At 35.0% G+C, this 72,089-nt stretch overlaps 2 protein-coding genes and 1 non-coding gene across 4 annotated transcripts; all 3 read left to right on the top strand.

Annotated features, from left to right (window-relative positions):
* The first annotated feature begins 27,271 nt into the window (after window positions 1-27,271).
* On the top strand, window positions 27,272-30,618 carry LOC107610038 (LisH and RanBPM domains containing protein). 2 transcript variants are annotated; one of them, XR_015892224.1, is made up of 8 exons: window positions 27,272-28,072; window positions 28,627-28,768; window positions 29,079-29,226; window positions 29,307-29,382; window positions 29,463-29,574; window positions 29,735-29,826; window positions 30,000-30,151; window positions 30,196-30,618. XR_015892224.1 is itself a non-coding variant. In XM_088493640.1 (7 exons), exons 1-7 carry the CDS (start codon window positions 28,040-28,042, stop codon window positions 30,042-30,044), a joined length of 648 nt encoding a protein of 215 aa, XP_088349766.1. In that variant the 5' UTR covers window positions 27,406-28,039; the 3' UTR covers window positions 30,045-30,618. The 2 variants fall into 2 exon arrangements, 1 of the variants encoding a protein (XP_088349766.1); XM_088493640.1 differs by having other exon boundaries at window positions 27,406-28,072; window positions 30,000-30,618.
* A 14,225-nt stretch (window positions 30,619-44,843) lies between these two features.
* Window positions 44,844-46,170, top strand: LOC107608113 (uncharacterized). Its single transcript, XM_016310001.3, has one exon. It carries the CDS (start codon window positions 44,914-44,916, stop codon window positions 45,658-45,660), a length of 747 nt encoding a protein of 248 aa, XP_016165487.1. The 5' UTR covers window positions 44,844-44,913; the 3' UTR covers window positions 45,661-46,170.
* A 12,130-nt stretch (window positions 46,171-58,300) lies between these two features.
* On the top strand, window positions 58,301-58,408 carry LOC148553929 (small nucleolar RNA R71). The gene has a single exon (XR_015893237.1). It is a non-coding gene; the product is annotated as a small nucleolar RNA R71 (small nucleolar RNA).
* Window positions 58,409-72,089: the final 13,681 nt, after the last annotated feature.

Raw genomic sequence — 72,089 nt, 5'->3', positions numbered from 1 at the left:
ACTAAAACCGCCTCATTTGGACCTCTGTAGCTCAAGTTATGGTCAATTGAGTGCAAAGAGGTCAGGCTTGACAGCTTTACGGTTCCTTCATTTCTTCATGAGTTCTCCCACTTTGCATGCTTTTCTCCTCACTTCTTCCATCCAATACTTGCCTTATGAACCTGAAATCACTCAACAAATACATCAAGGTATCGAATGGAATTAAAGTGAATTGAATTTAGCTATTTTAAGGCCTAAAAAGCATGTTTTCACATTTAAGCACAAATCAAGGGAGAATTGCAAAACCATGCTATTTCATTGAATAAATGTGGGAAAAGGTGATAAAATCCCTCAAATTAAGCACAAGATAAACCACAAAAGTGGGGTTTATCAGCAACCTTTCAGAGGTACATGCTATCTATTTTCTCTGACATGGTAGAGAAATTTCTGGAAGTCTTCATGGATGACTTCTCAGTATTTGGAGACTCATTCGGCTCCTGTCTTGACCATCTAGCACTTGTTCTGAAAAGGTGCCAAGAGACTAACCTAGTTTTAAACTGGGAGAAATGTCACTTTATGGTGACTGAAGGAATTGTCCTTGGGCACAAAATTTTGAACAATGGAATAGAGGTGGATCAAGCTAAGGTAGAGGTAATTGAAAAATTACCACTACCTGCCAATGTTAAGGCAATCAGAAGCTTTCTGGGGCATGCAGGATTCTATAGGAGGTTTATAAAGAATTTTTCAAAAATTACAAAACCTCTGAGCAATTTGCTAGCTGCTGACACGCCATTTGTCTTTGACACAAAGTGTCTGCAGGCGTTTGAGACTCTGAAAGCTAAGTTGGTCACAGCACCTGTCATTTCTACACCAGACTGGAAATTACCATTCGAATTAATGTGTGATGCCAGTGACCATGCTATTGGTGCAGTATTGGGATAGAGGCATGACAAGCTTCTGCACGTCATTTACTATGCTAGCCGTGTTTTAAATGATGCGCAGAAAAATTACACAACCACAGAAAAGGAATTGCTTGTAGTGGTTTATGTCATTGACAAGTTTAGATCTTACTTAGTAGGATCAAAAGTGATTGTGTACACTGACCATGCTGCTCTAAAATATCTCCTCACAAAGCATGATTCAAAACCCAGACTCATAAGATGGGTGTTGCTTCTGCAAGAGTTTGATATAGAAATAAGAGACAGAAAAAGGACAGAGAATCAAGTAGCTGATCATCTGTCTCGGATAGAACCAGTAGCAAGAGCGTCCCTCCCTCCTAATGAGATCTCTGAAACCTTTCCGGATGAGCAATTGTTTGCTATTCAGGAAGCTCCGTGGTTTGCAGACATTGCAAACTATAAGGCTCAGTAATGTCAATCTATTGACAGTAAAGAAGCACTTATTGGGAGGCAACCCAATCTTATTTATCTATGTTAATTACTTTTTCATTTCATTTTCCATTATTATTTTATGTTTTCTTTAGGTTGATGATCATATGGAGTGGTGCACGAATTGTGAATCACACTTTTCACAACTCGTACCACTAACCAGCAAGTGCACTGGGTCGTCCAAGTAATACCTCACGTGAGTAAGGGTCGAATCCCACGAAGATTGTTGGTTTGAAGCAATCTATGGTTATCTTGTAAATCTTAGTCAAGAAGTCAATTCTGTTTATCATTTGAATTGCAAATAAACAATAGAGCATGGATCAAAGGTTACTTGTTATGCAGTAATGGAGAATATGTTGGAGTTTTGGAGATACTTTGTCTTCTGAATCTCTGCTTTCCTCTGTCTTCTTGTTCACGCATGCACGTCCTCCTATGGCAAGCTGTGTGTTGGTGGATCACCGTTGTCAATGGCTACCTTCCTTCCTTCCAGTGAAAACTACGCTCACGCGCTCTGTCACAGCACGGCTAATCACCGGTTGGTTCTCGATCCGGTTGGAATAGGATTTACTATCCTTTTGCGTCTGTCACTAACGCCCAGCCTTCAGGAGTTTGAAGCTCGTCACAGTCATTCAATCCTTGAATCCTACTCGGAATACCACAGACAAGGTTTAGACTTTCCGGATTCTCATGAATGCCGCCATCAGTTCTAGCTTATACCACGGAGATTCTGATTAAAGAATCTAAGAGATACTCATTCAATCGGATATAGAATGGAGGTGGTTGTCAGGCACACGTTCATGGTTTGAGGAAGGTGATGAATGTCACGGATCTTCACCTTCATCACAGTTAAGCGCGAATGAACATCTTAGATAGGAACAAGCGTGTTTGAATGGAAAACAGAAATACTTGCATTAATTCATCGAGACACAGCAGAGCTCCTCACCCCCAACAATGGGGTTTAGAGACTCATGCCGTCAGAGAATATAAAGTTTAGATCTAAAATGTCATGAGATACAAAATAAGTCTCTAAAAGTTGTTTAAATACTAAACTAGTAGCCTAGGTTTACAACAAATGAGTAAACTATGATGGATGATGCAGAGGCCCACTTCTGGGGCCCATTTGGTGTGTGCTGGGGATGAAAATTAAGCAATCCACGTGCAGAGGCCATTTGTGGAGTTGAACGCCAGCTTTTGTGCCAGTTTGGGCGTTCAACTCCAGCTTTTGATCCTTTTCTGGCGCTGGACGCCAGAATTGGGCAGAGAACTGGCGTTGAACACCAGTTTACGTCGTCTATCCTTGTGAAAGGTATGGACTATTATATATTGCTGGAAAGCCCTGGATGTCTACTTTTCAACGCAATTGGAAGCATGCCATTTCGAGTTCTGTAACTCCAGAAAATCCACTTTGAGTGCAGGGAGGTCAGAATCCAACAGCATCAGCAGTCCTTTTTCAGCCTGAATCAGATTTTTGCTCAGCTCCTTCAATTTCAGCCAGAAAAATACCTGAAATTACAGAAAAACACACAACTCATAGTAAAGTCCAGAAATATGAATTTTTCCTAAAAACTAATGGAAATAAACTAAAAACTAACTAAAATATACTAAAAACTATATGAAATTAACCCCAAAAAGCGTATAAAATATCCGCTCATCACAACACCAAACTTAAACTGTTGCTTGTCCTCAAGCAACTAGACAAATAAAATAGAAGACTAATAGGTTGAGAAGCAATAATATCTCAGAGTTTTTTGCATGAAGCTCAGATTCTAATTAGATGAGCGGGGTTAGTAGCTTTTTGCTTCCGAACAGTTTTGGCATCTCACTTTATCCATTGAAGCTCAGAGTGATTGGCATCTATAGGAACTCAGAATTCAGATAGTGCTATTGATTCTCCTAGTTCAGTATGTTGATTCTTGAACACAGCTACTTTATGAGTCTTGGCCGTGGCACTAAGCACTTTGTTTTCCAGTATTACCACTGGATACATAAATGCCACAGACACATAATTGGGTGAACCTTTTTAGATTGTGACTCAGCTTTGCTAAAGTCTCCAATTAGAGGTGTCCAGAGTTCTTAAGCACACTCTTCTTTTTGCTTTGGACCTTGACTTTAACCGCTCAGTCTCAAGTTTTCACTTGACACCTTCACGCCACAAGCACATGGTTAGGGACAGCTTGGTTTAGCCGCTTAGGCCAGGATTTTATTCCTTTAGGCCCTCCTATCCACTGATGCTCAAAGCCTTGGGATCCTTTTTATTTGCCCTTGCCTTTTGGTTTTAAGGGTTATTGGCTGTTTGCTCGTGCCTCTTGGTTTTAAGAGCTTTTGGCTTTTTCTGCTTGCTTTTTCTTTTTCTTTCTTTTTTTTTTTCTGCAAGCTTTGTTCTTTGCTGCTTTTTCTTGCTTCAAGAATCATTTTTATGATTTTTCAGATTATCAATAACATGTCTCATGTTCATCATTCTTTCAAGAGCCAACATATTTAACAGTCTTAAACAACAAATTCAAAAGACATATGCACTGTTCAAGCATTCATTCAGAAGACAAAAAGCATTGCCACCACATGTTACTAATTAGAATTTTTCTTATTAAAGACTCGAAATTTTATTGCCTCTTATTCAAAAGATCTACTATTTTATTCATGTTTGCTGATGATGAGAAAAATAGACTATAACTTAATTGGGGATAAAATCAAACTAGACACTAATTACTATTAATGATCATGTAATGAAGACACAAACATAGATAAGCACTTAACATAGAGAAAACGAAAAACAGAGAAAGTAAGAACAAGGAACGAGTCCACCTTAGTGATGATGGCATTTCCTTCTTGAGGCACCAATGATGTTCTTGAGCTCTTTTATGTCTCTTCCTTGCCTTTGTGGCTTGATTCCTAGTGATTTTCGGTATTTCTATCCTCAGTTGCTTCCAATAATTATGTGGAGGGAAGTGCATCCCCTGAGGTATCTCAGGGATCTCTTGATTTGCAGCCACATGTTCTACCACTAAGCTATAGATCCTTCTCATAATTGTTTTACCACACCAAACTTAGAATGTTGCTCGCCCTCGAGCAAAAGAAGAATGAATAGATAAAGAAGAAGATGTGGAAAAAAAACTAGGATTATGAGGAGGGAAGGTGGGGATCCTGTGGTGTCCACAGATCTTGAAATGATCCTGTGAGGTCCACAGATCTTGAGGTGTCAAGGCATTTACATCCCTGCACCAATTTAGGCATGCAAAATGCCCTTGCACACAACTCTGGGCGTTCAGCGCCAGGTTGGTGCCCATTTTGGGCGTTCAACGCCCATTTACTAGCCATTTCTGGCGTTGAACTCCAGAACCATGCTTGTTCTGGGCATTCAGCACCAGGATGTTGCCCATTTTGGGCATTCAGCGCCAGAACCATGCTCTGTTCTGGCGTTGAACGCCAGACAGGTGCTTCCTCCAGGGTGTGATTTTTCTTCTGCTGTTTTTGATTCCGTTTTCAATTTTTGATATTTTATTTTGTGACTCCACATGATCATGAACTTAATAAAACATGAAAAACCATGAAAATAAATAAAAATTGGGTTACCTCCCAACAAGCGCTTCTTTATTGTCTTTAGCTGGACCTTGCTGAGCTTTTAATCTAGCTTCAGCCTTGAGCATTCTTGCTCAATGTTGCCTTCAAGATAATGCTTGATTCTCTGTCCATTGACAATGAACTTCTTATCAGAATCAATATCTTGAAGCTCCACATAGCCATATGGTGATACACTTGTAATCACGTATGGTCCCCTCCATCGGGATTTCAGTTTCCCGGGAAATAGCCTGAGTCTAGAGTTAAACAACAGAACCTTCTGTCCTGGTTCAAAGATTCTAGATGACAGCTTTCTGTCATGCCACTTTTTTTATTTTTCTTTATAAAGCTTGGCATTTTCGAAAGCTGTGAATCTGAATTCCTCTAGCTTATTTAGCTGGAGCAATCGTTTTTCTCCTGCTAGTTTGGCATCAAAATTTAGGAATCTGGTTGCCCAGTAGGCCTTATGTTCCAGTTCCACGGGCAGGTGACATGTCTTACCATACACGAGTTGGTATGGAGAGGTCCCTATAGGGGTCTTGAATGCTGTCCTGTAAGCCCACAGAGCATCATCCAAGCTCCGTGCCCAATCCTTTCTACGGGTATTTACTGTCCGTTCCAGGATTCTCTTTAATTCTCTGTTAGAGACTTCAGCTTTCCCATTGGTTTGTGGATGATATGGAGTGGCCACCTTGTGGCGAATTCCATACCGAACCATGGCAGAGTAAAGCTGTTTATTGCAGAAGTGAGTGCCCCATCACTGATTAGTACTCTATGAACACCAAACCTGCTAAAGATATGTTTCTGGAGGAACTTCAGCACTGTTTTAGTATCATTGGTGGGTGTGGCAATGGCCTCAACCCATTTTGACACATAGTCAACTACCACCAGAATATAAGTGTTTGAGTACGATGGTGGGAAAGGTCCCATGAAGTCAATTCCCCATACGTCAAACAACTCAATTTCCTAGATTCCTTGTTGAGGCATGGCATAACCATGAGGCAGATTGCCAGCTCTTTGGCAACTGTCACAGTTACGTACAAACTCTCGGGAATCTTTATAGAGTGTGGGCCAATAGAAGCCACATTGGAGGACCTTGGTGGCTGTTCGCTCACCTCCGAAATGGCCTCCATATTGAGATCCGTGGCAATGCCACAGGATCCTCTGTGCTTCTTCTCTAGGCACACACCTACGGATAATTCCGTCTGCACATCTCTTAAAGAGATAAGGTTCATCCCACAAGTAGTACTTTGCATCAGTAATTAATTTCTTCTTTTGTATCATGTTATACTCCTTGGGTATGAACCTTGCAGCATTATAGTTTGCAATATCGGCAAACCATGGTGCTTCCTGAATGGCGAATAAATGCTCATCAGGAAACGTCTCAGAGATCTCAAGAGAAGGGAGGGACGTCCCTTCCACTGGCTCTATCCGGGACAGATGATCAGCTACTTGGTTCTCTGTCCCTTTTCTGTCTCTTATTTCTATATCAAACTCTTGCAGAAGCAATACCCATCTGATGATCCTGGGTTTTGAATCCTGCTTTGTGAGTAGATATTTAAGAGCAGCATGGTCAGTATACACAATCACTTTTGATCCTACTAAGTATGATCTGAACTTGTCAATGGCGTAAACCACTGCAAGTAGTTCTTTTTCTGTGGTTGTGTAATTTTTCTGGGCATCATTTAGAACGCGACTGGCATAATAAATGACATGCAGAAGCTTGTCATGCCTCTGTCCCAATACTGTACCAATGGCATGATCACTGGCATCACACATTAGCTCAAATGGTGATGTCCAGTCTGGTGCAGAAATGACTGGTGCTGTGACCAGCTTAGCTTTCAGTATTTCAAACGCCTGCAGGCACTTTGTGTCAAACACAAATGGCGTGTCAGCAGCTAGCAGATTGCTTAGAGGTTTTGCGATTTTTGAAAAATCCTTTATAAACCTCCTATAGAATCCTGCATGCCCCAGAAAGCTTCTGATTGCCTTAACATTGGCAGGTGGTGGTAATTTTTCAATTACCTCTATTTTTGCTTGATCCACCTCTATTCCCTTGTTTGAGATTTTATGCCCAAGAACAATTCCTTCAGTCACCATGAAGTGACACTTTTCCCAGTTTAAAACTAGGTTGGTCTCTTAGTATCTTTTCAAAACAAGTTTCAGGTGATCAAGACAGGAGCTGAATGAGTCTTCATATACTGAGAAGTCATCCATAAAGACTTCCAGAAATTTTTCCACCATGTCAGAGAAAATAGAGAGCATGCATCTCTGGAAGGTTGCAGGCGCATTACATAGCCCAAATGGCATCCTTCTATAAGCAAACACTCCGGATGGACATGTGAATGCTGTTTTCTCTTGATCCTGGGGATCTACTGTAATCTGGTTATAGCCTGAGTAGCCATCCAAAAAGCAGTAATAATCATGACCTGCTAGTCTTTCTAGCATCTGGTCTATGAATGGTAAAGCAAAATGATCCTTTCTGGTGGCTGTATTGAGCCTTCTGTAGTCAATACACATGCGCCACCCCATAACTGTTCTTGTAGGAACCAGTTCATTCTTTTCATTATGAATCACTGTCATGCCTCCCTTTTTTGGGATGACTTGAACAGGGCTCACCCAGGGGCTATCAGAAATAGGATAAATAATCCCAGCCTCTAATAACTTGGTGACCTCTTTCTGCACCACTTCCTTCATGGCTGGATTTAGCCGCCTCTGTGGTTGAACCACTGGTTTGGCATTATCCTCCAATAGGATTTTGTGCATGCATCTAGCTGGGCTTATGCCCTTAAGGTCACCTATGGACCACCCAAGAGTTGTCTTGTGTGTCCTTAGCACTTGAATAAGTGCTTCCTCTTCCTGTGAATTTAAAGCAGAGCTTATGATCACTGGAAAAGTGTCACCTTCTCCCAGAAATGCATATTTCAAGGATGGTGGTAGTGGCTTGAGCTCGGGTTTAGGAGGTTTTTCCTCTTTCAGAAGAAAGTTCAGAGGCTTTTTCATGTCCCCTGAATGCTCCAAATTAGGCTGAACATCTTTAAAGATGTCTTCCAACTCTGATTCGAGACTCTCAGCCATGTTGATCTCTTCTACCAAAGAGTCAATAAGATCAACTTTCATGCAGTCTGTTGATGTGTCTGGATGCTGCATGGCTTTGACAGCGTTCAACTTGAACTCATCATCGTTGACTCTCAGGGTTATTTCCCCCTGTTGGACGTCAATGAGGGATCGTCCAGTTGCTAGGAAGGGTCTTCCTAGAATGAGAGTAGCACTCTTGTGCTCCTCTATTTCCAGCACAACAAAGTCAGTGGGAAAGGTGAATGGCCCAACTCTAACAATCATGTCCTCAATCACGCCTGATGGGTATTTAGTGGAACCATCAGCAAGTTGGAGACATATCCGGGTTGGTTTAACTTCTTCAGTTAAGCCAAGCTTCCTGATAGTGGATGCAGGTATTAGGTTGATGCTTGCCCCAAGATCGCATAAAGCTGTCTTGGTGTAATTATCTTCTAATATGCATGGTATCAGAAAGCTCCCAGGGTCTTTAAGCTTTTTAGGAAAGCTCTCCAGAATGACTGCACTGCATTCTTCAGTGAGGAGAACTCTTTCTGTTTCTCTCCAATCCTTCTTATGACTCAAGATCTCTTTCATGAACTTGGCATAAGAAGGTATTTGCTCAAGTGCTTCTGCAAATGGAATCTTTATTTCAAGAGTCCTGAGGTAATTTGCAAAGCGAGCAAATTGCTTATCCTGCTCCTCTTTCCGGAGTTTTTGAGGATAAGGTATCTTGGCTTTATATTCTTCAACCTTAGTTGCTGCAGGTTTATTGCCTACAGAAGTGGTTGAAGAAGCCTTTTTAGAGGGGTTGTTATCAGCATTTGTGTGTGTCTGATCCCTCACTGGCACTTGAGTGCCAGAGTTAGAAGCTGGAGTGAAACTGGACGCCAGCTCCTTGTCTGCTCCTGGCGTCTGAACGCCAGAATTGTGCCCTTTTTGGGCATTCAGCGCCAGATCCTGCCCATTTTGGGCGTTCAACGCCAGATCCTTGCCCATTTCTGGCGTTGAACGCCAGTTTTGGCCATGGTCTGGGCGTTCAGCGCTAGCCTTCCACCAATTTTCTGGCGTTTTAGTGCCAGAATTATTTTTCCCTGGGCTCTTACTGTCCTCAGGTGAATTTTGGGTGGTTTGCTCATTTCTTAGCTTTTTGCTGCCTTGAGGTGGGGTATTTAATGTTTTCCCACTTCTTAGTTGAACTGCTTGGCATTCCTCTGCTATTTGCTTTGACAGCTGCTGCTTTGTTTGCTTAAACTGTTCGTCCATATGGATATTAGCCATCCTTGTCTCTTGTAACCTTTCTTTGAATTCGGCTAACTGCTTTGTTAGAAAGTCCAATTGCTGATTGAACTCAGCAACTTGTTTTACAGGACTGAGTTCAGCAGTTGCTGTCTTAACCTCTTCTTTCATGGAAGGGTCGCTGCTTAGGTACAGATGCTGATTCCTGGCAACTGTATCAATGAGCTCTTGAGCCTCTTCAATTGTCTTTCTCATGTGGATAGATCCACCAGCTGAGTAATCAAGAGACATCTGAGCTCCTTCTGCAAGCCCATAATAGAAGATGTCTAACTGAACCCACTCTGAAAACATTTTAGAGGTGCATTTTCGTAGCATCTCTCTGTATCTTTCCCATGCATCATAAAGAGATTCATTATCTCCTTGTTTAAAGCCTTGGATGTCCAGCCTTAGCTGTGTCATCCGTTTTGGGGGAAAGTATTGATTCAGGAATTTTTCTGTCAGCTGTTTCCATGTCTTTATGCTGGCCTTAGGTTGGTTATTCAACCACCTCTTAGCTTGATCTTTTACAGCAAATGGAAACAGTAATAGTCTGTAGACATCCTGATCTATTTCTTTATCATGTACTGTGTCAGCAATCTGTAGAAACTGTGCCAGAAACTCTGTAGGTTCTTCCTGTGGAAGACCGGAATACTGGCAACTTTGCTGCACCATGATAATGAGCTGAGGATTCAACTCAAAGCTACTGACTCCAATGGAGGGTATGCAGATGCTACTCCCATATGAAGCAGTAGAGGGGTTAGAATATGACCCCAAAGTCCTCCTAGACTGTTCATTTTCGCTTAGATCCATGATGGAGAAAGGGAGATGATGTAAAATAGAGAAAATATTTTTATTTATTTAATTTATTTATTTATTTCGAAAACAAAATAAATTAAAATAAAATAAATAAAAATGGGTGAAGATTTTCGAAAAAATGAGGAGAGAGAAAGTGGTTAGGAAGTTTTGAAAAGGATATGATGATTTTTGAAAAAGGTTTTAAATTTTGAAATAAAAATCTGAATTTTTAGAAATATATTTCGAAAAATTGTTTTTAAAATAGAGAGAAAAGATATTTTTGATTTTTAAGAGGAAAGAGAAAAACAATAAGATGGCACAAGATTTAAAAATTTTAGATCTAATGCTCCTTATTTTCAAAAATTTTGGAGGGAAAACACCAAGGAACACCAAACTTAAAAATTTTAAGATCAAGTCACAAGGAAAACTCAAGAACACCAAACTTAAAAATTTTTAGAAAACCAAAATAAATTTTCGAAAAACACAGAAAAATCAACAAGAAACCACCAAACTTAAAGTTTGGCACAAAATTTTATAGAGAAAATATTATTTATGAAAAAGGTTTTAAAAAGAGTGTACCAAACTGTCACGGGCTTAGACTAACGCTCCAGCCAATTGGACAATAAATGTATCACTTGTTTTAAAGAAGGATATTTTTAACCAAGAACAATAATAAGAGACTCTAGACCAAAAAGAAAAATTTTCCTAATCTAAGCAACAAAATAATCTGTCAGTTGTTCAAACACGAACAATCCCCGGCAACGGCGCCAAAAACTTGGTGCACGAATTGTGAATCACACTTTTCACAACTCGTACCACTGACCAGCAAGTGCACTGGGTCGTCCAAGTAATACCTCACGTGAGTAAGGGTCGAATCCCACGGAGATTGTTGGTTTGAAGCAATCTATGGTTATCTTGTAAATCTTAGTCAGGAAGTCAATTCTGTTTATCAGTTGAATTGCAAATAAACAATAGAGCATGGATCAAAGGTTACTTGTTATGCAGTAATGGAGAATATGTTGGAGTTTTGGAGATGCTTTGTCTTCTGAATCTCTGCTTTCCTCTGTCTTCTTGTTCACGCACGCACGTCCTCCTATGGCAAGCTGTGTGTTGGTGGATCACCGTTGTCAATGGCTACCTTCCTTCCTTCCAGTGAAAACTACGCTCACGCGCTCTGTCACAGCACGGCTAATCACCGGTTGGTTCTCGATCCGGTTGGAATAGGATTTACTATCCTTTTGCGTCTGTCACTAACGCCCAGCCTTCAGGAGTTTTAAGCTCATCACAGTCATTCAATCCTTGAATCCTACTCGGAATACCACAGACAAGGTTTAGACTTTCCGGATTCTCATGAATGCCGCCATCAGTTCTAGCTTATACCACGGAGATTCTGATTAAAGAATCTAAGAGATACTCATTCAATCGGATATAGAACGGAGGTGGTTGTCAGGCACTTGTTCATGGTTTGAGGAAGGTGATGAATATCACGGATCATCACCTTCATCACAGTTAAGCGCGAATGAACATCTTAGATAGGAACAAGCGTGTTTGAATGGAAAACAAAAATACTTGCATTAATTCATCGAGACACAGCAGAGCTCCTCACCCCCAACAATGGGGTTTAGAGACTCATGCCGTTAGAGAATATAAAGTTTAGATCTAAAAAATCATGAGATACAAAATAAGTCTCTAAAAGTTGTTTAAATACTAAACTAGTAGCCTAGGTTTACAACAAATGAGTAAACTATGATGGATGATGCAGAGGCCCACTTCTGGGGCCCACTTGGTGTGTGCTGGGGCTGAGAATTAAGCAATCCATGTGCAGAGGCCATTTGTGGAGTTGAACGCCAGTTTTTGTGCCAGTTTGGGCGTTCAACTCTAGCTTTTGATCCTTTTCTGGCGCTGGACGCCAGAATTGGGCAGAGAACTGGCGTTGAACGCCAGTTTACGTCGTCTATCCTTGTGCAAAGTATGGACTATTATATATTGCTGGAAAGCCCTGGATGTCTACTTTCCAACGCAATTGGAAGCATGCCATGTCGAGTTCTGTAACTCCAGAAAATCCACTTTGAGTGCAGGGAGGTCAGAATCCAACAGCATCAGCAGTCCTTTTTCAGCCTGAATCAGATTTTTGCTCAGCTCCTTCAATTTCAGCCAGAAAAATACCTGAAATTACAGAAAAACACACAACTCATAGTAAAGTCCAGAAATATGAATTTTTCCTAAAAACTAATGAAAATAAACTAAAAACTAACTAAAATATACTAAAAACTATATGAAATTAACCCCAAAAAGCGTATAAAATATCCGCTCATCATGGAGTCATAAAAATAGCTGCAGAATTAAAGCAGAATAAAAAACAACATCAAAAATAGCACACCCTGGAGGATAGACTTACTGGCGTTTTAACGCCAGAAGGAAGCAACAAGCTGGTGTTTAACGCCAGAAACAGGCTGCAACCTGGCGTTTAACGCCAGAATTGCATTCTAAGGGCATTTTGCACGCCTAAATGGAGTAGGGATGAGAAGTCCTTGACCCCACAGGATCCCTACCAACCTCAACTTATTCTCTCTCCCCCAGGATCCCCACCTACCTCACCATTCAAATTCAAACCATTCCCCTCCAAACCCACCCATTCACAAACCTCCATCTCCACCACTTCTCCTTCTACTCCCTTCTATCTTCTTTTGTTCGAGGACGAGCAAACCTTTTAAGTTTGGTGTGGAAAAAAAGCGTGGCTTTTTGTTTTTTCCATAACCATTTATGGCACCAAGGCCAGAGAAATCTCTAGAAAGAGGAAAAGGAAGGCAGTTGCTTCCACCCCCGAGTCATGAGAGATGGAGAGGTTCATCTCAAGGGTCCATAGTTCAGTGGTAGAGCATTTGACTGCAGATCAAAGAGCCATGAGGGAGGAGTAACAAAGACAAGGAAGAGACATAGAGGAGCTCAAGAGCACCATTGGTTCTTCAAGAGGAAGAAGACGCCACCCTCACTAAGGTGGACCCGTTCTTTAATCTCCTTGTCTATTTATTTTTCTATTTTTCGATTTATATGCTTTATGTTTTATCTATGTTTGTGTCTTTATTACATGATCATTAGTGTCTAGTGTCAATGTCTTAAAGATATGAATGTCCTATGAATCCATCACCTTTCTTAAATGAAAAATGTTTTCTGAAAAAGAAAAAGAAGTACATGAATTTCGAATTTTAAAATAGTTTAATTATTTTGATGTGGTGGCAATACTTTTTGTTTTCTGAATGAATGCTTGAACAGTGCATATTTTTGAATTTGTTGTTTATGAATGTTAAAATTGTTGGCTCTTGAAAGAATAATGGAAAAGGAGAAATATTATTGATAATCTGAAAAATCATAAAAATGATTCTTGAAGCAAGAAAAAGCAATGAATAAAAAGCTTGCAAAAAAGGGCAAAAAAAATTAAGAAAAAGAAAGAAAAAGAAAAAAAGCAAGCAGAAAAAGCCAATAGCCCTTTAAACCAAAAGGCAAGGGTAAAATAAAAAGGATCTAAGGCTTTGAGCATCAGTGGATAGGAGGGCCCACAGGAATAAAATCCTGGCCTAAGCGGCTAAACCAAGCTGTCCCTAACCATGTGCTTGTGGCGTGAAGGTGTCAAGCAAGAAGCTTGAGACTGAGCGGTTAAAGTCGTGGTCCAAAGCAAAAAGAGTGTGCTTAAGAGCTCTGGACACCTCTAACTGGGAACTTTAGCAAAGCTGAGTCACAATCTGAAAAGGTTCACCCAGTTATGTGTCTGTGGCATTTATGTATCCGGTGGTAATACTGGAAAATAAAATGCTTAGGGTCACGGCCAAGACTCATAAAGTAATTGTGTTCAAGAATCAACATACTAAACTAGGAGAATCAATAACACTATCTAAATTCTGAGTTCCTATAGATGCCAATCATTCTGAACTTCAAAGGATAAAGTGGATGCCAAAACTGTTCAGAAGCAAAAAGCTAATAGCCCCGCTCATCTAATTAAGACTGATCTTCATAGATGTTTTTGGAATTCATTGTATATTCTCCTCTTTTTATCCTACTTTGTTTTTAGTTGCTTGGGGACAAGCAACAATTTAAGTTTGGTGTTGTGATGAGCGGATAATTTATACGCTTTTTGGCATTGTTTTTACATAGTTTTTAGTATGTTTTAGTTAATTTTTAGTATAATTTTATTAGTTTTTATGAAAAAATTACATTTCTGGACTTTACTATGAGTTTTTGTGTTTTTCTATGATTTCAGGTATAAAATTGAGGGACCTGAGCAAAAATCCGATTCAAAGGCTGAAAAAGGATAGCAGATGCTGTTGGATTCTGACCTCCCTGCATTCGAAATGGATTTTCTGGAGCTACAAAAACTCAATTGATGCGCTCTAAATTGCGTTGGAAAGTAGACATCCAGGGATTTCCAGAAATATATAATAGTCTATACTTTTCCCGAGTTTTGATGACGCAAACTGGCGTTTAAACGCCAAATTCCTGCCCTATTCTGAAGTTAAATGCCAGAAACAGGTTACAAACCAGAGTTAAACGTCAGAAATAGGCTGCAACCTGGCGTTTAACTCCAAGAGAAGCCTCTACACGTGTAAAGCTCAATGCTCAGCCCAAGCACACACCAAGTGGGCCCCGGAAGTAGATTTTTGCACTATCTACCTCAGTTTACTCATTTTCTGTAACCCTAGGTCACTAGTTCAGTATAAAAACTACTTTTAGAGATTTATTTTGCACCTCGTGACATTTTTTACACTTCATATTGTATTTCTGATGGCATGAGTCTCTAAACCCCATGATTGGGGGTGAGGAGCTCTGCTGTGTTTCGATGAATTAATGCAATCACTACTGTTTTTCATTCAATCACGCTTGTTTCTATTCTAAGATATTCACTCACACTTCACCCTGATGAATGTGATGATCCGTGACACTCATCATCATTCTCACCTATGAACGCGTGCCTGACAACCACCTCCGTTCTATCTGCACTAGCTTGAGTGTGTATCTCTTAGCCTCCTGGTTCATGATCAGAGTCTTCGTGGTATAGGCTAGAATTATTGGCGGCCATTCCTGAGATCCGGAAAGTCTAAACCTTATCTGTGGTATTCCGAGTAGGATCTGGGAAGGGATGACTGTGACGAGCTTCAAACTCGTGAGTGTTGGGCGTAGTGACAGACGCAAAAGAATCAACGGATTCTATTCCAACATGAGTGAGAATCGACAGATGATTAGTCGTGCGGTGACAGCGCATTTGGACCATTTTCACTGAGAGGACGGATGGTAGCCATTGACAACGGTGATCCACCAACATACAGCTTGCCATGGAAGGAGATCTGCGTGCGTGAAGAAGAAGACAGTAGGAAAGCAGAGATTCAGAAGACAGAACATCTCCAAAACCTCAATCTGTTCTCCATTACTGCATAACAAGTATTATTTATTTTATGTTAATTACTTTTCATAAACCCAACCATTTTTATTATTAATTTCCTGACTAAGAATTACAAAATAACCATAGCTTGCTTCAAGCCAACAATCTCCGTGGGATCGACCCTTACTCACGTAAGGTATTACTTGGACGACCTAGTGCACTTGCTGGTAAGTGGTACGAGTTGTGAAAAGTGTGATTTACAATTCGTGCACCAGTCCGTTTGGCCCACTTTGGGCCAAAACCTTTAAGATTAGTGCCTGGTTTTCACCTTTAAATTATTTTTGTCCTTTCAAAACAATAAATCAATTTTCAAAATCTTATTTTTCTCAAAACACAGTACCGGACAGACTTGAACCGATTCGGTTGCCGGTTCGAGGTTTTTCTCAGTTTTTCGCAGAAAATACATTTTCTAACTCAGAAAAATTCATTGAAACCAAATTTTACCTTTATATTTTCAAATTAAAACTTCTAAATTTTGAATCTATTTCGGGCACTAAAATTATTTTATTAAAACGGTTTTATGTGAAAAACTCTGGTTTTTACATAATCCATCCTTGAACATCCACCAATGCTTGGTCTTCCATTGTGCTTCAAGATTTTCAATTAATTGCACCAAGTCTCGATGGAGTTCTTCACAAGCTCGGAGCTCCCAAATTTGATCCTCATATTGTAATCCGAGATCCCAAACCTTGTTTTCACACCCGTCTTCAAGTTGATCATGGTGGTTTCCTCCGGGTGGTAAGCAAGCCGAATTCTCACTAAGGTACCAAACGATCCTCCTAGACCCATATAATTGAGCACTAGTCCAACCTTTGCATCTACTCCTTGAAGCTTCAACCATATTGAGCCTAGATTTACATCGCCAACCACTAAATATCCTTCTCTTACGCTTCATTCTACAAAGCGTCCTAAGTTGGCCATCCGTTTCAAGCAAACCAAATTCAAGTGGGCTAATAAAGCTAAGAGTTATGAGTTTTACCCACTTAAATGAAGGATTAGATGGTAACTTAGGTGAAGGGGTCTCCAATGATCTTGATGACAAAGTGAATTCCACTCCCGTCCATCCTCTTCTAAGCACTTCCACCACTTGACAAGATTCTTCAAGCTCTACCTCTTGCCAAGCTTCCTCAATTTCACATTCTTCCTCACCAATTTATTCTAACTCTTCCCCATCACTCAAATTATAAATATGAGGTTGAGTAAAATCTACCTCAACATCAATTCCAAGTCCAATGGGGAAGGATTCATCAATCTCAAATGGATCACATGTTGATGCGGAATCATCGTAAGTAGGGGGACTTGGTGCTTGCTCCATTTCTTCCAATTCTTCACTCTCAATATGCCTTGAAGGTTGTGCACTATCCTCCTTGACATCACTTTCAAACTCCACGGAAGAAGGCTCTTCAACTTGAGATTCCTCTTTGCATTCAACATCTCCTAAATCTTCAACCACATCTTTTGGTCCAATTATCCCTACTTCCTCCTCTTTTTGCACTTCTTGCTTCAACTCCTCTTCTTCACCTTGAAACTCCAAATTCTCCTTCTCATTGTGTTCCTCAAATAATCCTCTACATTCAATAATTAGGATGTCTTGGATAGTTGAGCACAATGACGTCAATTGGCTTATCATTTCGGTTAAGTTAGCCAAGACTTCCCCTTGCTTTTGGCAACGAGCTAGAAGTTCTTGTTGTTCTTGCCTTAAGGGTTGGAGAGATTGGTCCATTGAAGGTAGTGGTAGAAGAGAGGGTTCATTGTTTGAGGGAAAGGTATTGTAATTGGAAGGTGGTTCATATTGGTGAAAGTCTTAAGGTGGTGTATATGGAATTTGTGGTTCATGGAAGTATTGGTGTTGGAATAGTGGTGGCTCTAGATATGGTTCATATGGTGGATATGAGGCTTGTGGGTAGGGTTGTTGAGGGGTATGTTAAGGGAAGGGGTCATATGTATGTGGTGGTTGTGGTTGACAATGACAATAACGGTCATAACATACATTAGATTGGTATGCATTAGGAGTTGGATTGTACCCATAAGAAACCGGAGGAGGTTGTTGTGAAGAAGATTGTCCATAAGCTTGGGCTCCTCCCATCTTTGATCTCCAATTCCTTGATGCATGTTGTCAGTGTAGCTTTTATTCCCTACAACATAGTTGTGACCACACTCATAGCCAAAGGGGTGAGAATTCATAGTAGCAAGAGAAAATAAAAACAAAAACTAATTAGAGACAAAGAAACCAAATCCTAAAACTAACAAAAACTAACAAAGAAACAAAAAGCAAATATATTCACAAAATTCACATATGAACAATATCCAATAACATAACACCATTGCAATTCCCCAGCAACAGCGCCAAAAATTTGACATAAGAATTTATACCGGTTCGGAATTTAGCAAAATAATTTCGTTGTGAGCATGGCCCAAATCGATAATCGATCCTCAAATCAAATTTTAATGTTTGGTTGTCACAAGTACAAATCCCAATGAAAATTAACCGAAGTATTCAAACCTCAGGTCATCTCACAAAGAATTGCAATGAAGTGATCAATTATTGGCTATGAAGGAACAAGGGGGTTTGATTTGGTAAAAAGGGCAAGAAAGTAAATGGCAAGAAAAGTAAAACAAACAATTAAAGAAAGCAAATAATAAAGAGAGACATTCATGGCAAGGATTGAGAATTAAGGCTTTCTATCCTAGTCATACAATGATTAACAAGAGCTAATCCTATTTCGTCATCTCCAACATCGGAAGAAGGTACAATGTTATCTTCAACATAGGGAGAAAGTCAAATAGGACTAGTTAATCTCAATCCAAAAGTCCTAATCAACTTACTAATTGAATTAGCAAGAGATTAGAGTCAATGGAAATAATATTAACTAATCACTCTAGATCACCAACATGAGTTGGATATTCATAACCCAAGATCACCCAATTTCTCTATCCAAGCCAAGAATGCTAAAAAATCTACTCTAACATCCAACCAAGCATTTTGTCAAATACTTGGAAGGCACAAAAAGAAAGCATGATAAATTGCAAGGAATAATAAAATCTACAACTACCCAATTGCAAGGAAACAATAACAACAACTCAAATTAACAATAGAAACATAAAATATCAAAATGCATTAAAAGGAATCCAAATCCAACAATGGTGTTCATAAAACTAAAGAGCAACAAAATAAAGGAAATGACAAGTAAAACTAGAGGAGCTAAGAAGAAAGAACAATAAATTGCAAGAAAAAGTAGATGAAAGCAAGAATTAAACCCTAGATCTAAGATGAGAATTAACCTAAGAATCCTAATTCTAGAGAGAAGAGGGAGCTTCTCTCTCTAGAAAACTAAACTACATGATGCTAACCTAAAACTAATTGCTCTCTCTTTGTTCAATCTTCAATTCTGCATGAAATAGCCTTAGGAATGAGTTCGAATTGGGCCTGGAAAGCTCAGAAATCGCCCCAGCGTTTTCACTTTAATGAGGTCATATGCCTGCTGTGATGCGTACGCCTGGGTCACACGTACGCGTCGTCTGGCTTTTTTCTTGTCACACGTACGCGTCATGTCACGCGTACGCATCACCTAGACGATGCACCTCTTCACGCGTGCGCATCTGTCACGCATGCACATCGCTCTAAGTACTCCAAATCCTTGTTTTCCCATGAATTCTCCACTTTGCTTGCTTTTCTCTTCACTTCTTCCATCCAATACTTGCCTTGTGAATTTGAAATCACTCAACAAAGATATCAAGGCATCGAATAGAATTAAGGTGAATTAAATTTAGCTATTTTACGGCCTAAAAAGCATGTTTTCACTCTTAAGCACAAATTTAGGGAGAGTTACAAAACCATGCTATTTCATTGAATAAATGTGAGATAAGTTGATAAAATTCCCCAAATTAAGCACAAGATAAACCACAAAATTGGGTTTTATCAATTATCATGGTAACAAATACAATTATTTAAACCCAAAAACATCTTTTTATAATCAGTTCGAATATATATATAACTTTAAATCCGTTTTTGAGTTTTACGGTTACCGATTCTTCACAGCTTTTAATTTAATCTCTCGCCCCTTTAATTACAGAAAATTTTACTTGATTTCAAAAATAATCCTAATCCCGAATTTATCAAAATTATGCAGTTCTTGGCTGAACTTAAACCGACCTAACCTCAAACTTATCACAAATATCAATATATCACAAGAATTTAACATAAATTAAATCGAATCCAATCAATAATCAATCACAACATCAATTCACTTATCTAATACAAATGTAACTGGTGAGAAATTACTAAAATCCTACTTTCGCATGAAATCAAAACAATAGAAACTTTGGAGAAGCTTTTTGACCGAGCTGCTGAAGAAGAAAACGTCAGAAATCGTCTGTGCCTCCTAGAACTTAATTTGGCCGAACTCAAGGGGAAGGGGAGATACATCATCGTCAACTTCTACCGAAAAAGTGATGCCAACATGTAGATAGGGATGGCAATACCACCCGAACCCGCGGGTACCCACCCCACCCCTACCCGCTCGGGGCGGGTTCTTAGGAGGGGCAGGGCGGGATCAGGTTTAGGTAATACCCGCCCCTACCCACCCCGCTATATATATAATATATAATTTTAATATATAATATGTATAATATATGTAAAATAATTAGTAAATAATTAATAATATTGTATCATATTTAAATTTTTACTTTAATTTATGTTATGTATGTGATGATAGTTATATAAATTTTGAAATTTAATTTTATTTATTAGATTTTAATAATTATAGGGCGGGTAGGGGCGGGGCGGGTTAGGGTTCAACGTTTTACTACCCGCGGGTAGAAGCGGGGCAGATTTTATGCGGGTTGTTGTACGGCGGGCGGGGTCGGGTAGAGCAAAAACCCGCCCCTACCCGCCCCGTTGCCACCCCTACATGTAGAGGAGGAAGATACAAATACTTTAATCAGACTAAATTTTTTATTGGAATTACGGATCACAAGAAATCGAAGCCAGAATTTGATGGAAGATCACGATTCTCTCAAGAACATTCTCGGTCTCTCTCTTTTTTTTCTTCAAGTTCATTCGGTGATGAATGAAGATGATTAAGGGCTGATGGTGATGGATTTGTGGTGGTTAAGACATCATTAGGTGTCAAGTTATATATATGCACATAAGCCATGTTTATTTCTTTCTTTTGTTCCCTTTGAGTCTCGGCCAAATGAATGGAAGAATTCAAAAGATGATGACATTAGATGATGATTAAGGATGATTATTTGTTAGGTGTCAAGTTCTGGAGCTGCTGAGTCAGCGGGTCAAGTTATAAATATCTTAAACGAATAATTATGAAAACTGAATATATTAAAACACAAGTAATAATATATGTAGGGTTAAATATATATGAGTTACTAATATAAATGACATTAGTAACTTAAGGATAAAAGATATTTGATGAAACATTAGCAACTCTAAACTTATCAAGAAATACCGATAATTACTTATATTAGTAAATATCAGACTTGATAATAATAATATTATTACCTAGTCTCTATTATAATTATAGCATATAAAATAAATTAATAACATAATAATAAATTATATTATCATTTATTTTATTTTGAAACTCGGAATTGACTCATCGAAATAAAACTAATTGCTGAGAATAACATTTTTCGAAAAACATCATGTTGGCATAAAAATTCGGGTTGTTATATCCTACCCTCCTAAAAGAAAATTTTACCCTCAAAATTTTCTTTTCCTATAAACAGGTGTGGCTAATCGGTCCTTATTTTATCTTCTAGTTCTTAGGTGTGTTCTGTTTCCTCATCTCATCCTTAAGCTACTTTGACTAAAGAAACTGTTTTACCTTGTAGATGCTTGCCGCTCGTGACTATTTTTCAAATCAGTTTGGCAAGATGTGTCAAGTTACTTCGAAATTATACCGTTTCTAATTGCAAAACATAGCTTTCGTCAAGTCCATTAAGTTTGTGTCAATTAAAACATGACCAACACTAGAAGACTTGCATAATTTTGTCACATTATCACATTTAAACACCTCTCCTCATTGGCTCCCAGTATTTTTGAAAGTCTCCCCCGACTATACATGCAAAGGGATGCCAAAGCACTCCAGCCACATTCTTCTAGTTTTACTCCTCTCCTGTTCTTTTCATCTTTATACATTGTAAAATATTTTCAACAGATTATTCATTTTAAATGTGTATGCATTCTTTGCACTTCTAACACTATCAAAGGTCAACATAAACTTGTATGCTCTCAATTCTTAGGCTTGTTCAACTTGAAGCCAATCCCTCTAAACTTTGGCTTCAATAAGCCAAAGCTAATTGTCATTATCGTACCTTGATAAACTCCAATTTTGTGGTTTATCTTATGTTGAATTTAGGGGATTTTATCAACTTTTCTCACATTTATTCAATGAAATAGCATGATTTTGTGAATTTTTTCTAATTTGTGCTTAAGAGTAAAAACATGCTTTTTAGGCCTTTAAATCGCTAATTTTAATTCACTTTAATTCCTTTCGATGCCTTGATATGTTTGTTAAGTGATTTCAGGATTAGAAGGCAAAGATTGGGTTGAAGGAATGAAGAAAAAGCATGCAAAAATGGAGAATTCATGAAGATGAGGATTTGCTGAACTCAAGGCCACGTGCACGCGTCACCCACGCATACGCATGAAAAGGAGATTCACCAGCGAGGCACACGCGTCACCCACACGTATGCGTGAAGAGGAATTTTTCCAGTGACGCGTACGCGTGACCGATGCATACGCGTGACAAGCGGCACATGACCTCACTAAAGACAATACGCTGGGGGCGATTTTTGAGCTCAATGAGGCCCAAATCCAACTTATTTCTTATGCTTTTGAACCCAAGGATTGCAAGGGAATGGGGGGAGGGGAGAAGGAATCATAGTTTAGTTTTCATCATGTTTTAGGTTAGAATTATGGAGACGGAAGTTCTCCCTTCTCTCTAGAATTTAGGATAGTTTAGGTTAAATTTTCTTAGATCCAATTTATATTTTATTGTTCAATTGTCTTAATCTTCTTAGTTTTCTTGTTAATTTCTTATTTGCTCTCTTTTATGTTTATGAACCCTTGTTGGATTTTATTTATTTTAATGCAATTTTATGTTTTTATGTCTTTTTATGTGTATCTTAATTGCCATTGTTGATTTCTTGCTCATGTTAGTTATAGCTTTTATTAATTCTTGCATTTTGTGATGTTTACTTTTATTGCACTCTAGGTGTTTGATGAAATGTTTTCCCTAGTATTAGAGTAGTTTTCTATACTCTTGGCCTAGGCTAAGGGAATTGGGTGACCTTGAGTCATTGGGTCTCATTGAATTGGTGATTTGAGAATCCTTAGTGGTCAATTTGATACCCATTAACGCTAGCCTACTACTAAGTCAATTAGTAGCTAGGTTAGAACTTATGGGTTGATGTTGGTCAAGCCTATTTGACGTACTTCAAGTATAGAAGTAGACTTGATGGGTTGGTCCCTCATAATTGTCAATATATGGTTTGTAGACAAGGATGGTGATCTCAATTTCCATGCCTTAGCCAAGAGTTCTTTTTCCTCCCTTTATTAGTTAATTGTCATTTACTTTCTTATTATTTACTTTTCTTACCAATCAACAAATCAAACCCCCTTGTTTCTTCATAGCCAATAATTAATCACTTCATTGCAATTCCTTATGAGACGACCCGAGATTTAAATACTTCGGTTTATTTTTATTGGGGTTTGTACTTGTGACAAACAAAATTAAACTTTGATTGAGAGTTATTAGTTGGTTTGGAACTATGCTTACAACGAAGTTCCTTTTTTATTAAGAAATTTATAGACCGATAATAATTCTCACATCATACCTCCAACTAGACTCCTCTATAACCAATTCATATTCTCTTTTGCTATTGCGACTTCTACCTTCTTTATCAATCCATTCCCATGCGGGTCCTCAACTTTTTTATTCTTTTAAAAAGTGTCCTTCGATTTTATCTTCGATTTTAAGCTGATAATTTGATGGGGATTGGCAGCATTACAATTTATTTTGTTCATGGCCTCACCTTTCGCTTCTCTACGCTGCACATCAGAATTCTTTTTGTATTTAGCCTCCCTTATAAATACTTTTTTTCCTTCTCAAATACAAATGGTTTATCTCTTTGATTGCCTTCAAAGTCCCTCCATTCATATGAAAGCAAACAAGTAGATCTGGCCATTTATTTGCTTGCACGATGGATAAATCTCATTTATCCGTTCTATCTAATTGAACAAGTTGAATAATTCTCTGTTAAAAATATCTTTCTGAGGGTTGTCTACGAAAATGAGAAATGACTCACTCTCTAATAATTAATATTCTTCTTGGTTTTAAATCCTACAATCATTATCATGGTATGCAGTTTGATCTCCTTTCATTATTAGCATGATTCTACGAGAATGTACAACTAAATATAACATCCTCACATTGCACAGGAGATCCTACACAATCGGCATCCCTCATAACTACTTTAATTGCATTATGATCATATCCCTATTTTGAATGATATTTATTTCATTCATTCAAATCTTCACCTGAAATTATCACTCTACCCTTTTAAGTCCATCTAAACTTTGCACCTCCACTACCAACTCTGTCGTTGCATTACAGCCCTTCAATGGTGGTTCTTAGCAAATTTCACCATTCTTTCCATCTTCGATGTCTAGATCATTTTCTCTTCTCTCTGATACTCGACTGCATCCTTCTTCAAGTGTCATCTTCGAGAAACACTCTTTTCCATACCTCACACTACTAGTTTCTTTAACAAAGACATCGAAACCACTGGTTTCTATTGTTATGTGAATCTATTCATTGATGAAGTCCATTATGCATGTGTCAATTAAAACACAACCAGCACTAAAAGCCTTGCATGATTCTATCACATTATCACATTTAAACACCTCCCCTCATTGCTCCCAATATTTTTGAAAGTCTTCATGGATCATACATGCAAAGGGATGCCAAAGCACTTCAGCCACTTTCTTCTAGTTTTACTCCCTTCCTATTCTTCTTATGTTTATACATTGTGAAATATTTTTAACAAATTATTCATTTTAAATGTGTATGCATCCTTTGCACTTCTAACACTATCAAAGGTCAACATAACCTTATATGCTCTCAGTTATCAGACTTGTTCAACTTGAAGCCAATCCCTCTAAACTTTGGCTTCAGTAAGCCAAAGTCAATCGTCATTGTCGTACCTCTAACTAGACTCCTCTGTATCCAATTCATATTCTTCTTTGCTATTGCGACTTCTACCTTCTTTATCAATCCATTTCCATGATGGTCCTCAACTTTTCTATTTTTCTGAAAATTATCTTTCGATTTTATCTCCGATTTTGAGCTGATCTTTCGATGGGATCCGTAGCATTATAATTTCTTTTGTTCATGGCCTCACCTTTCGCTTCTCTACGCTGCACATCAGAATTTTTTTTGTATTTAGCCTCCCTTACAAACACTTCTTTTCCTCTCAAATGCGAACGATTTATCTCTTTAATAGCCTTTAAAGTCCCTCCATTCGTATGAAAACAAACAAGTAGATTTGACCATTTCTCTACTTTCGCGACGAATACATCTCATGTATCCGTTCTGTCCTATTGAACAAGTTGAATAATTCTCTCTTAGAAATATCTTTCAGAAGGTTGTCTACAAAAATAAGAAACGACCCACTCTTTGATCATTCATACTCTTCTTAGTTTTAAATCTTAAAATCATTATCATGGTATTGTGTTTGCCTATTCTTATTCCACCGTGTGCCCCCTCTTCTCTCTTTTCCCCTTTTAAATTTTTTGAGATCGATCTTGATTCAAAGTTATTAGTATTGTTACTTTTTTTTACTAAAAAGGTATATAATTTCATTCACTTTGGCATAAAATATCTAACATAGCAAGACATTAAACATGGTCAGGGACTTTTTCTATCCACATTAAATTTGAAATAGTAAGAGCCATATTAGCTAACTCATGTGCCACTTTATTTTCTTTCCTTTTAACATGACTAAATAAAACAGAGCTAAACTCTTCCATTAGTGCTAGGCTATTAATGATAAAAATACTGAAACAAGTTTTTCTTGGGTTTCTTTGTTTAAGTGCTTTGACCACATTAATACTATCACTATCTAATATAATGCTATTAAAACAACAATCTTTGGCAAAGCTCATCCCTATGTATGCTGCATATGCTTTCGTCTCATGGGCTTCCAAAGAAAAAGGGATAGCCCAAGTTTTAGCACCCAAAATACAATCCATATAATCTGTTGTCATTATTCAACTCTCTCATTATTGTTATTCAGTATTGCAGCGTCTATATTGATTTTCACATGGGTGGTTAGTGGAGCTTTCCATCTTTCTTTCAATTGGAAAACAGGAACTACACTTAATCTGATCTCTTCACCTTGAATTTGTGTTGACCAAAATTCTCACAACTATTCTCATTTCAATTTCCTCCATAATTGGCTTTACGACACCTTCAAAGATAAGAAAATTTCGGGCTCTCCACAATTGGTTCATCAGCATACTGAAGAGTGTTTTGTCTTTTTCTTCAAGTTTTCTAACATCTCCATTATCCACTCCTTTTAGATCTTGCTCTTTTGTTATTTTTATTCTCAGAGAAAAAGGCAAGACAAACCAGAACATTCTAGCGAATTGACAGTTCTTAACGATGTGGCTTTCAGTTCCTTTCTCTGTCCAACACCTTGCACAAATTAGGGTGTGTCTGATTTCTCTACGACACAAATTCTGCTTCGTTAATAGCGATTTGTGCATGAGCCTCCAAATGAGGTTTGCTACTCTGGGTGATTTTTCACAATTTCTTTCAAGCATCTCCTTCCCCACTGTTTGTTACTAGATTGCTAGATTAATTCTGGTATTAGCTTCTAATTCCATGATAAGCTAATTTAACTCTAAATGTGTCATTTCTTGCCTTTTTCCAAATGTATTTATCTGTTTGCTCTCTTTTAGGAATTGAGATCTCCAGTATTTATTGTGCCTCAGAAGGTAGGAATATCTATTGAATTAGTTCTCTATTCCATTCCTTAACCCCTGCCTGCATGAGCTCTGAAACTGTTGAGTGAGGTTCCAAAACCTTTAGGGGATTCCATGTTTTGAAATCATTATGTTTTGGTAACCAAGGATCACCCCAAAGTTTAACTCTCCTTCCATCTCCGATCCTCCAGTAGCCTCCTCTTTCTAAAATAAGTTTCGCTTGCCAAATACTCCTTCACGTGTAACTTAGAGTGAAACCCAGATCAGAGTTTAGGTAACTCTTTCTATTGTAATATTTACTCCCAATCGTTCTTGATGCTAGTGATTTTGGGTTCTTAATAAGCCTCCAACATTGTTTTGCTAGAAGGGCCAAATTGAACACTTCAATGTCTCTGAACTCCAGCCCCTCTTCTTACTTTGACATACACATCTTATCCCATTTAATCCAATTTGTTTTCCTTTTTTCATTCTTCGTCCCCTAATAGAATTTGCTTATCATTGCTCCAATGTGTTGACATCCAATGTGCTGACATAGGCTAGTAGGTAGCTGAAAACATCGCATTATGTAAAAAACCTATTTCTTAGACCTTCCTATAAAAAATAGGAAGTCTAAGGTACTTCGAATGTCTCTTCACGATCTTAATTTCTAGTTTATCTTGAATGATCATTTTATCTGTTAGTGTGTACGTTTCGACTAAAAGATAATTCGAATTTCTCTAGGTTTGTGCATTGTTTCAAAGTCTTTTGGTAGGAAATAAAAACATCCTCCATTTGCTTGAATAGCTTGATCTGACATTTTTGTAAATAAGATAAATCGGCAAAAAAAAAAATTTTGTCTCAGGACAATTCTTTGCAATCTTGATTCTTAGAATTATCTAACTATGCTGTATTTTTATAAGAATACCCAATAAAACCTCAACACAAAAAATAAAGAGATATAGAGATAGTGGATCTCTTTGCCTTGAACCTCTTGTTGGTTGAAAATGCTTGGTCGGGTTCCATTTAGGAGAATTGAAAAATGAAAAGGATGTTGTTACTTGTTAAATAGAATCATATGTAGTGTGTAGTATATAGTATAGTATATATTATATAAATACAAAATCTTTTATTGTCACATGTTGAAAACATCATATAAAAGTTTAATCAACTCGCTTGATGGTTGATTTCAAATTAACAAAACCCTTTTTGTTCTTGCTTTTGCTTGTTTGAATAGTGACTGATTTTGTCTGGCGACTGGTGCGTAAGAGAGTCGCGCAGGAGGGGGTATTATTCTAGAGGCGGGGTCACGTGGAGGAGGAGCAGGGGAAGAGGGAAGAGCGAAGAGAGGAGACGCACGTGCACATGGTTGAGAACTGAGAAACAGAGAAAGAAGCCCCCGGGCGGTTGCGTCTTGCGTGGCGGTTGGAATTGAAATCGGGTGGTGTTTCCCACTCGACGGATCCGGTCTGTACTCACTTCCGTGGCCACTCCCCCCACCTTTCTTCTTCACTCGTAACTGGCGGCGCCTCTCTCTACCCCCTTTCTTCTGCCTGCTGCTTCCTAACCCCCGGCCCCATGGACCTCGATCCTCGTCAATACGAAAACATTGTACGTTTCCACTTCTTTCAACCACAATTTTATTTTTAAGTTATCTTCTCTTGTTATTTATTATCGTTAGTTTTTGGTTTCTTAAGTATTGCTATTTCGTAACCTAAAACCACCCTAGGTCACTCTTTAAACCAACCATTAATCTATGCTCATTCTACTTTCTTTTGGTTTTAATTATTGCTTCTGGACTCGTCTGGAGTGGACTCTACATTACTCTCTGGATTCAATTGATTTTTTCATGGTAAAAATGACACACATGTTACCCAAAGAAAGTTCTTTGTTCCACTTAGATAATTGCATTTTTGTTTAAAGGATTCTCAGGGCTATTATTTGAATCCCTGCACAGTGCATACCCTTAAGGCCTTGTGTTTCCCAATATTTAATTTGGGGATTGAAAATTTTAAAATATAAGGATGAGGATGTTATTCTAATGATGGCATATACTTTATAAGATACTGGGATGGATCAACAATTATGATATCTTATTACATGAATTCTCTTCTCTAAATAAGTTTTGTACAATTTTTTTACCCTCTTGTTATATTATTTTACAGGCTATAAATGATGATGACATCCATAGTATTATTCTGTCATATCTTATACACAATTGCTACAAAGAATCAGTGGAGTCATTCATTGCTTGCACTGGGATGAAGCAGCCAGCAAATTATATGGAGAACATGGAGAAAAGAAAAAGTAGGTTTCTCGGATTATTTGCAATTGTATTACCCTACTGAAAGGATATTGAATTATCCAGTAGTTCTTGACACAGCTACTGTTCTTTAAAATGGCAGCCGTCATTTACCTTAAACACATTTGGACTGTGACCTGTATGATAAGATACGTAGGCTTTTCTTGATATTTTTAATCCTCCTCTCAACCCCCGTCTGGAGTTAGAGGGTGCTAAGGAATGTTCATAACATGTATGAAGTTTATTTCATGTTATTGGAGCCTGTTATAGTCAGTAGATGACTCATCCTTGATGGTTACTGTTCCTTGATTTCAGGAATCTTTCACTTTGCACTAGAAGGAAATGCACTTAAGGCTATTGAGCTTACTGACCAGATGGCGCAGGAAATTTTACAAAATAATAAGGATTTACACTTTGATCTTCTAAGCCTTCATTTTGTGGAGCTCATATGCTCTAGAAAATGGTGAGCAAAGGTTAATTTTGATTCCAAGACAACGTTTTTATAAACTTTCTCTTCTCATAGAATCCTCTTTTTATTGACAGCTCAGAAGCCTTGGAGTTTGCACAGACCAAGTTGAGCCCTTTCGGAAAGGAGAAAAAATACATGGAAAAGCTTGAAGTATGTGTTTTGTATAAATTTCTTTTGATGTATTTGTGCATGGTTAACATTGAATGAACATTAACCACCTGATGTCATAGGACCTCATGGCTCTTCTTGCTTACAAGGACCCAGAGAAGTCCCCAATGTTTCATCTTCTTAGCTTAGAGTATCGACAGCAGGTTGCAGATAACTTGAATCGTGCGATTCTTGGTTGGTCCACTTGACCCCCCCCCCCCCCCCCTTTCCCTTTTTTTTCTTTTTCCTTTTTTCGTTTCTTTTTTTCTTATTCTATTTTATGTAAGTTATACTTCTTTCTTTCTACCCATGTTAATATATATGACTTTTTCGGGTGTATGGTGGTGATTGTCAGAACACTTGAACCTTCCCAGCTACACAGCAATGGAAAGACTAATACAACAAACTACGGTGGTCAGGCAATGCTTAAATCAAGAGGCTGGCAAGGTATTGGGCATAGCTTGTGTACTATAAGATTTGACATGAATTTACTTCTAAGAAACCATTCGATTGCTCACCTCTTTTTGGCTGAGAACATTGAACATTTTTAACTTGATGTAACCACTTACTCGTGCAAATTTACTAGTAATCAACGATATTCTTTCAATTACTCTTTGCAGGATGGCCCCACACCATTTTCTTTGAAGGATTTCCTCAAAAGTTGATGGAAAATAGTCAAATATCTAAAGGCAAATGAGAGATGAAGCACCTTTACCCTAAGCATTTCTTGCCACATTATTGGATTGGTGTATGGTTTGATCATAGGTTTCAAGTTGTTTTCAATGCTTGCCCATCTATAACATTGGCTGTTGGTAGGCTATCTTGATCTTTGTGATGGGCCCACACTTTTGTCGTGGACGAATGATTTGGGTTGGTAGCAAATTGAGAAAATTCTTGTTTGGAGCAATTGATCTAATATGTGGCCCAATATCACCTGTCATAATTTTCCTTAATTTAGATTATTTTCAATGCATGCTCTGATATTTGATGTAAAATGCATCTGCATTTTTCTTTGAGTTTGCGACAGGATAGGAAAGATAGATTTAAGACAATGTTAGTGCTTGGCTTCAATGCCTCTGTGTTAGAACTTAGAAGTATCAGTGTTGTGGTATGTTTCTTATATATGTGCATGGAGGGAATGGATGCTATCATGTGAAAGTTTCATATGACTTTCTCACTTGTTAATTTTTTATTATTTTAGTTAAATATATACAATGAATTCCTTTATTTGGATATAAATTTGCTTTATCTTTACTATAGTTGAAATTTGAAAATAACCTTCTTTTTACCACATGATAATTAAACGAATTGAATTGAGGGTTTGAAGCATTTTATGTTATGATGCTATGTCTTATGAGATAAAGCATTGCCCTTTTTATAGTTGTTACAGGCTCCTAGTTCTTCACCAACCCAGGGTCGGTTGGAACATAGTTTGGATTAGCCTATAAGTTTCCGCTGATTTTGGTCCATACCTGCAATATGCAATATAGTAGTATATATATATCTTCTGTTAAATATTATATATACGTAATTTGTTCAGTGTTGGGACTTGCATGCAATTAAAGCGACGCCATTTTAATAGTCCCATAATCCAATAATCCGTATGTGATGTGTCTTCATGTGTTCAATTTTATGCGAGTTGTAGCTTGGTGACGTTGGTCCAGAATACCAGCCATATTTAACTTTTACAAGTTGAATATAAATATGATATGTTTGTTAACGCCATATATAGATTATAGACTTGGGACTTCCATACATATGCATATGCGTTGTGTTTCATGTGAATCCATAACATAACATGAACATTTACCATGCATGGTTCCTGCTTGCATGCATTGGGAAGTTGGGGAATTGGATATGGCGCTTATACAAATAATTAAATTAGGTGATGAACATAACTCCAAAGAGGTTATGGAGTTTGTTGGAACTGCACCCTTATTATCTTGCTGACACACTATCCCCCCACCCGTCCTTTCGCCCTTTTTTTCTTGATTCTATTCTATCCTTCTATTGTAGATATTCACTTCTCTTGCTATTTATTAATAATAATTGCTTCCACTCTACCGAAATTCAAAACATTATCCATCCATTCATAGTACTCCTGTTATTTAAGACACTCAAATTTTAAAAATTTGTTACATTTACAATTTAATATACTTAAAAAAAATTGTGTTTAAATGTAATAATGTATTAATATTTGAGTTTAATTTTAATGTAATGATAATGTAAAATATTTTATACAATTATGTATAAAATAATTTTATACTGATTCTGCATTAAAATTAAATTTTTAATATCTTTAAGATATAAAAGTCTTAAGTGTGATATTTTAAAAAAAGGTATGTAAAATTGTTATATAAGAAAGTCTGGTTATCTGTATCTCTCTCTCCATCCACCGCTAGTTTTTAGATATATAAATATACTAAGCGGCTATGTTTTACCATAATATTTGCATTTCCCTTGTGATAGAACAGGAACCACCTGTTCGTTTTTAATTAAGATGATGATCATGTATATGCTGCACGTATGTCTGGCATGAATTGGGGTATATTCTAATGGTGTATATTCTAACTTCGCCTTGGACAACCTCAACATCTTTGCTTTCTTTAATCACTGCTACATGACAAATTTAAAGAGACTAGACCCTGCTCTAGTATGAATGCAATGAACATGTACACACTACTACTAATAAATGATTATGATAAGATCTTGTTGAATATATCTATTGAGAAATGATACTTTTACAATTTTTTCCCTTACACCCATTAAATTAGATGTAAAATGTAATAATAATGAAAATGCATAAGAATTTAAGTATTGTACTCTCTTACTAAAACATTGAAGTACTTAAACAAAAATAAATATATTATATATTTATATTTATATTTTTATACACTATAATTAAATAATCGAGAAAAGTTGTATACAATTTTTTTTAAATATCATTCTTTATATATAATTTATAAAAAAATATTTTTTTTATTTCTAAAACTTAAACTCAGGAATTCAGCTAAATTATATAACTTATCATATAACTAATTTTATTTTTAATACTTAAAAACGCATTTAAAAAATAGAGTAAACCAATAGGTAAATACATTAGTGTCTTTTTATACACTAATAATATATAATGGGATATAAAAAAAGATTAGTTTACACTTTTTTTTTTCTAAAATATTTTTTATCATATATAAGAATTTAATTTTGATATACCATGTTCATCAAAAAAAAAGAATTTTTGATATACCATTAATAAAAAATAAATTTATACATTTATCTAATTAACTAAAGTCACAATAAAAAATAATTATCTTTTTATTAATTACATAAATGATCATTTAAAAAAAATACATATGATTAGAAATAAAAATGAAATAGACTATTTAGACGGGACTCATGACTTAGCTCGTTTTAGGTTTGGGCTCGTTTTATTAAATCGCTTCTTCAAAAGTCTATTAGCTAAAAAGCCTGTAAAATTTATGAAAAAAAATTTTAATAGTTATAAGATACAAAATGAAATTGAAAATTTGATAAATGATAAACTTTCAACTTAGCTACAGTAGCAGTAGCAGCTGATATTGCGACACAGGGAGGGCGGGTTCTTCAGCACGTGTTTCGTGCCTCTGCTCCCGTTTTTCTTCGCCCCAAGAAGATAGGATAATTTGCTGAATCTTAAAGATATATATGTCCAATTTCCAAGTGAAAAGCCGTTTTGCGGCTTCTGCCAGACCGCAGCTCATCTCCACCGCGATTCTGTCCATCTGCGTAGCCACAGACGGCTACTTTTACGCCGTTATTTTTCACTTTTGTTGTAGTATTGCAAGATGAGTCAAATTCATTTAAACCAAAACTTTACTGGATTCATTTTCATCCTTACATATAATTGGATCGTTATGTAAAATTTTTATACGCATTGAAATTAAACTTTATATCTAATTCATTGAAATAAATTTATTAATTGCAAGTTGCAAGTTGAGTAAAACACTAAAAATAGATACTTTTTAGCAGCACACTCATATCAAGTATTTATTGTTTCGGATAAAATTTAATTTTTGTTGTTTATTATGTCTGAGAAATCTATTTAATAAGATTGAGTACTTTTTTAAATTAATTTAAAATTATAATATTTTGAGTATTTTTTTTAGTTTAAAACTATTTAAATACTCTTCACACATGTTCTATAAATTTTTTTATTTTTTTTTTCTGGTATTAGAAGTAGTAACAATGAAATTACTCCAAAAAAATAATTGATTTCTTGATCTTGAGAAGTTGTAGTTGTGGTTGAGCTTCTTTCTCAAAATCCTTCATGAATATTGACGATAACTTTCAGTTTTGATTTCCAGTTCATCTTATTTACACTCAAGATATTCGTTGTCAGTCTTAGAGTTAGGGTGTTTTTTATTCGGAATTAGAAGTTATTCATTCTAACTTAAATATTCCATATCCCATGGTTTAAGTAATAAGTGCATGTATTGTTGATAGGGCTAGAAGTGAGCTGAGTTGAGCCGAACTAGATCAAGCTTAAACTCGACTCATTAACAATCGAGCCTATTTCTTAAACTCAAGTTCGACTCACCAAAAACTCACGAGTTGGCTTAAATAATAAAAACATAAATACATAATTTATAATTCTATATCAATAAATTATAACTTATATATTTTAAAAAATATTTTAAAAGATCAATTTTATATATTATTATCTATCAATAAATTATAAATTTTTTATTTATGTCCTACATCAAAATTATATGTAAAAAATAAATATTTTAAATAATTAAGATCATTAATATATATAAAATTATATATTACTATTTCATATGTATATATATAATATTAAAAGTATAGATTAAATGCATATAGAATATGTGTATTAATAATTATATATATATATATATATATATATATATATATATATATAATCGAGTAAGCTCACGAGCTAATGAGTTGAGTTTATTTAAGCTCAAGCTCGGCTCATTTAATTTATGAGTTCAATTCCAAACTCAACTTTGACTCACTAACTCACGAGTTTAGCTTATGAACTGACTTGATTCACTTCCAGTCTTAATTATTAGTGAGAATAGGTGGCATAAGTGGAAAAGGATTAAGAATTAGAAGTAAGATATATCGAGTTAAGTTAAATTAAAGCATATAAAAAATTAATTTAAAATATTTAGATAGTAATTCTTATAATAACGTAATAAGATACATTAATTAAGTAATCATAATACATTAATTAATTATTGATTAAATTTAATCACCAAAAATTATTGATTAAATTTTTTATTAACAAGAGACCTAAACAATAACTATTTTAAAGTGAGATGTTCTCACATCATCAATTAAAAAATATAAAATGATAAAAACAAATATACATAACAACTATCACTTAAATTAGGATCAAAACAAACTAATCTATTGTTAATGAATCATAAAATATATTTCTTTAATTAAAAAATAATAATTTAAAAACTTTTTTGTTTAAACTTTCGTATTCCAAACACTGTATGCAATTATAGTTATACTAAATATAGTTAGTGTACCCTTATTTATGTAATAATTTAGTTAAATTTTTTTAACTAAATTATAAATATTTTATTATTTTAATTAATTTAATTTTTATTTTTTATAAATATTTAATAAATTAAAAAACAAAATACTAAATAATAATTAAAATAATAATCCACAAGATGGATAGCGTATAAAATGAGGTTTCTATTAATTCCTAAGCTAATTTTTTTCTTTTTATTATTCTAAACTTCTTACTTGAGCATATGTTTAAATATGGATCTAAGTATATGGGATTTAGGTTTTTTTTTTTTTTTCTCTACTTATTCTAAAGTCTTCCATGAAAAATAATTGTGACTAGTTTATTCCCACTAATACAAAAGACTAAAATTGTGACTTATTCTGAAGTCTTCCTCTTTCTTACGTGCAGTTTTTATGAATTCTTAAGCATTGATCATAATTTTTAGTTTATTTTCATTATGAGCAGATAATTGATATTTTGTCTGTCAATTTTAGATTCAGAAGAAGTATCAATGGCGCACTAAATTCTTATTGATCATAATCTCTGATTTATCTTTTTTATGAGTAGATAATTAATATTTCTTGTCATTTTTAGATTTAAAAGAAGTATTAACGGTGACACACTAAATTCTCAAATGTTAATCATAATCTCTTATTTATCTTTTTTATGAATAGGTAATTGATATTTTTTTTGTCAATCTTAAATTCTAAGAGAAGTATTAGGAGTGATCATATTCTCTGATTTATCTTTTTAACTAATAAGTAATTGATATTTTTTGTCGGTCTTAATCTTGATTCAGAAGAAGTATCAGGATGACATATTGAGTTTTTAAGTGTTGATCATAATCTCTATTTTATCTTTTTATGAACAGGTAGTTGATATTTATTTTTTTGTTGTCAGTTTTGGATTTAGGAGAAATACCAAGAGTAATCATATTCTCTAATTTTATCTTTTTAAAGAGTAGATAATTAATATTTTTTATCAGTCTTGGATTCGGAGAAGTATCAAGGTGATACATTGAGTTTTTAAGTATTGATCATCATCTCTAGTTTATCTTTTTTATGAGCATGTAATTGATATTTCTTGTCAATCTTGGATTCAAGAGAAATATCAACGGTAACACATTATTCTTTTATTGGGATTCGAAAGTTGTTGGTACTTGACCAATTTCAGTGTTTGATAGTAAAAGTAAATGACACCATAAGTTTAAATAATTCTTACAATCATTGTTGGTGAGAACTATGGGACAAGTGTAAAGACCAATCGTAAAAAAATTGAAGAATAGTGGAGTATGATTTGATAATTTTAAATAATTTTTTAATATTTAGATAATTTATTAATTGAAATTAATTTTTCATAGGTATAATATAAATTTTATTTTTTCATAAAAAATAATATTTAACATTCAATAAAAAATAATAAAAAGTTATAAGCTAAGAACACAAGTGCATATATTAAATTAGGAGTAGAATTCTAAAAAAAATTATCAAAAGTAGCACAAATAATTCTCATTTTATATGATAAGTAGTAAATATCTCAAATTAATTCTTAAAAAAAATTATGTTTGGTACTTTAATTTTTAATAATTTTTATTATTTTAAAATTTTTTAAAATATTCTGTCAATAACATACTAATATTTCTTATAATAGTGTTTATTAAAAATTTAATTATCATATAATTAAATTTATTAAGAATTTTTTATATGCATATTAAATATTTTATTGTAGTGATGAAATTAAATTATTTGACAAAAGTAATAATCAGAAATTTTTAATATAACAAAAAATATTAAAAATTAAAATATCTGATGTAAAATTTAATGAGAATAAATTAAATAAATGATAAAATATCCTCGTTAATAAACTATAATACACTAATTAGCCGGTGATTAATAAATTATAAAAAAATATTTTTTTAGTTAAAAATCTTTATTATTTAGAAAAAATAATATATAATTTTTTTTATTTTTGTACTCTATACCATTATACTTGATTATAATTGTATCGAGTTTATACTTATGTAATTTAGCTAAAATATTAAAGTCACGCTATAAATAATTTATTATTTTGGTTAATTTTATTTTTTATAAATATTAAATTAATTAAAAGTAAGTTAGTAAAAAATAATTGAAGTAGTAATAAATAGGATGAAAAATGTGTAAAAATAAAATATAAATAAGCTGTCTGAGTGTATTGGATTTAGTTTTTCATTTAGTTACTTATTTCAAAGTTCTCCATATGAAATATTGAGACTATTTTTCTACGCCTAAAAAGATTGTATTGTCTTGTGTTTCCAGTCTTATCGTTTGATGAAATATTATTTTTATTTTTTATATGTTTTTATCTTTAAACTCCTCTAGAAACTTTCAAGTGTTGATCGTAATTTTGTAGGAATAGGTAATAGATAATTTTAAATTTTAAAAAAAATAACACTGTAAAAACATGTCTTTTATTGAGAGTTGAAAATTGTTTTTCAATTGTCTAATTTTAATATTTCTCGTAGAATTGAAAGACACCGCATGTTTCAAATATTTCCTGCCAACATTGTAGATGACAACAAAGTGACACTAAAATTCAAAGAGCAAGTGAATTAGGATTAGGGATTGCAAATAAAATATTATAGTTTGATATTTTATACTTTTTCAATATTATAATTGAGTTAAGTTAGAATAAGAGGGATAGTTTGATAGTTTGAAATAATTTTTTAAAATTTATATAATTTTATCAAAATTTTTTATAAATACAATGTCAGTTTTATTTTTTTTTATAAAAAGTAATCTTCATCCTTTAACAAGCAAAAATAATAAAAAAATCATAACCTAAAAATAAATGCATATATCAAATTATAAGTAAAACCTCAAAATAAAAAAAATATAATAAGAACTCAAATATTTTATCTAAAATTTGTTAAGGATCAATTTTAATTTATACTCACATGATAAGATATAATTATTAATAAATTATAATACACTAATTAATTAATACTTAATGATCTATAAAATATACTTCTTTAATTAAAATTTTTATTTATTTAAAAAAATTATATATAAACTCTCTCTTTTTTAATTTTTGTACTTAATATATTTATATTTGGTCATGAAATTTATTGAATATTATATCTATATTTATGTAATTTATCTAAAATATTTTAGTTAAATTATAAATTATTTATTATTTTAACTCTACAATCAAGTAAAGTTTTTAACAAAGTCTAATAAAATATTATGCACACTTTTTTTTTTCTTAAGGTATTTTTTTCTTCCTCTTTCTTACACTCTTGTTACTTTTTCTTTTTCTTCTTCTCTTTTTTCTTCTTCGTCTTTTTTTTTTTTTTTTTGTTATCGTGGTCGTTATCAATTACCACCTCCTTCTTTCCCATCATTTGATTTTTTTTTCTCTTCTTACATTATTATCACCACCACCACCATTATCATCATTATCTTCTTCTTAGTTAAATATCACAAATTAGTTGAACGATTCATTTAATTATAAACACAACATTAAAAAATTTCAGTGGCAAAATTAGAAATTATAAAATACATTTAATGTTAATTTAGATTATTTTAAGTTTTTTTTGTTAAGTTGTAATTCACCAAATAAATATTTTAAATAGACTCATAAATTTATTAAACCTAGATTTTAGCTATATATTTACAACATGAGTTAAATTCTTCTAAATCAAAATTTTACTCGTTCATTTTCACCCTTACATATAATTGGATCATTATGTAAAAGTTTTATAGCATAAAAATTAAACTTTATATCTAATTCATAAAAATAAATTTATTACCTGTAAATTATAAGACTTGAGTAAAACACTAAAAATAGATGCGATTTAGCAACACACTCATATCAAATATGTATTATCTCAAATAAAATTTAATTTTTTTGTTTATTATGTCTGAGGTATCTATTTAATATGATTGAGTACTTTTTTAAATTAATTTAAAATTATAATATTTTGAGTAAATTTTATTTTTATTTAAAATTATTTAAATACTCTTCACACGTGCTCTATAAATTTTTTAATTTTTTGGTGGTATTAAAAGTAGTAACAATGAAGTTACCAAAAAAAATTATTGATTTCTTGATTTTAAAATGTTGCAGTTGTGGTTGAGTTTCTTTTTCAAAATTTATGGGTGTTGATGATAACTTCCAGTTTTAATTTTCAGTTCATCTTATTTACATGCACAGTTTTTTTATTGGGATTTAAAAGTTGTTCGTATTTGACCAACTTCAATATTGGATAGTAAAAATAAATAACACCGTAGGTTTAAGTAATCTTTATAATCATTGTTGGTGAGAATCATGTGACAAGTGTAAAGATTAAGTGTAAAATAACTAAAGACTGAGAGGGTATGATTTGATAATTTTAAATAATTTGTTAACATTTAGATAACTTATTAACTGAAATTAATTTTTTATAGGTATAATATAAATTTTATTTTTTCTTAAAAAAAATCTTTAACATTCAATAAAAAAATAATAATAAGTCATAAGCTAAGAACACAAGTGCATATATTAAATTAGGAACAGAATTTAAAAAAAATTATCAAAAATAGTACAAGCAATTCTCATATTAAATTAGGAACAGAATTTAAAAAAAAATTATCAAAAATAGCACAAGCAATTCTCATATTGATAGGCAGTAAATATCCAAAATTAATTTTTTTTAAAAAGATTATATTTTGGTACTTTGATTTTCAATAAATTTTTATTATTTTAAAAATTTTTGAAATATTCTGTGAATAACAGACTAATATTTTTTATAATAATATTTATTAAAAATTTAATTATCATATAATTAAATTTATTAAGAATTTTTTTGTATGCATATTAAATATTTTATTGTAAGTGATGAAATTAAACTGTTTGGCAAAAGTAATAATCAGAAACTCTTAATGTAACAAAAATGATTAAAAATTAAAATATCTAATATAAAATTTGATGAGAATCAATTTATATATATATATATACTCAAATGATAAGATTCACTCGTTAATAAACCATAAGATACTAATTAGCCAGTGATTAATAAATTATAAAAAATATTTTTTTAGTTAAAAATTTCTATTATTTTAAAAAAATAATATATAGACTTTTATCATTATACTTAAGCCTATAAATAATTTATTATTTTAGTTAATTTTAAATTTTTATAAATATTGAATTAATTAAAAAGTAAGTTAGTAAAAAGTAATTCAAGTAGCAGTAATAAGAAAGATAGATAATGTGTAAAAATAAAATATAAATAAACTATTTTACGTATACATTTGAATGGACAGGATTTAGTTTTTCGTTTAATTATTTATTTTAAAGTCCTCCACATGAAACATTAAAACTGTTCTTCCACGTCTGAAAAGGTTGTATTATTTTATGTGTTCAGTTTTATCATTTAAAAATATTATCTATATTTTTTATATGTTTTTATCTTTAGAGTTTTGTATGAACTTTCAAGTGTTGATCGTAATCTTGTTGGAGTAAGTAATAGATAATTTTAAATTTAGAAGAAATAACACTCCAAAGACACGTTTTTTACCGAGAGTTAGAAGTTGTTCTTCATTGTCCAACTTTAGTATCCATTAGTAGAAGTGAAAGATACCACATGCTTTAAAGATTTCCTGCCAGCATTGTAGATGAAAACGAAGTGACACTGAAATTCAAAGAACAAATAAATATTAGAGACTCAAAATAGGATATTCTAATTTTGAGTTAAGTTAGAACAAGAGAGATAATTTGACAATTTTAAATAATATTTTAAAATTTGTATAATTTTATCAAGATTTTTTATAAGTATAATATCAGTTTTTTTTTATAAAAGTTAATCTTCATTGTTTAACAAACAAAAATAATAAAAAACCATAATTTAAGAGTACAAGTGCATATATCAAATTGTGAGTAGAATTCCAAAATAATAAAAATTTAATAAGAACTCAAATATTTTATCTAAAATTTGTTGAGAATCAATTTTAATTTATACTCACATGATAAGATATAATCATTAATAAATTATAATACACTAATTAGCTAATACTTAATGATCTATAAAATATACTTTTTTAATTAAAATTTTTTATTTATTTAAAATATATATATATATATGAACTCTCTCTTTTTTAATTTTTGTGCTCAATACATTTGTATTTGGTCATAAGATTTATTGAGTATTATACTTATATTTATGTAATTTATCTATAATAAAATATTATGCACATTTTTTTAGGCAATTTTTTTTTCCTCTTTCTTATACTCCTGTTATTTTTTTTTCTTTCTTTTTCCTTATATTTCTCTTTCGTTATCGTCATTATCATCACTACCACTTTCTTCTCCACCTCCTTTTTTTTCTCATCAATTAATTTTTTTTTCTCCTCTTCCTACATTATCATCACCACTACCACCATTACCATGCCATCTTTTTCTTCTTAGTTAAATATCACACAATTAGTTGAACGATTCATTAAGAAATTTCCTGCGTCACGGTTAGAAAAAATTAATGTCCTTCTTGTGCAATTCAAAACTTCCATTACTCCTCTTCTTCTTCACTATAGTACCATACAATCAATTCCGCAATAACAAAATAGATCATTTAATTAAAAATAATACAAAAATTTTTAGTAAATGACATAAAAAAAACTTTAAAAAATTACAAGTTTAAAATCTTGACAAGATTAATATGTTTAAATATGTTTTAAAATAATAAAAAATACATTAATTTGTTGTAAATGACACAGAAATGGCTAAATCTCTTATATATATGAATTTAATACCACTCAACTGGTTCAATGATAAAAAAATACATTATTTAATTGGAAATGTCACCATAAAAAAAAGTTTTATGTCAAAATTAAAAAATTTTTATGTCACGCCTAAAAAATTTTAGTGTTATTTTTCAGATAAATTATGTATAATTCAAAATTTTCATTCTTTCTCCTTTTTTTTCTGGTTTCACATTTTTATAAAGTGAATTCTACCCAATCTCCTCTAAAATAACATGTAAGTTACCCTTCATGATGTGTCACATTTTAATTGGTTATTACTTAACTATAGTTGGGTTATTTTGTAATTTATTATTTGAGATGGGTAATTGTATAATTTCTTAAAATATTAAAATTCTACCCCATTAATTGAAGCACGTTCTCACGCAATCTCTTTCTACAGTGCATCATTTCTTAACGGGTCGTTGAATTCCCATGGCTCGTAACATCATTAATGGTTAGTTTGGTTATTAAATTTTTTTATTAAAAAAATATATATTTATTTAATTACAAGATGGAATATATATTCATATTTAAAATATAATATAATAAAATAAATCTATTTAAAATACTTAAAAGTATAATTAAAATCATGAATATATAAATATAATAATAAAATTTGTACTCTAAACAAGTAAACATATTTTTTATCATACATAAATTATTTAAAAAATAAATATATTATTAAAATTAATAATACAAATTTAAAATAATAAAATCCAATTTTTTACTGTATTTGTTATAATATTTTTATTCTTTTAATTTACAATTTATTAGTACTTTATTATTTAATTAATGATTAAACAAAATTATTTTTATAAAAAATTATGTTTTGTATTATCTTATAGAAGAGATCAATATAGTAGTTTAAAAAATAAAGTAAAAATGAAATTTTAAATAAAAAATATTTAATGTTAAAATTTTTAAATATAAAAATAATTTGTATAAATATTTAAAAGATAAATATAAAATATATGCATAAAATAAATAAAACAGATAAAATAGAAGTACTCATGAAAAATAAATAATTATTTTTGTCTCCTTTATTTATTTTAAACATGTATTTTATATTTATATCCTAAATATCTATATAATTTGCTTTTGTATTTAGAAATTTTAATATTAACTATTTTTTATTTAAAATATCATTTTTACATTAATTTTTAAATTGGTATATTGGTCTCTTCTTTAAAATTATACAAAAAATATTTCTCATAAAAATAATTTGTTTAATCATTAATTAAATAATAAAATATTAATAAATTAAAAATTAAAAGAATAAAAATACTATAAAAATTATTTGTAAGAAAGTTGAATTTTATCATTTTAAATTTGTGTTATTAATTTTAACAATTTATATTTTTTTTAAATAATTTATGTATGATAAAAGATATGTTTACTTGTTTAGAGTACAAATTTTATTATTATATTTGTATATTCCTGATTTTAATTATACTTTTAAGTACTCTTAATATATTTATTTTATTATATTATATTATATTTTACATATGAATATATATTCCATATATTATTTTTAATGAAAAAAATTTAATAACCAAACTATTGAGTGAGAGGACACGAGATAGCAATGAAGTCGGTGCTGACTATACTGGAAGTAGGTGCTGACTATACTGGGAAGATCGAAGAAGTTACAAGCCATGGAAATTCAACAACTCGTTAAAGAATGATGCACTGTAGAAAGAGATTGCGTGAGAACGTGCTTCAATTAATGGGATAGAATTTTAATATTTTAAGAAATTATACAATTACCCATCTCAAATAATAAATTACAAAATAACCCAACTATAGTTAAGTAATGACCAATTAAAATGTGACACATCATAAAGGGTAACTTACATGTTATTTTAGAGAGGGTTGGGTAGAATTCACCTTTTTATAATTCTTGTTTCACCTTCTTAACAAAAATCTATATGATGGGTAAAAAATTTCAATGTCAAAATTGAATAACTTTTTTTTCCTCTCTTAACAAAAACATGTGTGATGATTAAGAAATTTCAATGTCAAAATTAAAAAACTTCAATGTCACGGTTAAAACTTTTTTGGTGTTATTTTTTAATAAATTATGCATAATTTGAAACTCTTCCTCCTCTTTATCATTATTATCACTTCTTTTTATATTCATCTTTTTTTTTTATTTCACCTTCTCATATTCTTCTTAAAAAAAAGTACAGTAATAACAGCAATAATAAAAAAAATAATAAGAAAAAAACACAAGAAAAGAATAAAGAACAGGAAAAGAAAGGTATTCATATTAAAGAGGGCGAGATATGCATTAGTAGAGAATTAGAAGATGTTTAGTATTAGTTTTTGTTGGATTTGTATCAACTTAGTTGGACCTGACTAAAAAGAAAATTTAAGTGTATAACAAGAATGTTACTTTAAATTGTTTTATTTTTTTATAATTATTTAATAAATTAAAGAATAAATTGCTAAAAAGTAATTCAAGTAATAATAAGCAGGATTGATGATGTATAAAAGTGAAATATAGGTTAACTCTGGTCCATATTAGTATGAGTATATAGATCTAGTTTTTCTTTTTGCTAGTTATGCTAAAGTCCTCCATACGAAACATGTGTGACTATTTGTTCTCACGTATAAAGGCTGCATATTCTCATATGCGCAGTTTTATTATTTGAAATCCTTTCTCATTTTTGTACGCACTTATCTTCAACCGTTTCTTCCTAAACCACACCGCTACCTCCCACCATATAGCTAGCTAAACGACTGACTCTTAACTTTTAGTTTTATCCAAAACCATCAAAACACAATGCAAGTAACAAAAAATATACACAAAACAATAATAAAGACTGGATTATCCAAACAACCGCCTTTCTCACTCTTTTTGATGCATGCTACATTCATTTCACCCAGCACAAAAAATAATGATGATTTAGCTTGTTGATATATTCGTTTAAAAAAGAAGAAGAATTAAAATTGGTAGTGCCACATGAGCTGGTGCGAGACAAAAGCAGAAGCCAAGTGTGTATAGGAGAAATTAACAGTGAGGCGTTATATGGACACGATCTGTCTGGTTTATCATGACAAGTAGCAGCATAGCCCCACCTTGGGCCACGTCTCAGGTACATGTATCTATCTATGTATCTATTCACTCATTCGAACCACTATAAATACCACCAGTCCCCTTACTTGTACTCTCCACCAACACGCTTCCTTCTATCCTAGTATTGTGTGTGTGTATGTGCTGCTGCAAATTAAAGTCATCAAAAGAAGATGCTGAAATCGGGGATGATGGGAATGGAGGAGAGGAAACAGGCGAAGAAACCAGCACAAGCCAGCTCCAGAAAGGGTTGTATGAGAGGGAAAGGTGGCCCTGAGAATGCGAGCTGCACCTATAAGGGTGTTAGGCAGAGAACTTGGGGCAAATGGGTTGCTGAGATCCGTGAACCCAATCGTGGTGCTCGTCTCTGGCTTGGTACCTTTGAGACCTCTCATGAAGCTGCTCTTGCTTATGATACTGCTGCTCGTAAGCTCTATGGCCCTGATGCTAAGCTCAATCTCCCTCTTCATCACCATCACCATTCTTCTTCTTCTTCTTCTTCTTCTAGTAATTCCTCCCAAATTCAACACAACCACCCTCTTATTAATAATATTATTACTACTCCACCACCAGCAACACCACTTATTAGTTCTTCTTGTAATAATAGCTTCAACACAGCGTCGTCCATGGTGGCCTCTCTTCATCAGCAAGTTGGGCCACCAATATACAGCAGTGATTCTTCATCCATTGTGTCTTCTTCCCTTCCATTGGACACCACCAACAATAAGGAGGAGGATGTTCTTCGACCGTTCTGGGGATCAGTGAATGATTGTTTGCCTGTGTTTGATGAATCAATCTGGACAGAAGCAGCCATGTCCCTTGATTTCCCTGTAATTGCTGCTGCAGAGGCTGCCACTGGAATTTACCCAAACGCCAACTTGGCAGATGTTGGTGTTTGGGACACCCCATGGTGCATGTAAAAGCCACCTCCATTCAATGCTGTCAACTACTACACTTGCTGAGTTGTTACTTTATACCATATGTTATGATACCATGATGTACATAAAGTCATAAACATAAAAACCAGGTAGAAAGGGGTGGTGTATATGGTATACAATATCTCAAGGCTATCATAAATAAATACATATATATAATATATATATATAGTAGTATAAGTCGTGAAGTGAAATCCACAATTCAACGTGCGTGGCTATTTGGGCACTTGGACGTGGTTCTTCCTTCTATAAATTAAAGAATAATTAATTTGTACGTGAAAATTAGTGCAAGAGGATGATCCATAGTGGTGCTAAAAGGAATGTGTGTCTTGTGTGAATACTTGTGTTTGTATATAATTATTATGGACTAGTCTCTACTGTGTATTATCAGTTCACCCTGCCCAACCACCAGCTTGCCCGTGCTCAAGTTTTATATGCCAATAATTATGTCACCTTATATTTACCATATATATACTTGGATCAATTATTTACTCATGCATACTGAATCAATCGTGTACATATTATATCATATATAGTACAAAATTCCTTGGTAAAAATTAAGTAGAGTATAATGAATTGTGAGCTTAATTTTATGCTCTTTTTTTTTGTGAAATATCAGTAGAAAAAAGTTCATTTAGAGTTGCTGAATCACAATGAAGCCATCTGTTAAAATAACCCTGTTCTGCTGCTCCTGAAGGCTGAAGGCTGCATTCTGGTAGCTCTTAGATTCTAAGCCGCCCTTTCAAGTTTAAAGATTCTATTTCAAATATCAAATTTTCAATCAATTTTGTCTCTCTTTAAAGATTATATTAACATATATACGTACACCAGATAAATGGATTTTATGAATACTGCAAAAGTTTCAGTCATGTATGTGTGGGTTTTGTCATTATTATTAGTTTCAATCAATTTTATCTTTTTTTATAGAAAAAGTATGAGGAGCCAATGAAATATTTATACAATGTGTACAATAGAGGTTTAGGGAGTATTAGAGATATAATCATTAGTGTTACCTTTTTTCATCAACTAAAGTTTTTGGGATGAGTGGTATCATGACATGATATTAGAACGCTAAATTCGATCTTTGGTAAACCCCAAAATCAGTTTAAACTTTTGGGAAGATGTTTATTATCGCTAGTACTCAAATAGTTATTATAGATAATATGTGAATGTTCATTTTGTAACTCAGTCTATTGTACACATTGTACAGATAGTCAATTATCTCCCTAACGAGATTCTTATTTATATATATAGAGGAGTTATATGGTGGCACAAGAAATGGTGGTTAATTGTGACCCACCAGTAGATATGTGACATCTGGTGGAAAGGATTATGAAGGGAAGCTTGTTTAATTAGTGCTGAGAATAATAAAAGTGCGATGACTCATGTTATTGCGGAGGGCAAAATAAAAAATTGAGCACAAAAAATTGAGCCTTAAAGTGTGGGCTGGGAACTAGGCCAACAAAAACATTAATACGGACAATAATTGGTAAAAACCACGGAAAAAAAAGTCTTGTAATTGTTTTTGCTTTTGTTTTTTTTTTTTTTTTTTGTTAGACGAAGATAGTAGATAACTAAATTTACAATACACGGAGTCTCTCATCAGGAGAGTAACTTTCTCTCATCAGGAGAGTATCTTTTTCTAGAATGCGAGGTTCTTCTTCAGTAGAGAATTTTTCATCAACATTTCAGCATATACTCAAAGATCCACAGTGCCACCTGGAAGCATATAAGCATAAGGTAACAAGCTGTCAACAAGTTGTAGAATGGAATCTATAGAAGGTAAGGTCATCAAGCTCAATAATACAGAAGCTCTTGGATATAAAAAAGATTGTTTGAACATAATAGGAAAGATAATTAGTGACAAGGAGATCAGCTTTAAAACATGCAAAAATACACTAATAGGAATGTGAGAAAATTCACAAGGAGTTGCTGTCACTGATGTTGGCCTAAAGAAAATTTTATTCAATTTCAGAGACAGGAAGAAAGGCCTACAGATTCTTCAGAATAGACCTTGGAATGTTAGAGAAAATCTAATTAATCACAGGCTATGGATGGGAGGAGAATTAGTCTTTGAAATGAATCATGACTATATAAAATTCTGGATACAGATTCATGGTATACCACTTAATTAATGAACAAAGAAATTGGAAGGTTAATAGGAGAAATGATAGGAGTGCTGGCTGAAGCTTAAGATCCTTTGGTAGAGGGGATACTTAGAAGAACGTTCTTAAGAGTCAGAGTTGGGATTAACATAAAGAAGCCTTTACCTACGGGCTTCTTTATGGATAGAGAGAATCAGCTATTGTTTTGAATTTTTTTCAAGTATGAAAAGCTGCCTGAATGTTATTGTTTTAATTGCGGAATAATAGGACATGAGAGGAAAACTTGCAAGAATCTAACGGCTATGACTTGCTAGGACCAGACTAAACCAAAGTATTCAGTGGATTTAGGGGTAAACTAAGTTCGATCATTATCAGCCATGGAGATAGGAAGCTCAGGTCAGAGAAGCAAGGAAAATGGGGATGAAGAAGAACAAGTGCGGCAAATCAAAACATGGGTAGAGAGAGTGAAAAAGAACAAGAAACAGAAGAAAGTGTGATCAGAGCTGATCTAAACATGCAGCAAGAATTAAGGGGGGAAGGTTTCTTGGAAAACCAAATATGGAGAGAGAACGAGAAGAACGAGGTAGGGGAGCAGGTAAGGACTCTGCAGGAAATTCCTGATTTTTAGGGATTGAAAGCTGAACATAATGAAATAAGGGATATAATCTGGTTAAATACGCCAAATGAGGAGGTGGAAAAGAAAAGTGGATATTGGGCCTTCTCTAAACAGGCCCAAAACATTGCAAATAAGGAAGAAAGGCTGAAAAGGAACTCTGGACTGATTAGGAATATATGGCCAACTAATATAGTAGATCCAGTATGAAAAATAAATCAACACAAGATAGAAGAGTCAAACAAACTAGTCAGCAGACAAAAAGAGATAAGCTGAAGCTTCAACAAGTGGAGCAAAAAGTTAATAGCTAAAAAGTGCTGGAAAAGGAAGACAAGGCTGCAGGAGGCATGGAACAAAGAACGATTAGAAAAATACTAAAAAACTTTGCTAAGGGAGAAGGGGATAAGATTGGCAAAGGAGGCATAGATACAGGTAAAGGAAAAGGAAAAACAAGGGATACAGGAGAATGAACTATAGCAAAGGACATTAGAAAAGTGGATGTATAGGAACCGATCATCAATGAGGTAAGCATGAAAGAGAAGGATCCTAAATTACAGATATTTGAGGAAGGAATGGATTACTTTGTCAAATTGCAAGTGAAGAAGAATGGGGTAATGGAAAACAAGGGACAGAATCTGAAGCTACAGGGTGGAAGATACAACTAGTACAAAAAATAGAGATCGGTCTAAACCTGAAATGAAAAAGAGATGAAGATGAGGTATTAATGCTGACTAATTCTGAATGGTCAGAGGATAAGCAAATTAAAGTGGAAGTGAATATAAAGAAGCAAAGGAAGGAAGAAGGCAAGGGTGGAGATAGGGAAGAGAACGTTGGAGGAGCGGATAGGAACTGGGTTATGGAAGGTAAAGTAGAAAACAAATCCATGGCCGAGGAGGCGGGCCTTATCAAGCCCCACCCTCAGCCATGAGCATCATTAGTTGGAACTGTCGAGAAGTGGTGGCCCCCGCGACAGTTTCGGAGCTTTTACATCTGCGTAAACAGATAAAACCCGCCATTGTATTTCTCATGAAAACTAGAGCTAAGGATAGTAATGTAAGTAAAATCAAGAGAAAGCTTCATTTTGATAAATACTTTTGTGTAGAATCCCGGGATATGTCTGGAGGTCTATGTTTGCTATGGAATGAAAATATTAATGTTGATGTTTACTCTTGGTCTAATTATTATATTAAAGCTTACATTAAAGATAGAAAAAAAAATGATTGGGAAACCGTTTTCATGTACGGTAACCCAAAACCAGGTGAGATGAGGGAGAAATGGGAGGAGCTCACAACAAGCAATCTTAACATGAATGAATCTAAACTCTTTATAGGAGATTTCAATGTTGTTTTAGCTTAAGAGGAGAAGGAAGGCATGCATGAGCAGCCGAAGAAACAGATTGTGGATTTCAAGAATTTTTTGGATTCTAATGCTCTCATGCACATGGATCTAAAAAGAGGTAAATTCACTTGGTTTAGCAATCCTCGAAATGGGTTAATAATTAAGGAAAGAATAGATAGTGTTCTTGTTAACTGGAAATGGAGGCACAAGTTTTCGAATGCAAATTTGATAGCTATGCCAGCAGTGAGCTCAAACCATATGCCCATTGTTTTGAGGTTACAGCCTAAGTATATGGTGGATAGGTCATTCAAATTTGAAACATTTTGGAACGACCATAAAAAATGTGAGGAGATTATTAAGATGAGTTGAAAAAAAGATGAGCATAGTAATAACGAATGGGGTAGGTTGCTGAAGAAGATGAGAAACTGCAAGAAAAATTTAAGGAATTGGAGTAGGAACACTTTTGCTAGAGCTAATATAGAGATTAAAAAGTTGAAAACTGAGCTACAGAAGCTTCAAGAGGCAGATTTAAATGAAAAACAGCAAGCACGAAAATGTTAAATCAAGGAAAGGATAAGCCAGTTATGGAGGCAAGAAGAGAAATACTGGGGAATGAGATCCAGGCTAAAATGGCTAAAGTGGGGAGACAAAAAATTCACATTCTTTCATGTGACAACAGTTCAAAAGAGAAATAGGAATAAAGTGGAAAGATTAAAAGATAAGGAGGGCCAATGGGTCTCAGGAGATAATAGAATGTTGAGGATAGTGGAGGAGTACTTTACAAAGTTGTTTACATCCTCAGCCAAATTTAATTTCAGAAATTGTATAAATAGGATTCCAAAAAGAGTTACTCAAGAAATGAACGAACAACTCATGGAGAAAATTTCAAAAAAAGGAGATTGAGGAAGCTGTTTTTAGCATGGGTAGCCTCAAAGTCCCTGGACCAGATGGATTAAATAGGCTTTTTTATCAGAGTCACTAAAACACAATAAAAAAGAAAGTTTGTGTTGTGGTTAAGAGCTTTTTTTATGAGAGTATTATATCAGAAGAGGTAAGTGAAACTACCAGAAAATCTTAATCAACTTAGGCCTATTATTTGTTGTAATTATATATACAAAATTATAATTAGGATTATAGTATTAAGACTTAGAAGATTCATGGATAAGATTATTTCGCCAATCCAGAGTGCCTTTCTAGGGAGTAGGTTGATCCAGGATAATATTATAATAGTTCAAGAGATTTTTCATAGTATTAATAAAAAAGGTAGGAATGGATTGGAAAGCCTAGCTATTAAGATAGATATGAATAAGGCTTATGATAGATTAGAGTGAAATTTTTTGGAGGCTACATTGATAGCTTTTGGTTTTGACTAGAGGTGGATTTTCTTAATAATAAAGTGTGTTAGAAGTGCTACGTATAAGGTTAGAATGAATAAGAGGCTCACTAGTAAAATTATACCTGAAAGAGCGCTGAGACAGGGCAATCCTATATCCCCATATCTTTTTATAATTGCGGCTGAAGTGTTCACTATTCTCATGGAGCAAGCAAGAGAAAGAAAGGAAATTTTAGGGTTCAAAATCGCACCTTAGCCCCTCCAATCACTCATCTTCTGTTTGCGAATGATTGTATTATTTTTACAGAAGTAAAAGAGGAGAAAATTTACAATCTCATTTTGATTCTTAATAAGTATACAGAGGCATCAGGTCAAATGATCAATCTGAATAAATCGGGGATTATTTTTGGTAGTCAAGTACCCATACAAACCAGAGTTAACTTAGAGAAAATCTTAGGAATGAAGTATTGAGATAATCCAAAATGTATTTAGGGTTGCCATGAATTTGGGACAGATAAAAAATTAAAGCTCTGAATTGGATAGAGGAGAAGGTGATGGAAAAAGTCGAAGGATGAAAAGAAAAGCTCCTAAACCAAGCCGGAAAGGAAGTCTGGTGCACGAAATTGTGATCTCCAGGCTCGAACAAATCCTGGTAATGGCTCCAAAACTTGGTGCTATGATCTTAATTCATAATTGTCACAACTTCGATACAACTAACCAGCAAGTGCACTGGGTCATCCAAGTAATACCTTACGTGAGTAAGGGTCGAATCCCACGGAGATTGTTGGTATGAAGCAAGCTATGGTCACCTTGTAAATCTCAGTCAGGCAGATATAAAAGTGATAATGGTGTTTTCGAATATTATATAATAAAATAGGGATAGAGATACTTATGTAAACATTGGTAGGAATTTCAGATAAGCGAATGGAGATGCTTTTCGTTCCTCTGAACCTCTGCTTTCCTGCTATCTTCATCCAATCAGTCTTACTCCTTTCCATGGCTGGCTTTATGTGATACATCACCACTGTCAACGGCTACTTTCGGTCATCTCACGGGAAAATGATCCAATGCCCTGTCACGGCACGGCTAATCGTCTGGAGGCATCACCCTTGCCAATGGCTTCATCTTATCCTCTCAGTGAATAATATGCTCACGCACCCTGTCACGGCACGGCTATTCATCTGTCGGTTCTCGATCATGCTGGAATAGGATTTACTATCCTTTTGCGTCTGTCACTAACGCCCTGCAATCGCGAGTTAGGAGCTCGTCACAGTCATTCAATCATTGAATCCTACTCGGAATACCACAGACAAGGTTTAGACCTTCCGGATTCTCTTGAATGCCGCCATCATTCTAGCTTACGCCACGAAGATTCTGGTTAGGAGATCTAAGAGATATTCGTTCTAGCTTAATTCATGTAGAACAGAAGTGTTTGTCAGGCACGGGTTCATAAGGGAGAATGATGATGAGCGTCACACATTATCATCACCTTCATCACGTTCTTGGGTGCGAATGGATATCTTAGAAGAGAAATAAGAAGAATTGAATAGAAAACAGTAGTACTTTGCATTAATCTTTGAGGAACAGCAGAGCTCCACACCTTAATCTATGGAGTGTAGAAACTCTACCGTTGAAAATACATAAGTGAAAGGTCCAGGCATGGCCGTGTGGCCAGCCCCTATGGTCTAAGAACAATGCGTTCAAAGATGCCTCATACAATAGTAAGAGGTCCTATTTATAATAAACTAGTCACTAGGGTTTACATGAGTAAGTAATTGATGCATAAATCCACTTCCGGGGCCCACTTGGTGTGTGTTTGGGCTGAGCTTAAGTGTAGCACGTGCAGAGGCCATTTGTGGAGTTGAACTCCAGTTTCTATGCCAGTTTGGGCGTTCAACTCTGGTTTTGGATCCTTTTCTGGCGCTGGACGCCAGATTTGGGCAGAAGGCTGGCGTTGAACGCCAGTTTACGTCATCAATTCTTGGCCAAAGTATGGACTATTATATATTGCTGGAAAGCCCTGGATGTCTACTTTCCAACGCAATTGGAGGCGCGCCATTTCGAGTTCTGTAGCTCCAGAAAATCCACTTTGAGTGCAGGGAGGTCAGAATCCAACAACATCAGCAGTCCTTTTTCAACCTCTGAATCTGATTTCTGCTCAAGTCCCTCAATTTCAGCCAGAAAATACCTGAAATCACAGAAAAACACACAAACTCATAGTAAAGTCCAGAAATGTGAATTTAACATAAAATCTATTAAAAACATCCCTAAAAGTAACTAGATCCTACTAAAAACATACTAAAAACAATGTCAAAAAGCGTATAAATTATCCGCTCATCACAACACCAAACTTAAATTGTTGCTTGTCCCCAAGCAACTGAAAATCAAATAGGATAAAAAGAAGAGAATATAATATAAATTCCAAACTATCAATGAAACAGAGCTTCAATCATATGAGCGGGACTTATAGCTTTTTGCCTCTTGAATAGTTTTGGCATCTCACTTTATCCATTGAGGTTCAGAATGATTGGCATCTATAGGAACTTCAGATTTCGAATAGTGTTATTGACTCTCCTAGTTCAGTATGATGATTCTTGAACACAGCTTCTTTATGAGTCTTGGCCGTGGCCCTAAGCACTTTGTTTTCCAGTATTACCACCGGATACATAAATGCCACAGACACATAATTGGGTGAACCTTTTCAGATTGTGACTCAGCTTTGCTAGAGTCCCCAATTAGAGGTGTCTAGGGTTCTTAAGCACACTCTTTGTGTTTTTTTTTTTTTTTTTTGCTATGGACCTTGACTTTAACCGCTCAGTCTCAAGTTTTCACTTGACACCTACACGCCACAAGCACATGGCTAGGGACAGCTTGGTTTAGCCGCTTAGACCAGGATTTTATTCCTTTAGGCCCTCCTATCCACTGATGCTCAAAGCCTTGGGATCCTTTTTATTTGCCCTTGCCTTTTGGTTTTAAGGGTTATTGGCTTTTTGCTCTTGCCTCTTGGTTTTAAGAGCTTTTGGCTTTTTCTGCTTGCTTTTTCTTTTTCTTTCTATTTTTTTTTCGCCTATTTATTTTTTTTTTCTGCAAGCTTTGTTCTTTGCTGCTTTTTCTTGCTTCAAGAATCATTTTTATGATTTTTCAGATTATCAAATAACATGTCTCCTAGTCATCATTCTTTCAAGAGCCAACATATTTAACATTCTTAAACAACAACTTCAAAAGACATATGCACTGTTCAAGCATACATTCAGAAAACAAGAAGCATTGTCACCACATCAATATAATTAAACTAAGTTCAAGGATAAATTCGAAACTCATGTACTTCTTGTTCTTTTGAATTAAAACATTTTTCATTTAAGAGAGGTGATGGATTCATAGGACAATTATAACTTTAAGACATAGTTACTAACTACTAATGATCATGTAATGAAGACACAAACACAGATAAGCACATAACATAGAAAACGAAAAATAGAAGAAATAAGAACAAGGAATGAATCCACCTTAGTGATGGTGGCGTTTTCTTCTTGAGGAACCAATGATGTCCTTGAGCTCTTCTATGTCTCTTCCTTGTCTTTGTTGCTCCTCCCTCATTGCTTTTTGATCTTCTCTTATTTCATGAAGCATGATGGAGTGCTCTTGATGTTCCACCCTTAGTTGTCCCATATTGGAACTCAATTCTTCTAGGGAGGTGTTGATGTGCTCCCAATAGTTTTGTGGAGGAAAGTGCATTTGAGGCATTTCCGGAATCTCATGGTGATGAGCTTCTTGCGCCTCTTGAGCTCCATGACTGGGCTCTCTTGCTTGCTCCATCTTTTTCTTAGTGATGGGCTTTTCCTCTTTAATGAGGATATCTCCCTCTATGTCAATCCCAGCTGAATTGCATAGGTGGCAAATGAGGTGAGGAAAGGCTAACCTTGCCATGGTGGTGGACTTGTCAGCCACCTTGTAGAGTTCTTGAGGTATAATCTCATGAACTTCCACCTCTTCTCCAATCATGATGCTATGGATCATGATGGCCCGGTCTATAGTAACTTCAGACCGGTTGCTAGTGGGAATGATTGAGCATTGAATAAACTCCAACCATCCTCTAGCTATAGGCTTGAGGTCCAATCTTCTTAGTTGAACCGGCTTGCCTTTGGAGTCAATCTTCCATTGAGCTCCTTCTACACATATGTCCATAAGGACTTGGTCCAACCTTTGATCAAAGTTGACTCTCCTTGTGTAGGGGCGTGCGTTCTCTTCCATGTATGGCAAGTTGAACGCCAACCTCACATTCTCCGGACTAAAATCTAAGTATTTCCCCCGAACCATTGTAACATAGTTATTTGGATCCGGGTTCTTACTTTGATCATGGTTCTTGGTGATCCATGCATTGGCATAGAACTCTTGAACCATTAGGATGCCGACTTGTTGGATGGGATTTGTTAGAACTTCCCAACCTCTTCTTTGAATTTCATGTCGGATCTCCGGATACTCATTTCTTTTGAGTTTAAAAGGGACCTCAGGGATCACCTTCTTCTTGGCCACAACATCATAGAAGTGGTCTTGATGGGCTTTGGAGATGAACCTTTCCATCTCCCATGACTCGGATGTGGAAGCTTTTATCTTCCCTTTCCCTCTTCTAGAGGATTCTCCGGTCTTAGGTGCCATCAATGGTAATGGAAAAACAAAAAAAAGCTATGCTTTTACCACACCAAACTTAGAATATTGCTCGCCCTCGAGCAATAAACAAAAGAATAGAAGAAGAAGAAGAAGAAATATGGAGAGGGAGAGGGAGATGTGGTTTCGGCTAAGTAGAGTGTAGAGGGGTGTGTTGTGTGAATTTGAGGAAGAATGGAGGTCTTTATATAGGGAATGGAGGTGGGGTATTGGTTCGGCCATATGGGTGGGTTTGGGTGGGAAATTGGTTTTGAATTTTGAAGGTAGGTGGAGTTTATGAGGTAGGTTTATGGGGAAGAGGAGATGGATGTGAGTGGTGAAGGTTTAGTGGGGAAGAGAGATTGAGGTGATTGGTGAAGGACTTTTAGGGAAGAGTGTTTATGGGGTTGTGTGAAAGAGAGTGGTGAGAAGAAGTGAGTGGAGGTAGGTGGGGATCCTGTGGGGTCCACAGATCCTGAGGTTTTCAAGGATTTACATCCCTGCACCCCTTAGGCATGTAAAAATGCCTTTGTATCCAACTCTGGGCGTTCAGCGCCAGGTTGGTGGCCATTTTGGGCATTCAACGCCCATTTGTGTGCCATTTCTGGCGTTGAACGCCAGAACCATGCCTGTTCTGGCGTTCAGCGCCCAGAAGCTGCCCATTTTGGGCGTTCAGCGCCAGAACCATGCTCTGTTCTGGTGCTGAACGCCAGACAGATGCTCCTCCAGGGTGTGATTTTTCTTCTGCTGTTTTTGATTCCGTTTTCAATTTTTCTATTTATTTTGTGACTCCACATGATCATTAACCTAAGAAAACATAAAAATAAGAATTAGATAAACATTGGGTTGCCTCCCAACAAGCGCTTCTTTAATGTCAATAGCTTGACAGTGGGCTCTCATGGAGCCTCACAGATGTGCAGAGCTTTGTTGAAACTCTCCAACACCAAACTTAGAGTTTGGATATGGGAGTTCAACACCAAACTTAGAGTTTGGTTGTGGCCTCCCAACACCAAACTTAGAGTTTGACTGTGGGGGCTCTGGTTGACTCTGCTTTGAGAGAAGCTTTTCAAGCTTCCTCTCTATGGTTGCAGAGGGAAGTCCTTGAGTTTTGAATACAAGGGAGTTCTCATTCCATTGAAGGACTATTTCACCTCTATCAACATCAATCACAGCTCTTGCTGTGGCCAGGAAAGGTCTTCCTAGGATGATGGATTCATCCTCTTCCTTTCCAGTATCCAGGACTATGAAATCAGTAGGTATGTAAAGGCCCTCAACCTTTACTAATACATCTTCTACTTGTCCATAAGCCTGTCTTCTTGAGCTGTCTGCCATCTCTAGTGAGATTTTAGCAGCTTGCACCCCATAGATTCCCAGTTTCTCTATTACAGAGAGGGGCATGAGGTTTATTTCTGAACCAAGGTCACACAGGGCCTTAAAGATCATGGTGCCTATGGTACAGGGTATTATGAACTTTCCAGGATCCTGTCTCTTCTGAGGCAATGTCAGTTGATCCAGATCACTTAGTTCATTGATGAACAAGGGAGGTTCAACTTCCCAAGCATCAATGCCAAATAATTTGGCATTCAGCTTCATGATTGCACCAAGAAACTTGGCAGTTTTCTCTTCAGTAACATCCTCATTCTCTTCAAAAGAGGAATACTCATCAGAGCTCATGAAGGGCATAAGGAGGTTCAATGGAATCTCTATGGTCTCTAGATGGGCCCCAGAGTCCTTTGGTTCCTCAGAGGGAAGCTCCTTATTGATCACTGGACGTCCCAGGAGGTCTTCCTCCTTGGGATTCACGTCCTCTCCTCTCCTCACAGGTTCGGCCATGGCGCTTATGTCAATGGCCTTGCACTCTCCTTTTGGGTTCTCTTCTGTATTGCTTGGGAGAGTACTAGGAGGGATTTCAGTGATCCTTTTACTCAGCTGGCCCACTTGTGCTTCCAAATTTCTAATGGAAGACCTTGTTTCATTCATGAAACTTACAGTGGCCTTGGACAGATCAGAGACTAAGTTTGCTAGATTAGAAGTATTTTGTTCAGAGTTCTCTGTCTGTTGCTGAGTTGATGATGGAAAAGGCTTGCTATTGCTAAACCTGTTTCTTCCACCATTATTAAAGCCTTGTTGAGGCTTTTGATCCTTCCATGAGAAATTTGGATGATTTCTCCATGTTGAGTTATAGGTGTTTCCATAAGGTTCACCTAAGTAATTTACCTCTGCTATTGCAGGGTTCTCAGGATCATAAGCTTCTTCTTCAGAAGATGCCTCTCGAGTACTGTTGGATGCAGCTTGCATTCCATGCAGATTCTGAGAAATCATATTGACTCGCTGAGTCAATATTTTATTCTGAGCCAATATGGCATTCAGAGTATCAACTTCAAGAACTCCCTTCTTCATAGGCGTCCCATTACTCACAGGATTCCTTTCAGAAGTGTACATGAACTGGTTATTAGCAACCATGTCAATGAGTTCTTGAGCTTCTGCAGGCGTTTTCTTTAGGTGAATGGATCCACCTGCAGAAGTGTCCAGTGACATCTTTGATAGCTCAGATAAACCATCATAGAATATATCCAGGATGGTCCATTCTGAAAGCATGTCAGAAGGACACTTTTTGGTCAACTGTTTGTATCTTTCCCAAGCTTCATAGAGGGATTCACCTTCTTTCTGTCTGAAGGTTTGAACATCAGCTCTAAGCTTGCTCAGCTTTTGAGGAGGAAAGTACTTGGCTAAGAAAGCCGTGACCAGCTTATCCCAAGAGTTCAGGCTGTCTTTGGGTTGAGAATCCAACCATAATCTAGCTCTGTCTCTTACAGCAAAAGGAAAAAGCATGAGCCTGTAGACTTCAGGATCTACTCCATTAGTCTTAACAGTATCACATATCTGCAAGAGTTCAGTTAAGAACTGAAAAGGATCTTCAGATGGAAGTCCATGAAACTTGCAGTTCTGCTGCATCAGAGAAACTAATTGAGGTTTCAGCTCAAATTTGTTTGCTCCAATGGCAGGAATGGAGATGCTTCTTCCATGTAAATTGGAATTAGGTGCAGTAAAGTCACCAAGCATCCTCCTTGCATTATTATTATTTTCGGCTGCCATCTCCTCTTCTTGTTTGAAAATTCCTAACAGGTGCTTACTGGTTAGTTGTAATTCAGAGTCCTTTCAGGTTCTGGATCTGCTTCAACAAGAATATTCTTGTCCTTGCTCCTGCTCATATGACAAAGAAGAAGGCACAGAAAAATAATAATAATAGAGATCCCTTTTTTTTTTTTTTGAATGAGGGAGAGATGTTAGTAGATAAATAAAAAAATAGAAGGAGATGAGAGAGAAGAGAATTTTCGAAAATAATTTTTGAAAAAGAGTTAGTGATTTTTGAAAATAGTTTTTGAAAAATGTTGGTAATTTTTGAAAATTAAGATTTAAAAATTAAAATAATTAATAAATTAAAAAGAAATTTTGAAAAAGGGGGAAGATATTTTCGAAAATGAGAGAGAGAGAGAGTTAGTTAGGTAGTTTTGAAAAAGTTAAGAAACAAACAAAAAGTTAGTTAGTTAGTTGAAACAAATTTTGAAAAGATAAGAAGTTGGGAAGTTAGAGAAGATATTTTGAAATCAAATTTTGAAAAAGATAAGATAAGAAGATATTTTTTTGAAAAGATATGATAGAAATTAGTTTTTGAAAAAGATTTGATTTTTAAAATCACAATTAATGACTTGATTCATAAGAAATCACAAGATATGATTCTAGAACTTAAAGTTTGAATCTTTCTTAACAAGCAAGTAACAAACTTCAAATTTTTGAATCAAAACTTTAATTGATTATGTTATTTTCGAAAATTATGATATAAAATAAGAAAAAGGTTTTTGAAAATTATTTTTTTGGAATTTTCGAAAATAATCATGAATTTTGAAAAAGATTTTGAATTTTGAAAAAGATTTTGAAAAAGATAAGATTTTCAAATTGAAAATTTGATTTGACTCATGAGAAACAACTTGATTTTTAAAATTTTTGAAAAAGTCAATCCAAATTTTCGAATTTGATGAGAGAAAAAAAAGGAAAGATATTTTTTTTATTTTTAAAATTTTTATGAAAAACATGAAAATTATGCAATGCATGAAATTTTTAGATCAAAACATGTGATGTATGCAAGAATGCTATGAATGTCAAGATGAACACCAAGAACACTTTGAATGCCAAGATGAACATCATAGACACAATTTTGAAAAACTTTTAATGCAAAGAAAACATGCAAGACACCAAACTTAGAATTCTTTAATGCTTACGCACTAAGAATTCAAGAATGCATATGATAAATATGAAAAGACACAAAACAAAAAATCATCAAGATCAAACAAGAAGACTTACCAAGAACAACTTGAAGATCATGAAGAACACTATGAATGCATGATATTTTCGAAAAAATGCAAGATGCATATGCAAGTGACACCAAACTTATGATATGACTCAAGACTCAAACAAGAAACATGAAATATTTTTTATTTTTGTGATTTTCTAAATTTTTTTGGATTTTTATTTTATATTTTTCGAAAAACTATTTTGGAAAAGAAAAATAAGGATTCCAAAATTTTCAATATGAATTCCAGGAATCTTGTGCTCTAAAGCTCCAATCAAAGGGTCAGGCATGGCTCAATAGCCAGCCAAGCTTTAGTATGTAACTCAGACATGACACGCCTGACATTCCTTACATTCAACAGCCAATTGGCTAAGAAAGATAAAGAAGCTCTTCTCTTGGGTATAAGGATTGAGACATGGCTTTACAGCCAGCCAGGCTTCAACATGCTTCATGAAACGCTAGAATTCATTCTTAAAAATTCTGAAACCATAGAATAATTTATTTTTGAAAACATATATTTTTTTTTTGAAAATATTGTTATTATTTTTTTTTTTCGAAAACAGATGAGAAAATTTTAGAAATATTTTTGAAAAATTTTTGAAAATAAAATAAAAAGAAAATTACCTAATCTGAGCAACAAGATGAACCGTCAGTTGTCCAAACTCGAACAATCCCCGGCAACGGCGCCAAAAACTTGGTGCACGAAATTGTGATCTCCAGGCTCGAACAAATCCTGGTAATGGCTCCAAAGCTTGGTGCTCTGATCTTAATTCATAATTGTCACAACTTCGATACAACTAACCAGCAAGTGCACTGGGTCATCCAAGTAATACCTTACGTGAGTAAGGGTCGAATCCCACGGAGATTGTTGGTATGAAGCAAGCTATGGTCACCTTGTAAATCTCAGTCAGGCAGATATAAAAGTGATAATGGTGTTTTCGAATATTATATAATAAAATAGGGATAGAGATACTTATGTAAACATTGGTAGGAATTTCAGATAAGCGAATGGAGATGCTTTTCGTTCCTCTGAACCTCTGCTTTCCTGCTATCTTCATCCAATCAGTCTTACTCCTTTCCATGGCTGGCTTTATGTGATACATCACCACTGTCAACGGCTACTTTCGGTCATCTCACGGGAAAATGATCCAATGCCCTGTCACGGCACGGCTAATCGTCTGGAGGCATCACCCTTGCCAATGGCTTCATCTTATCCTCTCAGTGAATAATATGCTCACGCACCCTGTCACGGCACGGCTATTCATCTGTCGGTTCTCGATCATGCTGGAATAGGATTTACTATCCTTTTGCGTCTGTCACTAACGCCCTGCAATCGCGAGTTAGGAGCTCGTCACAGTCATTCAATCATTGAATCCTACTCAGAATACCACAGACAAGGTTTAGACCTTCCGGATTCTCTTGAATGCCGCCATCATTCTAGCTTACGCCACGAAGATTCTGGTTAGGAGATCTAAGAGATATTCGTTCTAGCTTAATTCATGTAGAACAGAAGTGTTTGTCAGGCACGCGTTCATAAGGGAGAAGGATGATGAGCGTCACACATTATCATCACCTTCATCACGTTCTTGGGTGCGAATGGATATCTTAGAAGAGAAATAAGAAGAATTGAATAGAAAACAGTAGTACTTTGCATTAATCTTTGAGGAACAGCAGAGCTCCACACCTTAATCTATGGAGTGTAGAAACTCTACCGTTGAAAATACATAAGTGAAAGGTCCAGGCATGGCTGTGTGGCCAGCCCCTATGGTCTAAGAACAATGCGTTCAAAGATGCCTCATACAATAGTAAGAGGTCCTATTTATAATAAACTAGTCACTAGGGTTTACATGAGTAAGTAATTGATGCATAAATCCACTTCCGGGGCCCACTTGGTGTGTGTTTGGGCTGAGCTTAAGTGTAGCACGTGCAGAGGCCATTTGTGGAGTTGAACGCCAGTTTCTGTGCCAGTTTGGGCGTTCAACTCTGGTTTTGGATCCTTTTCTGGCACTGGACGCCAGATTTGGGCAGAAGGCTGGCGTTGAACGCCAGTTGACGTCGTCAATGCTTGGCCAAAGTATGGACTATTATATATTGCTGGAAAGCCCTGGATGTCTACTTTCCAACGCAATTGGAAGCGCGCCATTTCGAGTTCTGTAGCTCCAGAAAATCCACTTTGAGTGCAGGGAGGTCAGAATCCAACAGCATCAGCAGTCCTTTTTCAACCTCTAAATCTGATTTCTGCTCAAGTCCCTCAATTTCAGCCAGAAAATACCTGAAATCACAGAAAAACACACAAACTCATAGTAAAGTCCAGAAATGTGAATTTAACACAAAATCTATTAAAAACATCCCTAAAAGTAACTAGATCCTACTAAAAACATACTAAAAACAATGTCAAAAAGCGTATAAATTATCCGCTCATCAAAGTCCTTATTAAAGCTGTTATACAAACTATTCCTGGCTACGCTAGGACAGTTATTGAATTTTTAAAAGTATTCTGTCAGAGATTAAATGCTAGGATTGCAAGGTTTTGGTGGGCCAATTCTAAAAAAGAAAGAGACATACACTGAAAAAGTTGGGACAAGGTTTGTGTAAGTAAAAGAAATGGAGGACTAGGCTTCAAGGATCTTCATGGCCAAAATTTAGCTCTTTTAGCAAAACAAGCTTGGAGAATCATAGAAAATTCTAATTCAATATGGGTACATATTTTGAAGGTAATCTATTTTTTCAATGGAGATTTTTGGAATGCGAAATGCTATAGTAATGCATCTTGGGCTTGGAAGAGTATAATTAAAGGAAGGGATTTTCTTCGCAGATATGGGAGATGAAGTGTGGGTGACGAGTCAAGAATTAATGTTTGGAATGATAATTGGGTAGTGGGCGAAGGAAAAATTCAAAGACAAGAAGGAATAGAGTTGAATTATGTTAGTGAACTTTTGAAGGAAAGGGAAGGGTGAGATGTGAGGAAGATTGAAGGGATTTTTACTGATATTGTCAAAGAAAAAATTCTTAAGACTCCTACAAACATTTTGAAAAGAGAAGATAGACTTATCTGGCCATATAGAAAGGATGGAAGCTACAGTGTCAGAACTGGATATCACATAGCTAAGAAGGAAAGCCAAGGTAACAGAATGGAAGAAGCTTTATCGAGTATGAATTTGGAAGAATTATGGAAGGAGATATGGAATGTCCAAACTCCTCAAAAGATTAAAAGTTTCATTTGGAGAGTAGCGCATAATATAGTACCGGTTAATGAAAGGTTGTTTAAAAGGAATATAGTCAACTCCCCTATGTGCCATATTTGTTTCATGGAGCCTGAGACTATCGAACATACATTGTTACTATGTTCATGGACGATGGCAGTTTGGTTTGGTAGCTAATGTCAATATTGTCCCTCTCAGGATCACATCACAAGCTTTGAAGAATGGCTTTTACAGAAAATTAGAAGAATTAAGGAGGAAAGGGTTCAGAAGCAAACAGAGAATAAAAGAATTAAAGTAGGGCGCATTATCTGGAGACCCCCGCCAAGAAATTGGTTGAAACTGAACGTTGATGCAGCCTTCCAGGAAGCTTCTGGTGATAGAGCAATAACAGTAGCTGCAAGGGACAGCTTTAAAAGATTTCTTGTGGAAAACACAGATAGAATCAGAGTTGTATCAATATTGCAGCAGAAGCATTAGCAACAAGGAATGCTTTAATTTTGGCAAAAAATCTATAGCTAGATATGATACTAACTAAATATGATTGTTTATCTTTGGTACAGGTAATTAAATCAAAAAGTAACCTTCTAGAGATTGATCCGATTTTGCAAGATATCTTTGAACTGCAGGAAAGTTTTAACAAATGTGGATTCACCTGGATTCCAAGAGAAGCTAACCAATTAATACATACCACAGCAAATTTAGTAATTACAAATCAATTGGGTCAAAAGTGATGCACTGATCTACTACGCACCGTTGCATGCATTCTTCGAAGAGAAGCACCAATATCATCATCTGGGCAGCCAAGCCTGGCGTCAGTCTAGAGGAGGAATCCTTACCTCTGCGGTGAAACTTTATACCGAAGTGAAGCCAGCAGAGTGACCTGATTCGGGCCTCGTCAACCGATTTGTAACTTGATTTTCAGATCTTGGCTCAGTCCAGAAGTGGATAACATAGTCTTCTCATGGAGGCCATGGATTGGAGTTCACTTCTCGGCCACAACATAACTCCCGTGAGGGAGATGATGAACTTGGAATTGGATGGGCGGATTGTTTTGGGATTTGGGTAGGATTTTTGGGCTTAGTCCATGACAAAAAAAAAAAAAAAATTAAATTTACAATACATGACTTATAAAAACAAAAAAAAAGAGAAACTCAATTTACAAGGGAAAGGGAAAAACATTAAAAAGAGAACAAAAACACCCTTGATGACACTTTTTTTTCTATTTGAAACTCTTTCCTCTTTTTAATGATTTTTTTTGACAAAACTCTATTATTTTTATTAGTATTCATAAACACTAACCTTTCTTATAAATTATAGACGTTTAATTTAAATATTGTAACATTAATTTAAAACTATATGAAAAATTTGAATTTTAAATTTTAATTATATTATATATTTTTGAATAATTATCCAAAAATGTCTTCGAGATTTTTAATATTGAACATTTTAGTCTCCTAAGTTTCAAAATACATAAAATAATCCATAACGTTTATTTTTGTTAGACAATACCATCTCTCTTCAATTTGATTCTTTTAATCAAAATGACTGTTTTAAAATTTTTAATTTTTAGAACTGTTTTGAGACTTTTAAATTCTTCGGGACAATTTTGTATTTCATTCTTCGAATCAAATTAAAAAGAGACTAGATCATCTAACAAAGATAAACGTTGGGGACTATTTTATGTATTTTGAAATCTATGAGACTAAAGTCTCCAATTTTAAAAAGTCCCAAAATTAATTTGGGTGATTACTCTATATTTTTTGTTTTTTTTAAAAAAAAATTGTTTAATTATTCATGTTAATTAAATTTAATTATTTTTATTTTTAAAACCCAATTATTTTTTAAGAGAATTTTTATTTTGTTATTTATTTGTTTTTATATGGGTTTAAAATTTATGGTATTTATAGATTTTAGTGTTTATAAATACTAATAAAAATATATTTTAATTTTTAAATATAATTTTGAGGATAATCACCTATTTAAATTGGCATCTCACACTAAATCAAATTATATACATATGTGCAGTCCTAGTGAATCGTTTTTGTTTAAAATAATTTATTGTGCACTTATATTAATTTATTTTAAGTTATATCAATTTATATAAAGACATTTTAGAAAAATGAAAGTTATAATAGAACAAACAACTAATATTGAAACTAAACCAATTAAAATGAGTGATTTATCCTAATTTTAAACTAATGTTACAACATTTAAATTAAAAGTGCATAATTTAAATATAATTTAGTGTTTATAAATATTAATAGTACAAATTATTTTTTATATTGTTTTTATTGTGGTGTTGTACAGTTTAATGGCCGAACGGGTGATGAACTTCTCACTATAGACAAGAATTTGACGCTGGCAGTTTGGTAAGTGCAAGAAGCCTGGGAGAAGCCATACGTCTCAGGACCGGCACAAAGCTCTATCATTCCTGCAAAAGAATTTTTGTGGATTACAAGAAATATGGGACTGCGCCACGCGTGTTTCATGTATGTTGTGTATATTAATATTATTATGTGTGATAATTTGTATATGATATGTTATTATTATAATTATCAATAAAAATATGATATTAGTATTGTTTCATAATTTAACCAATAAAATAAATAAAAATTAGTATTTTGATTAAAATTGACTACCGGAAAATGAGTACTTCACATCATGTTATTAATAATGTAACACTTGAATTTTTAAAAGTTAAATAATGAGTTATTTATAATTTATTATTTTTGTTTAAAATTTTATTTTTAGAAAATTATTTTATTAAGAGTAAGTAAATCAAATTTTATGATAATTTGAGTTTAAAATTAATTAGGACTTTTATATATAAATTTTAGGGATAAGTATTGTTTTGGTCCCTAACGTTGAGGATCAGAATCGAAACCGTCCCTAATGTAATTTTAGATTTAAAATCATCCTTAATATTTTTTTTCGTATTAAAATCGTCTTTTTTAATAAAATTTTTAATTTTATTCCTAAACTACCCCTATTTTAATAAAAAAAATTATAAAATTAAAAAAAAAAAGAAAACAACGCGTTTTGAGGGAGGGGGAGGAAACGCGTTTTTGGGGGTGGGGGTTGGGGGGGGGAAGGAAATGCGAAGGGGGAAGGGGAGGAGGCCATCGCCTTCATCGCGGGCCTTCACCGTCGCAGGAGGCCATCGCCGCCACCGTTGGGTCCTTCGCCACCGAGCACGAGCAGAAGCAGCGAGAGAGGAGATCTGAAAAGAGAGAGGGAGCACTGGTGGAGGGGAGGAGGCCGCTGCCATAGCTGCCACCACCATCGTGACACATACATCGTCGTCGGTCCGCCCACGAGCCGCCGCCAGAAACGTCGCCGCCGTTCATGCATGCTTCTGCCGCTGCCGTGGAGTGCGTCGCCGGGAAGGGGAGCTTGACGCGAGGAGGACGGCGTGCGAAGGAGAGAGAGGAATCTGAGGCTGAGTTAGGTTGCTGCCACCGCAGATCTACCCAACTGCCGTCGCTCCGTCGTCCACGAGCTGCCGGTGGTTCTTGCTCTGGCCTCTGCTTGCTGCTTTTGCTTGAGTTTCTGCTTCTACTTCTTATTAAATTTGTTCTTCTGCTTGTTGATTTGACTTTGTGTTTGAACTTCTTCATCTGTTTCTGCTTTAGATTCTGCTTTCTGCTTCTGTCTTCTGTTTGTGTTGATTTTTTCTGCTTTCTGCTTCTGCATGTGTTGATTTCTATGTTCATTTGAATTTTTTTTGAATATTGAATATTGTGTTATTATTGATTTGAATGTTCTGTTATTATTGATAATAGATTCTTGAATTTGAATGTATGTTCTGTTGTTATTGTTGTTGTGGAAAGAAATAGCTGATAGTGGAAATAGGGGCGGTGACGGTGGTGGAGAATGCAGAATGAACAATAGTGGTGGAGAATGCAAAATGATCAGATGGCTGATAGTGGAAATAAAGGGGTGGCGATAGTGGAGAATGCAGAATTAAGGGTGGTGGCAGGGAAAACAAAATGAACGGTAATAGGGGTTGGGGGTACTGTTGTCTTTTAAAAAATTATTTTATTAAAAATGACGATTTTAATACGAAAAAAATATTAAGGATGATTTTAAATCTAAAATTATATTGGGGACGGTTTCAATTTTGACCTTCAACGTTAGGGACCAAAACAATACTTATCCCTAAATTTTATAATAGTTAGGTATTTTCTTATTTAGAAATTTAAAGTTTGAGGAGTTAAAAAAATAAGGAGGGTTTGATAATTTAATTTGAATAATTGAAATTTTTTTTAGTTTGATTTTATGAACTAAAAAGAATTTAGTTAAATTGTCTCTAATTTAAAATTAAAGTACTTGGTAGAAATTAATTAATGAGTTTATAAATAAATAGTATTCTTGGAATAATTTTAATGAATTACATTTGATTTTTTTTATTACTACCCTACCCTTTAATTTTATCAAAATTTCTATACTACCTTTATTACTTTTATCAAACCCTAACCCTAATTTTGTTCACACACGCACACGCGTACACACACAGAGAGAGAGAGAGAGAGAGAGAGAGAGGAGGGGCAGTATCCATCATCACCAAGCCGTAACACTGCCACTGCTATTGGTTGGAGCCTCGGTCGTGACAGTGCACGAAGACAGGGAGTTCGAAGAGAGAGAGGAGTTCGCAGAGGAGAGAGAAAATGAGAATGAGAGTGAGAATGCGATAGAGAGAGGGAGAGAACGCAACAGCCAAAGAGGGAGGAAAAAGGACGCAACGGCGTTGCTACTATTGTCGTCAGAGAAGGCCGTCAGAGCTTGTCGGATCTGTCGTTCAGGTTTTGCTGCAACTCGCCCATGTCCCTACTCATCTATGTCCTTTGTTCATCCTTCGCCAAAGCTTTGTCGCTAGACCCACACACTGGAGTCATCTTCCACTGCCCTTGCCCTTTGAAAACACCACAGAAATTGCTTTGCACCTTTGTCAGTTCCGTTTCACCACCATCCTAGCCTGATTAGTGGTTGCGTGTTATATTTTGTTTCAGCCACTATTTTACCACTGCCATTGATTTTTTTTTTGATAATAAAGGGGCCACAGCCCAACGACAAGAAGAAGGCTAAACAACAATTACTCTTGGGAATTTAATTCCCCTTATATCTGCCAGAAGATGCATCATCAACAGTGACGGGAGATGCCTAAAAACGGTGACTCCCTCTTCCATTGTGTGTCCGAGCTTCGCCATTGAATCAGCACAAAAGTTTGATTCTCTATAGACATGTCTGATTTTTAGCTTTTTCAACCTGGTTTCAAGCTCCTTGATCGAACGAGCCAGAGACGAGTTTGCGTAAGTTTCAACTGAAGGCACCCCAACAATGGTGATAGCGCAGTGAGAGTCCGATTCCACCTCCAGGTTGAGAATACCCATCTCAACTGCAAGCTTGATCCCAAGATACATCCCCCAGAGTTCCGCCGTTGTTATGCTGCAGCAGCCTATATTCATGCAAAATCCTGCAATGAAATCTCCGTTCAGGTCTCTAAGTACACCACCACACGCTCCTCTGCTTCCTGGCTGGTACACAGAACCATCGACGTTCAGCTTGACCCACCCTTCCTCTGGAGGTATCCACCCAACTTGAATTTCCTTCGTAAGTCTCATATTATTAATTGAACCCTCTGTATTGCCAAAGGCTGAGACATAATTCTCTGATAATCTAGTGATTAAATTACAAAGTTGATTACTTTGCATGTTCTGGTTGTCAAAGATAAGCTCATTCCTGCACCTCCATAGAGTATTGCAGGTTGTAACAAAGTGGATGGTCCAAGAAGTCCCATTTTGCATATGAGAGATTAAATTTAGGTTTGTTCCTAACCATTCCTTAAAGTCCTGGTTAAAGAAAATATTCTGATAATCTCTATTTACCATGCTCTTCCAGATACTACAAGCAAAAGGACATTCTCGTAATATATGGAGCAAGGTCTCCTCCTCTCTGTGACACCTCGGGCATCTGTCATTCTCGGTAAGGCCTCTTTTCTTTCTATTTGAATTTGTCAGAAGCACCTCATGGTTGAGTAATCAGGTAAAAGCTTTTAACCTCTGAGGTAGTTTAATTTTCCACAACTGTTTGTATGAGAAATCCGTTTCCTCGTTGCCGTTGTAGTAGAACTCGTAGGCTGATTTTATAGTGAAAACTCCATTAGGGGTCTGTAGCCACCCTGTTGTGTCATCCCCGATCCTATCAGTGGGTGCTTTAATTATTTGAATATGGTTTATGATTTCTTCTGGTAGCACACTTCAAATTGCCTCCCAGTTCCATTTCCCTTGGCTAGTAGCATAGTCTGCAACCCTCTTCTGTAGTTGTTCCTCACTAGGATTATTTAGAGCAACCTCTTCTAACCTGTGTATCCCTGGAATCCAGTGATCCTTCCAAAAGGATATCTTCTTACCATCTCCTATTCGCCAAATTAAATTCTGTTGAAAGTTCTCCCAGACTCTTGCAATTCCACTCCAAGCATTTGAGTTGCTGGTTTTGAGGCGGATTTTAGGAATAATCTCCTCTCCACACCCATATTTCGTCCTCATTACTTGAACCCATAGAGCATCTCGGTTATAGATTAGACCCCAAGCAAGCTTCATTAGGAAAAGATTATTTGTTTCCTGCGCTTTTCGGATTCCTAACCCACCCTTTTCCTTGGTTCTGCACACCTTATCCCAGTTTATAAGGTGAATTCTTTTCCCCTCTTCACTGCTGCCCCAGAGGAAGTCTCTACAAATTTTGTCAATGCGGTTGCAAACTGCTGTGGGAATCTTCATAGTTTGCATACAGTAACTTGGGATAGTTGATAACACCGATTGAATCAACGTGCACCTACCTGCTAGAGATAAGGACCTTCTTTTCCAAGACGCGAGCTTAGCCTGCATGCGATCGATGATAAATTGGAAGTAATGTTGATTACATCTTTTATGGATGAGTGGAACACCAAGGTATTTCCCCAAGTTAGCTGTAAGCGCAATTTCTAGCTCTTGACTCAGATGGTTTCTGATATTGTGGTTCACGTTCTTTGAGAAGAAGACGCAAGATTTATTCAGACTAATTTTTTGTCCTGAGCTCTCACAGAACTTCTTAAGCGCATCCTTGATCACTTGTACTTGTTTGATGTTTGCTTCAGCAAAGAGTACCAAGTCATCTGCAAAACAAAGGTGACAGATTTTAGGTCCATTACGTGAAAGGGTAACAGGTTCCCATTTTTTTTCTACAACTAATTTATTAATTAAATGAGAGAGTCTTTCTATGCATAGAACAAAAAGATATGGGGATAAGGGATCTCCCTGTCTAATACCCCTCATTGGGGTAAAAGTCTCTGACGGCGAGCCATTCCACAGAAGATTCATGGTAGAAGATGTAATGCAGTGCTTGACTACCAAAATGATGGTATTTGGAACTCTAGCCTCCTCCAAAGTCTCTGTAATAAATCTCCAGCTCAATCTATCGTATGCCTTCTCTAAATCTATTTTTATAGCCATAAAGCTTTTACCATGATTTTTATTTCTCATTGTGTGAATCACTTCTTGCACCACAAGGATATTATCTGCACTCACTCGTCCAGGAATAAAACTCGCTTGAGTATTTGAGATGAGAGTAGGCATGAAGCTCTTTAGTCTTGAAGCCACAATCTTCGTAATAATTTTGTAACAAACATTACAGAGACTGATGGGTCTGAAGTGTCCAAAATTTTTAGGCGTTGGAATCTTTGGTATGATGGAGATGAGAGTTTTGTTGACCTCATCAATGTTACTAGGATCCCTAAATATCATCTTAACCCAAGTTACCAGGGATTCAGCCACTATGTTCCAAGAGTGTTGGTAGAATTTGGCTGGGAGACCATCGCTTCCTGGGGCCTTCCAGCTACCCATGCTAAAAACCGCATCTTTAACTTCATCAAAGGTCACCTCCTTTTCAATTTCTTCATAATCTCTTCTTTCTAGTGTTGGAAAGCAGCTACTGACTGCGAAGGGAGTTCCATCTGATTCTGCATAGTACAACTCTTTGAAAAAATTAACACCCCAATTCTTTAAGTAATCCACATCATCCACCCAATTCCCTTCTTCATTTTTCAAAGCAATCACTTTATTCCTCTTCCTCCTTCCATTAGCTTTTTGATGAAAGTATTTAGAATTTCTATCCCCAAACTTGATATATGTGCATCTAGACATCTGCATCCAGTAGGCTTCCTCCTGTGTTGCTATGCTCTCATACTCTTTACATAGATCTTTTTGTAGTTTCTCTAGAAAGGGATTGCTAGAGAACGAGAGTTTATTGCTGATTCCCTCCAATCTAGCTATAATCTGCTGTTTTTTGTGAAAGATATGTCCAAAAACTTCCCTATTCCAGACCTTCATGTTATTTGTAACGTCAGCAATATTTTGCAGTAAATTGTTCCTATTGTTCCAGCTCCTCTCCACCATATTCTTATAATCATTATGAAGCACCCAAGGTGCCAAAAATCTGAAAGGTTTGGGTCCTCGGTCATGCTCTGCCATCTGAAAATCAAGAAGAATAGGTAAGTGGTCAGATTTTAACTTAGGTAAATGTCTTACTCCCACTTCCAAAAATCTGTTAGAAAAATCCAGGTTACTTAAACACCGATCTTATCTTCTCTTGACATTGCCCCTTTGCCAAGTAAAGGGTGGGCCAGTGAAGCTTAGATCGTTAAGATCACACCTGTTAATATAGTTAAGAAAGATATTAGAGTCTTGAGATAAATTAGATGTACTCCCTGTGTCATTTAAAGTGAGGACAGAGTTAAAATCACCCCCTAAACACCATGGTCCTTCAATAGTTCCAGCAATGTCTTCCAATCCTT

Source organism: Arachis ipaensis, chromosome B7 (genome assembly GCF_059453495.1).
Source record: "Arachis ipaensis isolate K30076 ecotype BB chromosome B7, ASM5945349v1, whole genome shotgun sequence".
Classification (NCBI taxonomy): Eukaryota; Viridiplantae; Streptophyta; class Magnoliopsida; order Fabales; family Fabaceae; genus Arachis; species Arachis ipaensis.
The sequence above is the reverse complement of the archived record's forward strand: the minus strand, read 5'-3'. Positions and strand labels throughout refer to the sequence as shown.

Coding starts and splice junctions, on each gene's coding strand:
- LOC107610038 (XM_088493640.1), top strand. CDS start 28,040: ATGGACCTCGATCCTCGTCAATACGAAAACATT. Junction 28,073..28,626: donor CTCGTCAATACGAAAACATT/GTACGTTTCCAC, acceptor ATTATTTTACAG/GCTATAAATGATGATGACAT. Junction 29,383..29,462: donor AATACATGGAAAAGCTTGAA/GTATGTGTTTTG, acceptor CTGATGTCATAG/GACCTCATGGCTCTTCTTGC.
- LOC107608113 (XM_016310001.3), top strand. CDS start 44,914: ATGCTGAAATCGGGGATGATGGGAATGGAGGAGAGGAAACAGGCGAAG.